General features: G+C 38.0%; 1 protein-coding gene across 2 annotated transcripts; it reads right to left on the bottom strand.

The window, feature by feature from the left end:
• Positions 1–15883: 15883 nt before the first annotated feature.
• SOCS6 (suppressor of cytokine signaling 6) lies at positions 15884–43660 on the bottom strand. 2 transcript variants are annotated; one of them, XM_074576543.1, is made up of 2 exons: positions 43454–43660; positions 15884–19495 (listed from the first exon to the last, which is right to left on the bottom strand). In XM_074576543.1, the coding sequence occupies exon 2, from the start codon at positions 19368–19370 to the stop codon at positions 17766–17768; it is 1605 nt and encodes a 534-aa protein (XP_074432644.1). In that variant the 5' UTR covers positions 19371–19495; positions 43454–43660; the 3' UTR covers positions 15884–17765. The 2 variants fall into 2 exon arrangements, with proteins under 2 accessions (XP_074432644.1, XP_074432645.1); XM_074576544.1 differs by having other exon boundaries at positions 15890–19495; positions 43324–43463.
• Between the last annotated feature and the right edge of the window lie 28429 nt (positions 43661–72089).

A 72089-nucleotide genomic window follows, 5' to 3' on the forward strand; every position in this document is an offset into this window, starting at 1 on the left:
GAGAGAAAGAAAGAAAGAAAGAAAGAAAGAAAGAAAGAAAGAAAGAAAGAAAGAAAGAAAGAAAGAAAGAAAGAAAGAAAGAAAGAAAGAAAGAAAGAAAGAAAGAAAGAAAGAAAGAAAGAAAGAAAGAAAGAAAGAAAGAAAGAAAGAAAGAAAGAAAGAAAGAAAGAAAGAAAGAAAGAAAAAGAAAGAAAGAAAGAAAATCTTTTTCCCCAGAGAGCCCTGGTTGTGTTATCGGTGTGCCAGCAGGTACTCATTTGCTTCCCATGACCACCAGGGCAGGAGCAGTAACCACAGGCAGAGTAGCTCTCACAATCAATGACCAGTCAAGCTGATGGTTAGGATCTGGGTCAGTTGGTTTTCAACTGAGAGCGAAGAACTGAGTTGAGATTAAAATCATAACCAGTAATAAAAAATGTGGAAGATCAAAAGGGGATGGGAATAGATCCAAATATCTGGGGACTGCTATAATAGCTTTCATTCTAGTGTGTTTTGAAAAGTATCAGGTCAGCTGATAACAAGAAAATATATTCTAATCTTATTATTGTTGCTGAATATTGAAGTGGGAATAAACTAGGTAAGCCTGTCTCAACCTTCCCATTTTGTGTCATCTTAATATGTCAAAGACAGAAGAATTAAAGGCTCATCCTTGAATAAATTACCTCTTTTACACATACAGAAGTGCTATATAGGTTAGTGTCTCATTTTCTCTTCCAACCATCCTTCACCACAATCACAAATCTATGGCTAATCGCCAAATGGCATCCTCCATGAGTAATTAAGTTTAAGTATCAGGGAAGCTAATATTCCCAGAAATAAAATGTTTGATGGGGTGTTTCCCTTTATCTCACATTCAAATAACCCGTTATAAATAGATGATACAACAGCTGACTTTTTCTTCAAATGCCAAAGCTTTTCCTATGTAATAGCATGTGAATTCTAAGTAGAAAGACATTATCCTTTATGAACTGTTTCGCTGCCACACCATAAATCACTCTTCTAAATGATTTCTCCATGTTACATGAGCAAAATGCTGAACCTATCAATCCCTCTTGCTTTATGAGTCTCAGGACAGCACAAAGGCATGAAAGCTGAAGGAGTATATATTAATCCTTCTGAAAACTCAAGACTCAGCTAATGCAAAGAAGCAAGTATGCCTGACATTGCTCATTTAAAAGCCACAAAGTGAGTAAGTCAAATGGGGAAGGTATTGCTGGCACATTCTCACAAGGAGACATAACAAATGTCAACATACTGAGTGTATATCAGCAAAATCTGATAATGCTAGTAAATACATCTATCTTCCTTAATATGTTTGGGTACTCTTGTTTTACTCTTTCTACTAACTGGTGACTGTACGCTGCTGTCAAGCTCTCCAGTATTTGCAAAATATTATTAAATCAAGATTTTTTTAATGTTTGAATTATAGCAGTATTACTAAAATTGAAGTGATTATCCCATAAATTCCTTACTATAGTAAAGTGATGATGATATAAACATGTGTTCACCTGACAATAACCTTTTACAGTGGTAGACTGAAGGCTTTGCACCAACAGATGGTTTCAGAGGTGAAAGAAAGAGATGGCTACCCCACAACAGCACCTTTGCCTCACTGAAGAATCCTGTCTGAACCTCTTGTTGAGGTTTCAAGGATACCACTGGGATTTTAGCTACACCAGAAACAGGTGTCAGTAGTGGAACTGAGACTTCTCAGCTGGCAACTGTTAATAGTTAGCATATTTTTTAAATATGTCCCTACCTTCCTCCACAGAGCACCCAAGGCTGTGTGAAAGGTTTTGCTTTTAAAAGATGTTATCTTTAACTTCTTAAGGTGTGGAATCAGCATTTTGCTGACTGCCAACCAGCTTCACAGAGCAGTCCCACTGACGTGTACTTCAGTGCTAGATAAATATGACATTTTCACACTACTTTCTTCTGTTAAGATTGAAAGAATCATGATCCTGGCACCACTTGCCTTAAAGAAATAGAAGACAGAGCTGACATCTAGTTTAACTGTTTCATTAAGCTTAATAAAATAACTAAATAGATACATGAATATAGCAATGCTATGTTGTTGAATAGAGATTTTTTTTGGTACGCTAGTAAAGCTAAATAGAGCACTCCACAGCCACAGAAATGACTGACATCCTTGGGAGACCAGTAGTTTTATATGAAGAGTTTAATTCCAAATTGGAAGAGTGATACCATGTATCTACTGATCAATTGTGATCTGATAATCTCTTAAAGTAACTGCTCATATGATACCACCTCCTTTGCCGCAGGAGTTATTCCAGCTACTAAATTACGTAATAAAAATAAACATACTGTATTGTGAAATTTGGAAAAATACTTAGTGCTATTCTAACACCTCTGAAGGCAACATGCTTTTGATTTTAATGCCAGCAGAAGGTGAATTCTCTCCATATTGCTTCCCTATATTACTTATGATATGATGAAGTAATCAACTCAGCTACTTAATAATCTGTTTATCAGGCAATTTCTAAACCATAGCCTCAATTACTATCTGCACCACGACAAATTTTGAAACCTCTAGTAAGGAAGAAGGCTGTCTCAGACTTTATTGGGTTTAGGCTACTTCTTAATTTTTCTTTTCAACAAGCAGGAAAAGCTAAAAAGACATAACATTCATATCTTAAAACACACAAATGACTGTGTTCATTGCTTTTCTTTTCACCTCCAGATCACCACTAAAATAATCATCAAGCTACTTAGAGAAATGAGACTTGGCAGAACCTAAGAGACAAGTAAGCCTAACAATATGAAGAAAAGTGTAATTTGATATTTAAAGTTCTTAGTAAATCCAACTTCCCTAAAACAAGTCAACATCTACCAGCCTGGGAACGTTATTTAAAAATAAAATCCTCGCAACACAGATACAAGTAGTTTCTTACACCCTCTGACAAATTAGCATTTCTGTTTGGTTGGCAGAACCATTTGGCTTGATTAATTTCCATGTTATGTCTCCATTACAGTTTGATGTCCATGGCTGAAAAAATTTCTCCCTTGAGTAGAATGTACAGATGAGCTACGACCAACATCCACAGACGCAAAATTGCCCCCAGTATCTTGACTAACAACAGCCTCTGAACTCTGCAGTGCCTCATCAACGTTTGGCAGCTTATATTGGCTTGCTACAGCAATGTTGTACTTTTTAGTAAGAATGTTTGTCATGATATGAATTGCTCCTGATTTTCTAGCCAGAAAGGTCAAGTGGAACTGCTTGTCTATATTTATGGTTCAAATTAATTTTAGTGGTATTTATACAATGCAATAGAATAGGAGTATGCTTTGGTCATAGATCATTAATTCATCAGTTGTTTGGTTTTTTTTTCCTTAAAGTTAGAATATGAAACACAGGCCCAGAAGGTGCTATTGGCTAATTTAGTTTAAAAGGAAGAACAGAAAAAGGTCCACTCATTTAGAGAGTTCTGGGAATCATCTTCTAAGCAATGGGCATTTCATATCATTTAGCCAAAATTTTAACTTTGGCAGTAAGCTACCCGACTTTGATTTCCAAATGCAGTTTCTTCCCCTGAGTCTACTTAACACAAGAGAGATCATTTGGAGCTTAGAACAAAACAAGAATGAAACAAGTTGCTTCATTTAATTCCAAGTAAGTCTTCATTAATACATGACATGCAGAAATGCACTCTGTTTTACTGTTCCATATTGTGCTTTCAAGCCATTTATTCATACAGATATGTGATTACAGAAATTTCCATGCGAAGTAAACATTTGTCTACATGTTACCATGTTGCTTGTGGCGGCATGAGAGTAGTTCACAAGTGTGTTTACAAGGCTTTAAATGCTCCTCTGAGCTGTCTGAACTTCTTCGGTGTCCTTTCTCACTCGGTCATATGTATGCACACAACCCTACATGCACAGAAATGGACAGACACGTCATATGTTCAGGTAAGTAGCCCTGTGGGAATTTTCCTTTGAGTAGGCTAACTACCTGAGTAAGTTAGGTGATCTCTTTGGAATTTCCATCCAGTCTATTGCTTGCTTCACCCCCTCCCCTCAAAATCACTCAAGTCAAAGCATAGTGTTTTGCATAAAATCTCTTTTTGTTTCCCATCTTTTTTTCCAGTGATCTTCTGTTCTTGTCCAGTTGTTTTGCCAAGTTTACTGAGGCACAGAAAAATTAAACAACTGGTGCAAGGTCACAAAAGTCTCAGCTCAGCCAAAATTAGCATCAAGAATTAAAGACAGATACATAAGTGCATACAAAATAGGGAGAAAAAGGTGAACCGTCAACATTTTGAGGGTTGTTGGGGTTTTTTTTCCTACAGATAAGTTTAGGTAAATTTTGGTCCTATCAAGAAGAGGTTCTCTTCTCTCCTTCATCCTAGTAGATCCTTGATTGTGCATACAACTATCTTTTTTAGAGAAAGAAGTTTCATCACAGTTTTTCTCTTCTTGTACCAAGAGAAAGGCATAAGTATCTGCTGGTAGCTACAATAAACCCTCTGCTAGACAACAGACTCACTAATTGTTGTTTTCTTTCTTGAAAGCTGAGAGGAAAAACAGGACACTAGTCCTTTAAAGTGAAGAAAATTAGCTCCTTTTTCTGTCCTGATTTTTAAACTTCCATGCTTTATGCCCCAAAATAACTGCATTTAAGAGAATTGTATGAAATATAATAAGAAGAGAAAGGATTTTATGAGGCAATAAGGTATTGTCTCTATTAGTATTACTGTGTGCCTAAGAAAAAAAGTAATAAATCTGAAAAACTGCAAGTAGGATCAGTGTGTGAGGCATGGAAAAGCTTCAGGTTGGCTCAGAAGGTGTTAATATATAGTTCCAAAATAAAGCATGCATTACTATTAAGAATATATGAGCATATAATAATATACTAACTTACTACTGAGGATAGATGAGATTTTAATAATATATAACCTCTACCTATTATGTCAACATTTTCAGTTTTTGTCTTCCCCCCAATTAGATCATGATTATTTAAAGTATGAATGTTTTTAAGTCTAAGATTCGAAACTTGTAAAAGGTCTGCAGTGGAGAAAAATTTTATGTTCATCCTTTTTTTTCTGTATTTCCCCAGACCCCCAAAATAATTTCTGTTTAAAATGAAACACTGACTATCACCTCCTATCAAAAGAATAAGCATCTGTTCCCAACAGATCCCCAGAGAAAGACAAGAATTTCAATTGATTGACACATTTTCACAATATCCGCTCTATCAAATTAGAATTTGAGATTTAAAAAAAAAGCAACTACAACAAACAAACAAACAAAAATAACCCAAACCCCCCTTTCTTTTAGTAGGTAAAATATACCTGATTTTTCTTCCTGTAACACTATCAACCGGCTCAGTTCCAAATATGGAACATTTTCAAATTCAACCTTGAAAGGGAAAGGGTGATGCACAAGCATTTATGGTTCTACATGCATGAAACCTCAAATTTTCTTATACCTACCAGTTTTTCAGATCCTTCTAATATCCTTTTAGAATTAGGAAATCACTCATTAGACACTTATTTCTTTTAATTATTTCCCACTATTTAAAAAAAAAAATCTTTGGTCAAAATCCTTGGTGGTTTTCAGCTTCTCTCCTAGAGAAAAAAACTTACAGCATTTCACATGCCCTTCAGCATTAGTACTTTTGGAATAAAATACATCTTCCCTTTGTTCGTTATCAAAATCTATTTATATAATTCCATTGGGAAATATCTGAGACTCATAAAGCAATGAGAAAAAGCACTAATCCATTCATTAGCTGAGTATTTGATCTTTTCCAAGACTATCCAGGACAGAAGAATTAGACTTCTCTATTTTTCTCCTACAGCAATGTAATCTTTAAGAGAAAAGTAAGAAAGAAAAAAAAAAAACCCAAAGCTGTTTTCTGATAGGTCTTTGAAAACATAATCTCTGAAAAATCTCCAGAAGCAAGGTACAAAATACCTCAGAGAAGAAATAGATACACAGGTGTCAAATTAGGAAGCTTAGACATTATTTACATGTGTAGCATGGTCATCAAATAAACTTAGACACACACAGAGAGGGTAAAAAAAAAAAAGAAAAAGGCAAAACCTTTTTGTTGATAGTCATTTTTACCCAAGGTGTCTCCAACCACTCTGGTGGTATTTCATAGAATCATAGATTCTATTTTATCATATTTCTTCTCTTTTTCACTTGCATATACAAACAGAAGGATGAATAATTTGTTCCACGTTTCCCCCATTTTTTTCTTCATTTCCCCCTAGCTATTTCATCACCTCTGCAACTTCAAACAAACAAAACAACCTACCATAGAACAATTACAGCAGACATGAAATAAATATGTCAGCATGCTTCCAATCAACCATAAGGATCCGGTCAGATTTTCTTCTGATACAAACTGATACACAGAGATTTCAATCATTTTCTGTGCAGCTAAATATGTTCATGGAGCACTGCTTTAGCAAGCACAGGCGAAAGAACATAATTTCAGATTTGCTCTTGTTCTTCTTATGTGCTGAAATATTTATATTACACAGATTTTATGTTGGTTCAAATACAAATCTTTCTCTCTCAGATATGATGTTTTTCAAAGCTTTCAGTGCTAGAATGAATCTGAAGCAGATCTTGAATTAATTTTAACACTGGTTTTGAACTAAAAAAAGTACAGAAGAGCTTCATGAAAAATCTGTTAGATGCTCCAGCTGGGAGCAATCCTTTGCCTTACAAATGCCAAATTATTTACTGTTCTGTTTAATGTTTCCTTAAAATGAAAAAAAAAAAAAAACAACAAAAAAAACCCCCAAACAAACCACTTTCCACAATGATCAAGAATGTATTCATCCTTAAAATTCCTACTGACCCAAAATATAGAAACGAGAACTGTTAGACAGGATTTCAAGATTTACAATTTTTCACCAGATGTAAAAATGTAAGCACAGATACAGAGTCAGTTCAAAGACCCTCACAGCTCCATATCATGTTTGTCCAGTTAGAACCCAATTCTGGAAAAGACCACCAGAATAGGAAAAGCACAAATGATTTGCCCTTCAGACGCCCTCCTTGCCATCCTGCACTGTCTTTGTATTTAGCAGAACTGCAAGTATTTTTAACACATGAACTTACCATGTTCTTGGCCACACACTTTCTTAGCGCCTAAAACAACGCGTGAAAAGGAGCTTCATGCTTTAAGATTGGCCATATGAAGAACGTCCTCCTCTTCTTTTTTTTGAACCTGTCCCTCCTACTTTCACTTTTCCCCCCTAGATCTCATCTGGGGAAAGACAATGAATCATTGATCCCAGTTCACACTCAGTACTTTGGATATCTGAAATAATTTCATTGCCCCTGGCCAGCAATCTGCATGTTACTTCAATGGCAGGCTGGTTATGGTGACCCTGAGTAGCTGCCCATCCTACTCAGGGCAGGAAGAATGTGATTAGGAGCTTCGGCTATAACTGGAAGCTCATTATTCTTATTCTTGTTACAACAACTCTTAAGAATGACTCTTAAATCACAAAAAATGGCAGGAACTAATACATATGTGGAAGATTTCTACAGAGATTTCTAGAAACAAATACTTTATCTGCTCCGTCTGACGTTGGATGACTTCCTTCAAGTTGTCAAGCAACAACCATTACCACATTGCTGAAGTCAACGATTTAACCCAGATTTATCCCCTTCATGGGGCCATATGAATCCCGAGGAAGCTGACGGCATGCACAACAGCAGCCAACTGAATGATGCTCGTGTTGTTACTTTCTCCCCCTCTCCAATATGAAGGGATAGAGTTTATCAAATCCCATTGCAGGTTTAATATGAATATCCCATACAGCAAACATGTCAGTGATGCTACAAGGGCAGCTGGGGAAAAATGACACCAAAATGAATGATTAAAGTTTTGGGAGAGATGGAGTTGTAAATTATTAGTCTGGGTAAAGTGTGGGGAGGGAGAAGTGTCAGAACTAAGAGTTACAGTGCGGAAGGGAACTGCCACCTCTGTACACTCGTGTACTCCGAGGTAGGCATGCATGTGAAGAAGGGTCAGTATGGTAAGACATAATCACTGTTTTTTTAAAGAAAATCGCAATTTTTAAAACACTGTGACTCTTTGAGTACATTTCCATACATTTAGAAAATTTATTTTATTATGGAAAACAAAAATACATAACAGTATAAGCTGTTTATTTGAAAGCAAATTATAAAGCCTTTTCTTCAGGTTTTTCTTCTAGGAGATCAGAACTATTATTTTTGTAACTATTTTGCTCCCTTGCATTGCATTGTACATCACATATTCTATGCTACAAAATATTGACAGTTTTACAAGTACAATATTGTTCCAATGTCTGAACACACTACCTAAAATTTTTAAAAAAGCAAATGTCTACCAAACAAACCTCAATTTCCAAACTGAGCCTGTGCAAAATGTAACTTTCACATTTCTGAAGCATCAGAGCTGACAACATTGGGAAAAAACTGCTCCCACAAAAAAAAACCCTCTTAGACCCCCACCACGATTTTGACATTCTGTCTGACATAATTAATTCTGACATAATTAAATTCATATGAAGTAACTAAATAATTTGAGTACTAACTAGGAGCTATGACATATCTAAAAATCAGTCTTTTTTTGAGTAAGATTGTCATTGGTTCTCGGAGGGATAACTAATTCACTGAAAAGTTACTTGAAACTCAAAATCATTAAAAATTATTTTTATATTTTCATAATGCCACTTTTAGACGACAGCATCATTTCTTTGTGTATTAAACGATGCCCTAGAATTTTTTATCTTGAGTGTCATTAGCACATAATATATGTCATTGAACTCTAACTAGATTAGCCATACTCGAAAAAATCTTAAGTGCTGATTATTTTGTTGCAGTTCTTTCACAAAACTTTTACATTCGCAGTTGCACATAGCATTCATGTGTAAAAAGAAGGATTTGGGATTTGGGGGTAGCTGGAGACAGGGATTTTCTTAAAAACGGCTTCTTTTGTCACTGAACATTAGGCATGATATTGGGAAGTTTCCACCTGATGTCTCAGCATTTCAACAGGACGATGACAGTGAAAGTAGTATTTAGTTCTTATATTGCACTACAGTTGGAAAGCCTTTTTATTGTATTAGAATAAAGCGATATACTAAATTCATATATTATTGGATTTTGAGAGACAGAAAGTAGTCTTCAATGATTATGATGGCAATTACTGTTTCTGGAACAGAAGTCTTTCAGTCTAGCATTCTGCTTCTTGACTATCCAGAGGGAACTGTCTGCTCTAAGATTCCATTTAAAATTAATTACACTTGAAAATTTACCGAGGTCAATGTTCATTTGAAGATGTGACAGTGCCAAAAATTTATTTTATATTTTTTTACATGCAAGGAAATGCTTTCCAAAATTAACAGGCTGAAGAAAAATAGAATTTAAATACTTTTTTCCCAAATACCACAGTTAATTGGAGAAAAGGTAATGATATAATTATGAGAGGCTACAACTTTCATTCTAAGTATTTAATTATCTTCATCAGAAAGCTGGATGTACAGTAAATTAAGTACCAAAAGATGATGGTGAGGTTATCTTCACTTTCAGCATTATGTTAACCCACGTGAGTAGTTAATTAGCTCCCAACTAAAATGCTTCTTAGCTAAGTGCTTCCTAACATCTAACTGGTGTGAAGATGTTAACGATGTCAATATTAAATTTCATGCAACAGCCTGTAATCAGACAAAAAAAAATTCCTACTGAGTACACAGCGATAGTAACAGTTTCCATCCCTCTATCATTTCTTAGGTCTGCATTTATCCACTGAAACTGAAAAGATACGTGAAGAGAAAGAAAACATAAGGGCAAGTCAGAAAATTGGAAATTGGTCGTTGATTGTCACAGATGAGTGACAAAAAGGAGCAAGTCTGCCATGGACCTGCAGTTTGGTATCTTTCAGCCTAGAAAGACAGGAGCTTCTCAGAACATTGCCAAGGGGCACCATACTGTCATTAGCAACAAGATCTGAAAAAGAAGTTGAAAGTTAAAAAGGAATCCCCCTACGAGAAGTTGTATCTCCTGTGGACTCAGTGCAGACAGAAAACACACCAGGAGTCACATCTGCCGTGCCACCTACCCTGCACACAAACCCCTCTCTTTTTCAGGTACGACAGGAGTTACATTATTCTGCCTGGGATTTGGGAATTTCCCTAACGCCTTCTCCATCCAGCAGAGCTAAGCAGTTTCCATTGTGACAAGGCACAACGCCTCAGGAGGAATGGTTTTTATTTTACTGGTGCGCCCATCCTTTGGTGCTCCCATGCAGTTCAAAACATACACAGAAAAAGGTAATGATGAATTTCACAGACCTCAGATTTTCCAATCTTAACTCTATGCTCATGAGTATTGCAGAGTACCTTAGAAGCACAATCGAGTCTTTTAGAGGTTTCAGCATGGTAAGACTGACTGAATACACTACTGGCACTAAACAGTTCAGGTAACTTTTCCATTAGCTCTAAACGGGACTGTTAAAACCAGAAAGTTTTGCTTCGGGCAAGAGCAGGTTTGAGGATGGTTAGAACATTCACAAGGTCATTTATTTTCTTCTTGGAGTGACACAGGGCAGACAACCAGGGAAGAAAGGTGCTCTGAAAGAAAATATAAAGTACGCTTTTCAGTGCAAACCTGAGTTTGTAGCAGTAGACACAGAAAACCTTTTGACGATCCAAACTAACTCTGACCAGAAACTGCACAAGACAGCTGCTGTCTCCTGATGGAAAGCTGGCGTGTTGGACGCGGGCTGTGGGAAAGCAACACAGCCAAAAACCTCTTCAGCCCTGATACCCCCTTGGCTGACGCGATGTGGTCAAACACAGAAGCACCCAGTGAGAGCCTGAGAAATTCAAGAGCTGTTTTCCCTTCTTTCTTAGTTGAAAGGCATTTAACCAAAAAGACAACATGTGTTATTAAGAAATAGGTACGAAATTGATCACATAATGTTTGATGCCCTAGCTATTTAATGAATAATTCTGGAAAATACATTTTAATTACTTCCTCCATCTATTTAAGCAATATTGCGTATTTAAATAGCTGGAACCGATGGGCGTTGGCTTCAAAAAACCGCCCTTCTTACTGCGGCAGGCTCAGCCAAGGAGAATGTGATGCCTCATCACAGAGCCATGAAAATTGGAACTGCAGCTAAAAAATTTTGCAAATGAAAATTAAGAAAATGAGACATTTTGAAGAACAGATGAAGACATAACATGCATTTAGCATCAGACGCAGTTGCTCCTAAGTTTTATAAAACTTGCGTGACCTTTGCTACAGCTCCTCTTCCTTTCACAGTATGTTGACTCTCCCCTCCACAGCACGTAATTCTCCAAACAGCCACTTGAGCTGTCGGTGTCTGGAGTGGTCCAGACTCCGTCACGCATCCTTCCTCCGTGAGCATCCAAACTTACTCATTCTCACACACTGGAAGCAAAACACGTCTCGTTTATCTTTCCTTCCTCATTCTATGCAAGGAAATATTCTTTTTTAAGCCCGTTTTGTGAGGGCTTCTGACTGCATGGGGAAAGTTGGCCTGAGAGAATCACATGCTCCTGTCTCAGGAGGCAGAACACCTCCTATTTCTGAGCTACTCCTCAAAAACAAACAACACTCCCTACAATATCCTATTCCCATTTTACATGACTTTAACAGGAAAGAGCAGGTATTACATTACCAGAAAAGTCAAAAGTGTGCAAAAAAAGTGTGCAAAAGTGTGCAAAAAGTCAAAGGTGTGCACACTGATGTTGCAAGGGATGCTAAAATGCTCGGCCAAACCTCAGACTTTGAAAACGGGAAAAAAAAAGCACAGCCTGCAAGCAAATTTTATGTGCTGGAGGGAAGTGATCGAACATCACTTCCTAAATATTAAGGTTTTCTGCTAGATCTTACAGGTTTGTAACCATAGAATGGGTTTGGGTTGGAAGGGACCTTAATGATCATCTGGCTCCAACCTCCCACTAGACCAGGCTGCTCCAAGCCCCATCCAGCCTGGCCTTGAACACTTTCAAGGATGGGGCACCCACAACTTCTCTGGGCAACCTGTTCCAGTGTCTCACTACCCTCACAGGAAAGAATTTCTTCCTAATATCTCATCTAAATTTCCCCTCTCTAAAACCATTACCCCTCGTCCTACCACTACACTCCCTCTCTGAGGTCTTCTCTTAATTGCAGGGGATGACTTAATTCACCTCCCCACCCCCAAGCCCTGCTTTGGGTCTTAGTACAAGGGTTACGATACCAGACAGAGGGCGAGCTTGCTGTATCTGGCAGTGTCTTAGAGTTTCTCTCCCACTCTCACAGCTACGAAGCTGACCGAATGTGAGGTAGAAACAATTAGGATTACAGGCATCTTGATTATACACATTTCAGCCCTGCCTGCATCATGCCAAGCAGCTGTAAAATTAACTCCTATTCACCTTTCACCACTTACCAACAAAATGCTTGAGTTTATTTCTCACCAGATTTTCTGAAGTGAATAGAACGAATGTAGAGAAGAGCATCATGCTCTTAAAAACAAAATTCCACCAAGATCTCCTGTGAACCACACACCACACCGAGCATGCAATATGAGCCCCAGCAAGCAGAAGGCAGCTTTCTCTTAAATGGCAAAGACTACGGATTATTTCTGGTTACTTTTTTAGGAATTAAGTTACAGAATACATAGAAAAGTACATATCAGTTGTGGACAATATGAACAGCAATTACTAGCTACCAAAGCTGAAGGTTTTGGCTTGTTTGTTTAAGGCAAAAAAACAAACAAACCAACCAACCAAAAACCCCCGCACAAACCAAAACCTAACAATCATAACCAAGACTTAATCAGCAGGTGTTATTTTCTTGAATTTGAGTCACGAGTCTGTAAATCACAACCACATGAAAATATGTGAACAACTGTGCATATCTTGTAACACAGAAATGGTTTATCCTTGATCTTCTGGTTTATTTGTGTGATTTCCAAGGGTTTAAAAAGCCACTGCCTTTTTAAAGTGAATCTAGGACAGCATCAAGTGAATGTATGAAGGTCAACACCATATGTAAGTTTTTGCCTTGGAACCAAGTAAGAGCTATTTGCTTGCTTGGAAGCCAAGAGATGGTATATTAGCTTTGACATACAACTGGTTGAAATGAAGATTTTTGTTACAGATTCTGTAATTTTCTTAAGGAAGAAAACAACAAAAAATATTTTAAAAAGTTAACTTACGGTAGGTATGCAGACCTTTTAAAAATCATATCCTACTTACGTTCTGGCAAATTTTCTTGTTACTTTGAAAAGTAGGAATTAATATAATCGGTATATGGAAATGTTTTGATAAATCAACTAGCAGGGGTTAAAAAAAATAGTTTAAATTGTAACTATTAAAATTTAAATGTTTAAGTCAGATGCCCAGATTTTACAATGTCTTTCAGTTTTTTCATTTTAGAACATCTTTAAGATATAGAACACTCCACAAATGCTTTTGTGAATGAAATTTTTATTTACACACTGTATCCAGAAGCAGATACATAAATCCTTATACAATTATTTTTCAAAAATGTGCAAGAAATTACTATAATTTCGTTTACAAACCAAAACACATTAAAATCAATGGACTTTGGATAATTCACTCTGTGGCGTGCTTAGTACAAATAGCGCACACCAGGTCTGAAACAGAGAAAAGTGTAAACTACAGCAATCTGGATTGCAAGTATTAACTTCATGGCACTCCATCATCACTATAAAAATTCTTTAACCCAACATGTATTCATACAAAATTCTTTAAGAATTTTTCATTATCTGCGTAGAATTTAGAACACTTTCCAGATACAACGCCATATTTCCCATATTATGAACTACCATCTAGCCCGTGTTTTATTTATAAAGAATGCTTGTCATTTTTATTATTTGCAGTCATAAAAAGATTTTAAGAAACAAAATTGGCAATCATTAATTTATCCATAGCTTAGCTCAGAACTTGAAAAGTTCGGTAACAGAGAAATACTTCTCAGCAGAATCATAGCCCATATATTGCTGGTATGCTGTTTAAAATTTATAATCCCAGTATTCACACAGATGAAATGCATCAAAACAAAAACTGCACAGGTTTCACTTAGCCCTACAATCGATATTCACAGAAAGAAATTGGCTTGAACAAAATGTAAAGTCAGCTCATCTGAGAACAAAGAGTTTAATTAATAATTGCATTTCTGATCCTTCTGACAGAAAAACATTTTGATAAAAAGATGGCATTCACTATGTCAACAGCAGGATAAGTGCTATATCCTTCAAAGTGATCAAAGAATACAAACCACTTTCAGTTGTTTATACATTGCCTTACAAAAGAAAAAATAAAACCAACACAGAGAAAACTGTGCAAATTTATTTTTCTATTTCCAAATATAAGGTGGTGTTTTACTCTTTTAATTGGTAAAACAGACAATCTTATCAATTAAGTCAATCATTTCAGATGCTCAAAAAACGAGTTTTATTTCAAAGTTTCATTTTCAAAAACATTTTTCCACAATTCAATTACATAAAAAGCATACCTTTTGAACCCTTAAACTCTTGTGCTGAATAAATAGCCATATTTCTACTCTATAAGGATCACAGTCAGTTAGCTTTTATTCCTAGCGTATCTACTTCCAAAGGTCCCCAAAATATCCTCAATCATGTTCCTTTAATTTGACAAGGACACTTTGTTCCTGTAATTTTCACGAAGCGGAAGTCCACATAATTTTTGTGGTTACTCCGAGTACTTCTAAATTGTCTCATAACTAAATGTTACTGTGTTGCTTTTATATTAATCTTTATTATAATAAGATTGTAAGTACCTTCAATGTTTTCAAAGTCAATTTTCTGGGTTCCTTCTCCTGGGTGGCCAGTTACCTCACCATGAAAAAATACTGCAAGGTTCTGGTTAATGAAATTTGTAAAAATAAGTATTTGCATCTACTTACTACCGTTTTAAAGTATTTTGAGCTCAGTAGAAATATCACCACCATTTTTTATTTAGAAACAAAGTGCTATATGGTTCTCACATCCTAGGTGACCACCACTTTACAGTGTTCCTTTTGCGGAAGCTTTAGAGGGGGGCGGGCAATGGCAAAGTTAACGACCAGATTAAGTTTGCAGATGAAGAACACAGCAAGGAAGGCAATTCAAAAACTGGAAAGCTGAACCAAAGCGGTTGGTTGGTTGGTTGTTTTTTTTAAAAAAATAAAAAAAAAAATCAAACCATATGAGTGAACAAACTGAAATTTATAAAGGCATGGGCAAAAAATTTAGCAAGTGTGTTCTTGCACTTTTTTCAATTCAGCAATAAGACCAGGATATTACAGCTTCAACTATTTAAGTTTCAATGCAATGACTGCTAAATTAATGCATGTGGCATAGTATAAACATATGTTTAATGCATTCAATAGTGGTATTAAATGGCAAAGAAAATATTTAATATACTATAATCTTTCAAAGATTCTGTAGAATGCATAGGCCCTCTAGCTTGTACGGGAAAGAATTTTTAAAGTGAAGAAAATGCCAGAGGTTTTCTTCCAAAAGTATGCATCTGAAATCCATAAAAATGATTTTCTTTTTCCTCCCCACAGACAGAATCAGAACACTGTACCATACAACAGGTTATTGTGCCTTTTTGAATAAAGTTAGTGATCCTGATTCAGGGGGCGGGGGAAGTCAGTAGAGGAAAAAAAGAAAACAGAATTCACACTTGCATACGCATATCTCAATGGCAAAGCCAACAAATTATGCATATAGACTGCTCTAGATTTTTTTTTTTTAAGTTTAAAACTTTATTAGACTAAAGAAGAAATCCTTATTCTCCCTCCCTTAAAAGCAAAGGCAGCCTTTATCTACCTTTGATTTTCCTTTTTTTTTTTTCTTTTTCAGTTAAACATTATGGTCAAAAAATAAATTAAAAAAATATAAATTTAGTCTATCAATTCAGGCAACCCAAGATGTAGTGCTATCGCACCACCTTGCAGCAATACTGTATTCATTACTAAAGACTCATTTCAGGGGACAAAAGGCTAGATTAAACAAGAAGAAAATGACCTAAACAAGACAGCTGTATCAGAGATGAACAGCCTTTTTCTAAGCTGATGTTTACTGACTATCAGCTCCTACCAGAGATGGGGAAGATGACATTCGAAAATACTAAACAGGGGGGCAGAGGCAGGCAAAGCAAGCCTCCTTCCCAAGCCAGCCATGACCCCTTTAGCAAATAACTCACAAAAATGATAGAATCACGGCCGGGGCGGGGTGGGGGGCGGGGAGGGAATATAATCTGAAACAAACCAGGAAAATGCCATGTATTAACCTTGCATGAAGAAAATATTACGGTGTAGAATCTGTACTCCCCACTGAAAGTCTTTTTTTTTCCCTACAGAAGTTTAGAATAACTGTAAGCTTTTCAAATGCCAGAATCTTTGACAGATATAAACATTTACTTAATTGACTTAATTTCATATGTCAAAACATATTTCATGACAGTAAACTGAAACATTTTCTGCAGTCAATGTATATCCAAACCTCTTTTCCCCATAATTTGAAAGGCTATGAGAATAGACCTTTAGAAACGCATTTTAAGCATCTTCCATCAAAAATGTTACCAGTCCTGTTCCTTCCTCCCCAAAGGATATCCAAAAAAGGAGAAAACAATTCAAAGAACATTAGTGTATTACTGCATTTCTGAAGTGAAAAGAATGCAGAAAGTTATAAAATTTCAAGTAGTTTGAATATATATTGTAGAATTCATCCTATCAGAAGTTTTACCCCATCTCTAAAATGGCTTATCAATTAATGTTTCCCTAATAACAATTCCTAGAGTTTTCCTACAAATCCAGGATATTCCATGGCCCCTCCCCGCCCTGTCCCCCAAGAGGAGGTAGGAGGGAAAAGAACAGAAAGAGGGGACCTGGTAGGTGTTCATTTATTTAACTGATGACATGATTTTAACGGGTAATATTTGACAAGACCCCAATACTGCAATTTCCTTATAGGTACTACACGTAACTTTCACAGACTTCTCTTTTTTAAAGGCCATTTTTAGAAGGACAAAATACCAAGACAAGAAGGTGGTTGAACCAACCTTCTCAAACACAAAATAGCGTACAGACAATACAAGGCTTAGGAGAAAGGCCAGGTTATTTTCCAAAGATATGCCGCATAACCTGTTCTTATCACACAGCTCTGTCTGTAAGTTCTACATTAGGGCATATCTCTATAGAAATTTATAATTAGGATACTAGGAAATCATTTTTAACATAGATGTAAATTCTGTAATTTAGAATACCAATATGTTTTTTATCCACGATAGTTTTTCTCAAACAGGCTATTTTAAAGGAAAAAAAAAAAATCCATTCAACAAGTTTCATTTGACTTTTACTTATGGTTGAATACACATGAAATGTGCTTTCAATGCATAAAAATCACAGTGGATAGCAGCAAAGGACTTGGGGGAAATTAAGGAGAATTTGATCATTCACATTGTGATTAATCTGCACATTGATGAAAGATAGCTATTTCACACTTCTAAAAATAAACTTGAGATCATTCTTTCAGAAAAAAAAAAAAGGCCCCCCAAAATACACAAAAAACCCCAAAACAAACATAAATCCAAATGCATTACTTTTCTTTTACACACAAAAATGAAATATTTTTATGGCAGCAAAAGATTTTGATAATAATGAAAGTCTGTAAACTGTAATTCAATCTCTTTTTGTTGTTGTTGTTCCCAAAGTGCAAGATGCAAGATTCCCATAAGCTTTCAGTAGTGCTTTTCCTGTAAATAATCCTTCATTTTGTTTGGCAAAGGCAGTTTCTGAATCAGGTCTATTCTGGTGTACTGACGTATTACAAAACGACACAGGTATTGTAAAGAACGCACCTGCATAAACCGAGATACGGGATTTGTCAGTCTCACTGGGTAAGTTGCTGATCCAGGCAGCCGGGATCTCGAATAGCAGAAAGCTCCATTTTCAGAGTCCCTGATTGAATGTTCAATTAAGTCAACTATAGATGTATGTCCCTCCACATCTGGTTGTTCATAAAAGCTAAACCTACCATTTGAGTGTTCAATTCTAGTATGAAGAGTTTTTCCATGGGAACGAAAACTCAAACTTAAAAGATAACGATCATCAGAACTATCTCGAACAAGAAACGAGCCATCAGGCACATTAGCTAATTTTCCCTCTGCCTCCCAACGTGTAATGGGGCCCCAGTACCATCCTTGTTTTGCGAGTTTTTTCAGTTCTTCTGTGAGACTTGTCACAACCATAGGACCACTGTTCTGTACAGAATCATAAACTCTTCCAACTCCAGGGGCAGTGTTAGGATCAAAATTCAAATGGCAGCGCATACTTTCAGCCACATGGGCATCTGTGCCATTCAATCCGTTGAAGTTCCTTTGGATTTGATTATTCTGCATTGGAGGTAGCAAAGGTGAGAGTGGAGGGACATCACTGTGATTAACTCTTGGGCTTTGCAACATGACTCCTGTGGTACCAATTAATAAACCATTCACCGTCTGGTCCACAAAGATATCTGGTGCAACGACTACATCCTGATCCACTTGGCTCTCTTCTTCATGGAAAGCATTTCCCCCCACTTGAGAAGAAACAGTTGAAACTTCCATGGGTGAGGAACTATCCAGACAGTAACTACGTGATCCTTCCAAAGGATACATTCCCTCATCTAAAGGCACAGTATACTGAATGTAGTCCTGAGGCATTAATCCAATAACTACAGGCACATGTTCATCAATACGAAGATGCAAGTCCCCGTTCTGAGATTCCGTATTTTTTAATGCATTGTTTTGTTCCTGGAACACGTTGTCTGACTGCAAGTCATGGAAGTCCTTTCGAACGCCATTCAGTGCTGGGCTTGGGTTAGAGGAATGGACCAAGGCCTTGACTTTCACTTCCATTTTGATGCAAGTCTCTTCTGAATTTGTAGGTCGAAGGGGCCACGGAGTTGGACTGTAATGGTGATTACGGAGGGAAGTGGATCTCAGAGGTCTTTGAGCTCGCACATCTTTGAAGGTTATTGGAGCAGATGAGGAAGAAAACGTGTCATCATCTGCAGAACTTACGGATGGTGTGCTGCCTTTGCCTTTCTGTTTTTGTTTTGCTGAAAGCCTCCTTTTTAACGTACCCATTAAGCTTTCACTTTTTGATCTATTTTTGCCTCCTTTTTCATCTTCACTATTGACTTCACAGCTAGCCAAATCTTTACCATAGCAGCTGCCAAATAAGGAGTCATCTTTTCCAAATTCACTTAACGATGGCTGCTGAACCACTACAAAGTCACTTTCATCTTTACTTTTATTTAAGTTAAAGGACTTGCGAATTGTTTTGAGACTAATTTTCTTCATTATGACAAGTTACCAAGTCTGGCTGATCAGCAGTGCTTGTGGTGATATAGCCCTAACACATGCAGAGCAGCTTCTGCTTCATTTATGTGTTTTATCCAGCCTCATTTAACTTCAAGAGCCATTTCCTGGAAACAAATAAAAAACAATTAACTTCACAAAAGAAATATTTTAAAAATTATCCATAAAGGTTTCCCCCTTTCCAAACAGAATAGAAATTGCAGTACTTAAGTAACCAGCATCAAATAAAAGGAAATACAGAGCTAATTTGGAAACCAATCAGGCTTAAAAGAATTAATCTACTATGTCTGCCTTGGAGATTTCTACAACTTTTTTCTGCTTTTAGCATGCTATTTTTAAAATATACACATACATTACACCACACTTATAGGCATATATATATTTAATGCACATATATAAAATTTTCAAGCACAAAAACACCCCTCTCTTTCAGAAGGCTCCTAAAAATATCCCTACAAAAATGACTACAGAAGACAAAACTAGAAGAAATTCCATCCAACAGGATTCCTACATACAGGTTAAACTGTGACTAGTCCTCAAAACATGGTCTTACAAGGTCATACTTTCTTTACACAGGCAAGTTGAGCAATATTCAAATAGTTACATAATTACAAGAAAACTAACGCCAGTCACAAAATAGAGAGAAATTAACAGCAAAGTAACATCTGTTTAGAGCAAACCATTGAAGTCTGCTCCTGAACTTCTATGAAAGAAAAGTGATTTCCACCCTCTCTTTTAGGTATAGAGGAGGTCATATCACAGGCTCTCCTCCCCTAGTACTATTAGGGCTTTTCTTCCTCCAGTATTTCTGCCAAAATTAAGTGGACGCATCTGCCCAAGTCCCAGTCAACTCCTCCCACTTGGCATCTTCCAGAGTCATGTACCCACTCCCTCCATAAATTCAGCTTGTTTTTTTTGTTTGGGGTTTGGTTTTTTGGGTTGGATGTTTGGGATTTTTTTTTTTTTTTAATTTTTAATGTCAATGAGACCTTCCAAAGCAAGCAACTCTGCAGAGAGGGGAAGAACAATAAGACAAAGAGAACAGAGGGGAGTTGCTGCTGCCACAAAAGTAGGTACTACTGTTCGTAGTAGCCATTTTAACATATAGCCATTTAACTCCAAATACGTGTTATGCTAACAGCACAAAGTGCAGCAGTAAGCCCAGCTCTAGGTTAAGCATGGCAAGCTGGAGGAATCTAAAAATCTTTCAAGTAATCTTCCAAATATAGGGGACTGAGGGGAAAGTAAAACAGCCCTTATGTATACACTTCCCAACTCTTCCCCCATGGTATCACAATACAAGCAACTGATAAAAATAGTACAATGAACTAAAGTAAGTTTAATCAACTAAACAATATGATTTTCTTAAATAACCATTCAAAATTTGCAAAAAAGCACATAAGGAGAATGATTACTATAACCAAACAGCAGTCCATTGACTATTACCCTTGTCCAGCCCAACTTTTGTGGTCCTCAAGTACACAAAGGCTAAAGGATCCTATCCAAAGCAAACGAAAAGACAATGTGAGGCATCTAAGGCTTCTGAACTTCAAAATACCTTGAAAAATTCTAAATAAAGCCCTGCTGCTGGGGGCTTGAGCCCTGTTCTCATAAACAGCAGAAGCACTAAAGCTTGATTTACTTGGATTTGTATCCTAGTCCTACCTTCAAATTCCTTACACTACCTGCATCACCCTACCTTGAAGACCTGTTTTGTTTTTGCCATAACCTCCGACATTTCCCAAGTATCCATCTTTAGATAAATCTAAAAAGATAAGATTTCTCTCTATAAATCTTATAGAGGTTTATAAATCTCTAAATATCTAGAGATTTAGAGATCTAAAGCATCTCTTTAGAGACCCTTCAGCTCCTCTCATTGCCTCTTCTGAATTACTAAACTAAACAGCACTTTATTTTCTCTTAAAGGGGAGAAACAAAAAGGTTTTTCTTCTGCCTGTAAACTGATTTACTTGCCATCAGCAAAGAACAAACGTGCCCAAAAAAACCTTGTTTCCTAAACAAACAAAGTCTAAGAACCAACTCTTGCTATAAATTAATATTAAAGCCTTAAAAAACAGGACTAGTATTTTATTAGAAGTTCACTGTTTATTTTCCACTTTGAACATGACTCCTGTGGTACCTGGAGTCCTGTTATCTTAAAAAACATATTCCACTTACACAATTTGAAGATGATACTGAGATATGCGTATGTATTTTCAAAGGTTAAGACACTACTTCTATTTTCCTTTTCTTATGACTGATACATGCCGAACCAAAATATTTCATGTTTTAAAATTAAATATGAGCTCCATACATTTGGAATAATTGGGAAATATTAAAGTACTGAAAACCAAATGAGTAGAATACATTTAGTGGGTTTTATATGCCTGAAATCTGTCATATCAGAATAACTGATAGAGTACAGTAATTAAGCAAAAGCTAGATACACATAAAGGGAAAGTTACATGTCAATTAAAAGTAGACTCAAAATGCCCCTTTTTGGCCTTCTATTCCTAAACCATTTGGATTTTGTCATTTTACCAATTTACAGTACTCTTTTAATCATATGTAACTAAATGAACCTAAAAAAGGAGTGAAAAATATAACTTCAGGATTCTATGCTGCTCCTAAACTGAAAAATTCAGAGTGTTTATCCATTTGATAAATTTAACTGTGCTTTTGTGTATTTAGTACCAGAAGCCTGGGAACCCTCATATTAGCCCCACTTGTGAAATCTAACTGCTTCCGACTGACATCCACAAGCTGATACTACTTCCACTTCACCAGTTACCTTTCCTTATCCATGTGGGAAGTACACCATACTGTTTGCAATTCCCAATCCTAAAAACAAGCATGAAAAAAAAATATGCCTTCTAAGCTACAGAGAAAAACATAAAGAACAGTATCACATTGCTGACTGGGGAGAGAACATGTATAGAGCTCCAAGCTGTCTGGTTCACCAATTCTTTTTTTTTTTTTTTTTTTTTTACTGGTGTGTTTCAAAAGAATGTGACCTAAAATTTGACTGAAGTAACTATGTATCTTCAGCTTCTCCATAACTAAAAAAATAAAAAATGTTGGGATTTTTGGGTTTTGTTAGTTTGTTGTTGTTTTTTTTACAAATGAAAACCCAAAATCTAAAAATAATCTCAACAGATAAATCTCTAAGGCAGCATAGAAAGAAGGCAAAATTTTGTACTTTCAGAGTGACTACTGAGCCTGCTTGAGCAAAAAAGTGGTTTATATCTATCAGCCTACCTTAGTAGCCAGTGTCTCTATCAAGCAAAATGTATGATTGTCCAAATGCACGACTCATGACTTCTAAAATTGTAACATTTCATGTAAAGAAATAATAAAGGTTACAAGTTCAAATGTAAACCACAAACAATATGCATATATCCAGAAGTCTAGCTTATTCATCCAGGAAAAGACAGTAAAATCTAGTGAATGACGGTCCAGGACAAAGCTCTCTCAAGTAAACTGAACACACCTACAGATGAGAGCCAGCCTCTAAACAGGTCTTCCATATGAGAACCACCCTACTTTATGACACCTCTGACACATATTTTATCCAAGACAGGAGAAAACAAATATATCCTGAAGTCAAATACTCTAATTGAGCCAGATACTCTTCCTTCTTTGCACATACTTAAAAAAATAACAGTAATTCTCCACTGCATATTAATGCATTTAAAAGCATTGCATAATCAGACCTCAATATATGATAAATTCATACACTTGCAAGTGTAGAATTTTTTCCACTGTCCACATCTAGAAGAGCTGAAACAGAAGAGCCCAGCATGCACCCTTCCTGGAACACATTAAAATGAGCTACTGAACTTCTTCACAACCCTCAGCACTGCAATAGTTTCGCTAGTATTTTGTACTAATTACGGCATCACTGAAGTCTCCCACTGATGTGCTCTTCCAGTGCCATCTGCTGAGCAGTGAATTTAGACTGCCTAACCAGAGACACCTCTAGAAATTCTGCTGGCAGGTATTTGCGACTATAAACAGACTCTGAACTATGCCAACATACTCCCAAAGCTGGTACACAAGATTACTACCCAGCAAACACCACGGTCCCCTTTGTGTTTACGAAAAATAATCAAAACTAAATTTGCACGCTTCATTTTGAAGTGAAGAAAAACATGTATTAATCACATACACATGTGAAATTATTAGTGAAGAGATTTCAAACTAAAACTTTACACGTGCCTTCTCAGAAATCTGAAGAGCAGGTCACACAATCACGTATTTATTGTTATTACAGTGGCCAGCACCGATTTAAGGAAAACTACGACGGCTTAAAAACAAGGATGGTAAAAATCTAGTTTGAATATTCAACACTTTAGAGCAGTTTCAGTTTGGTGCCACAAAATGGTTTCAACGGACTATAATCACGTTATCTATCTCAATGCAGTGTTTGCAAAAGTACACTGACAAAAAGTTTGATTGCTTATATTTATAGGGCCTTTATTTGTTTCTTATCTTTTTCACACTTTTAGGTTAGGTGCACTCATTTCCAGAGATAAATACTATAAACAATGTTGCCAGGATGCACTGCTACCAAAAAAAAAAAAAAAACCAACAAAAAAACCCCACAGTATTAACTTTCAGGAGTTGGAACATAAACCACTGTACCAGAAACACAGAGAAAAATACAACTCATGGTTGAATGAAGAATTGGCTTTTAAAAATTTTTCATAAAAAAAACCATCTAACTTAGCCTTTCCTAAAATAAATGTTAATCTGCTCATTTATTTCCATAAAGTGAAACAGTGAAGCATTAAACTTGATTTTTTTTTTGAACCCACAGCTGCATTGTTCCTGAAAAGTCTGACTATCCATTAGAAATATATAAACTTTATTCTTATACTGAATCATAGTAAGACTTAAATCATTTACAGCTTCAAGTTAAGCAGATATTGCTTCAGAAGATTTAGCACAACTGCACATGGAGCTAAACTGAAGAGAATAACATAGACAGTCAAAGAACAATCATGAAAAATATGTACCTAGAGATTTAGAAGTTCCAACTTGACAAAAAGAAAGTTTTTTCACCATGAGGACAGTCGGGAAGTAGAAGATGTTCCCCAGAGAAGTTTTGTAGTCTCCATCTTGTAGGTTTCTAAGATCCAACCACATAAAGCCTGAAGAAACCTTGTCTGATCTCAGGGCTGAGAGAAGGTTGGACTTGAGACATCCTGAGGTCCTTTTCAAACTCATTATTCTGCAATTCTATGACTTGAAACATTGAGAGCTGTCTTAATATTGAAACTTAATATTTTAGATTTATTTTTAATAAAAATTCATGTTTGAAAATATCTAGAAACTTAATTTCCAACTTCAATGCAGTACTAGAGATTTGTTAACTATTTCTACTGTTGAGAAGCAAAACATTCAGCTTATAAAGAAAATGTAAAAGCTAGAATTAACTGCAAATGGACTCTGTACTATAGAGTGGTTTTCTTCCTTGTAATCACAGCATATATAGTTCAAAATTATTGTATTTTTAAGATAATTATTTATGTTAAGAGAATAACTAAAAATACCTTGAAACTGAAAAGTGTCTGCATTCCTGGGGCATGACAAGCACCAGGTTTTTATTACAGTCAGTTAATGAAGCCTAGTCTAATTACCTGCAGAAGTATGAGGTGGTGTTCCCCTTCTGCCCCCAAACTCTCACTGAAATATATTCATGCATTACTTGGGTGTTTCAAAACAGCATCTTAAGATAACACAGATTTCAAGTGCTGTATTTTGGAAATTCCTAAAGATCTAAATGTATTCCAGAATTCCTAAATCTATTGATGTAAATTACTAACAAGTTGTTCTCCATACCTGTTCCCATTAATCTTACTTTAATAATGAATTCTCTATCACTAGAAGTTATTTCTTCAAATGAGTAACAGAAAATATTGACTCAAGATATTTCCTTTTATGTACTTGTAGTTTCAGTCTATATAAGCAAAGAAACTACACATAAAATACTCATTAAGTAAAGAAAGATTAAATACCTATTTCAAACACCATCAGTTTCTGATAGAACACATACACTACATGGCAGCTTTCAGCTTTCTCACTATACATGCTATTAGCATATTGAAGATGATGAGGTTTATCCCTTCCTTGAAATTCAAGTAAATTCCTATATCGTATTACTCTGTAACATGAAGAGTCTTTAAATTAACTAATCTAAATTCCATTGCACACTCTTGTGTCTTGAAAACAACAAAAAGGTATACAGTTTTATCAATGGCTTGCTTGATAATGGATGAACATTGTTTTAATGTAAGATTGATAATTTTATAAAAGCCCATCCTCTCCTGCATGCCTACTTTTCTAGTGAGTGTGGAAAAGGTCAGATGCACACCTTCATATAAAATTGGAACAAGGTTTAAAAAAAACCAACCAAACAAAAAAAACAACAAAAACAGCTCATAGAACAGTACTTTGTACTCCAAACAATTCAAGAGTACTTAATGTCTCCTATTTTTAAGCTAATTAGTCAAAGACCCAGACACCAGTAGATATTATTCACCACAAATTTAAACTTCCTCCCTCTAAGATTTGAACAGCTGAGGAAAGTATTGTCTAGACACCAATATAATTTAACAGGTACTACACAGATTACAGTTTAAAACAAACAAAAAAAACCCCAACAGTAAGTCATGTCGTTTCTCCTACTTTTTTTTTTTTTCCTCCTTTTACAAAGCTTAAAGGTAAAACAGTCCATGGGCAGTGATATTCTAACATCATACAAATTAAACCTAATCACTATTAGCAATCTTTAGCAGAGAATAAACAAGGTGTGCCTTTGGTAATATGCAAAAAAGTGGGGCAAAATAATAATGAAAACTTAACACAAAGGGATTTTTCTTCACCAGCATTAGTGGAATTAACAGTATGCAAAGCTAGGAACAAAACCACTGAAGAAGTCTGAACACCTTGACTGCTTGTCTCTGGCCTGCTGTTGAAAAAGGATGTCCCTTAACATCTGGATTTACCCGACTTCCCCCCCGCCCCCCGGCCCTTAAAACACTACTTAATCCATGGCTGCTTGCAGTAAGTCCTGTTCTTCTTTCCCATATTTGGTTGCAGGAGAGAATATTTCTATCTGATTGGTAGTTTTCCTCTGGGGAGTAACTGAAGAGTGTTAAATGGCATCTTTGTATTACAGTTCATCTGTGTATATACAGTCTTGTAACTACAATAATCTCATCACTACCACCGCCAAACACAGTTACTAACACTAAGAGTCCTCACCCAAGTTTTTATCTTCCTTACACAAGGATGGCTGACTCGGATGCGCGTCTGCTCCTGAGCTACCACAGACACACTAACCTGGTATATTAAACTGAAATCAGCACTAGTTGATATCAGCTGGTGTCGGCTCAAGAACACTCACAGCACGATGAGCCCAGTACTGCTGCCCTGACAGAGCGGGAAGCTCTAGGGGAGCTGGGTGGATGACAGCCAGAACAGTAACCGCTTCAGCCCCTCCTGCTACATCTCTCACCAACCAGGAATCAACACCCAAACAGGGAACAACGCAGACCGTACATTTTATACATTTGATAAAAGACTGGCACAAGTACCACCTTTCATCGCTTTCTTTTAAGCGGACATCCGATAACAAAGTATACTGCTAACAAAATTTTTCAAGCATGCTGAAAAACTACAGGGAAAAAGAAACCCACAACTTGGCTTTAAGACCCTGATGAACTAAGTGAGGGGGAAACAGCAAACAAAAATAACTCAGCAGATCAATATATACCAAGGCACTGAAAAAAGTGAAACATTTTTGCTGGATCAAGTGAGAGAAGTCATTAAAGAAACCTGATGTGCGTAGTCTGTGCGCATGTGTTTCATTGCAGGAAATCACATCCACCAAGTGCAAATAAACCTTTGTTTTTCATACAGCTGTGCAGAGCAGACAAAGAATGAGAATAATGCTCAGTCAGGCTCAGTTTTCATTTCTTGCCATTTCACAAGACTGCAGCAGCCAGCCTTGCAGGAGGCTGTCTGTCAGCAAAAATTAAGTTTAGCTTCGTAGGCAAAGGTTAGATTTCCTGGGAGATATGTGTAAGAATTCATTTCCGAGTAAGGGTCCATCCCACTTGACCATCCTGACAGAAGGCAGATATACCAAAATGTTTCTCCCCAGTTGTAAGGTATGATGGCACCCTCAGCACGATAATGAGGACTTTATGCTTCTCTAAGATATTTATGCAATCCTCGGAAACCTTAATACAGTTATGCTAGGAGTCTAAGAAAAGTGGCAAGACTGCAATGCTCTACAAACCAACTTCTCATTTAGCAATAAGGATCAACATCATGTTCCATATACAGGAGTAATTTCTAAAACAATTTTGCTGTAAGATTTTTGTAAAGTCACCTGTAGAAACCACTATACAATTTACAGCAAAAAATTGCCTTTGGCAAGGAACAATTCTGTGCCTACTTACAGAACAACAGAAGAGTATCTGAAATGGGTATAGTGAAAATGAAAAGAAGAATGGGAATGACAATCACCAAAGTATTTGCATTTCTGTGTTCTTTTTATGAAGTACACACAAATGCCTAAATCCTGGAATATATGCTGGAAAAGAACATAACCTATCTAATCATACAGATGCAAGCACCAAAACCCAATTCTCAGTGCAGCTCATTTTTGAATCCCAATGCATTTCAAAATGTAATTTTAGAAACGCTGCCCATCCGTTTAAAGCATACACCAGAAAGACAGAAATAACAAACCAGACCATTCTCTCAAAGTGATTTTTTGGCTCAGCAATAATCTGACCATTCTTTTAATATTAATGACTAAATAACATAATTGTGAGAAAGTTTTCCAGCCCTTCCCAAAAAAGGAAAGAACATACTTAACAGACAACCAACAGCTAAATATTACCTCTTCACACTGACTTGTACTGATGTTGGTTTCACTTTCAAAGTTTATGTTGGGCTACTTCAGGCTAGTATTTCTACAGCAAACAGCAAAACACTGCAACCTCCAAAACACGAACAAAGCCAGATGAAAAGGGCCTGCTGACAACAGACATTTTCATGAGGAGACATAAAACAGGTACCATGAGTGATCTTTCCTTGAGTGCTATCAGAAGAGACGTACAAGGGGCACGTACCGAATGGGCAATACAGAAACACACCACTCAGTTAACACAAGTACGCACTTGTCTGCAGCCACAAAAATAATGCAAAGAAAGAAAGGAAGACACTGTGAGGGGTCTTGCTGGTATAAACACCTTTTTTTTTTTTTTTAATGTTGCCATTTTCCCTAAGTTACAAATTGTTAATTTGTTATAATCATCATACTTGCTTCTGCCTGTCCAATTCTTCTGATGTGAAAATGCAAAGAGAGGAACTAGCATTTACACACTGTAGCACCAAGCAACAAGTATGACCGATAATGATAATTATGCTTTCCTTAAGGTGCGACATGGGATATTCTTTCTTGAAGAGCAGAAACGAAAAACCTAAGCAATGCATCAGGAGAGCTATAAAGTCACATTCATAGAAAAATTAAAGTTAGACTTAACTTTTATTTTAAACAGTTCACTGGACACAGTACCTAGCCAACAGGTGGCTTCCTAGCACATATTTGTAAAACTGGTATCTTGACCAGCAAGTTGTAAACTGCTCACCTTCCCACTTCCATTTATGCTTATCTGACAGACAACCAGAAACACACATAATTGGCCTTTGTTCCTACTAATAACATTCACCTGGAATCAAGGATATGCAAAAATGGGGGGGGGAGGGAGGAAATCTGTAGAAATTACTTCAAGGTAGTACAATTACTTTAAAAATGTCCAGAGAAGAAAAAAACCACCACTTTTGTAAAAATACCACAACAACTTATTACTTAAGCACATGCTCTTATTCAAGCAATAATCCAAATGTAGTTATCTAATCTATTCCACTAGTAACAAAAGAAATGTTAAACTCTAGAAGATAAATATATTCCATGCAGATTTGTCTAACACATATACAAGCTGACAAAAAAAGCAGCTGAAACAAGTTTTTAAAATAGAGACTGGTTTGAAAATTCACTATAGAGGAGATTCCGTTTTTCCAACATATCAAGCATGTTCATGGTCTATAATTGAAGGACCTATGCTTGCAGTAAGATTCAGTTTCCTATTTTTCAGCTTCTCTAGAAGGTCTGCATGAATGGCAATACACAGCAGTCTTACACTGCTCTTGTACCTACCATTCTGCCCTGGATCTCTCTACTGATGATGGCTGCACCCCTAGCTTCAAATTAACCTCAGCTAGGTTAGTTTCTGACTGGGGCTGAATTACCCTTTAAATACATATGACCAGGTAGGATCTCTGAGTTCTTTGCAGCTATCATCCCCCATCACCTCTGCCATGCCATTTTCAATAACAATAAAAGCTTTCTTTCATTAGAAGATAACACTCTATCCTCTCAGCAATCCTTTATAATGCAAGTTAACCCTCTACATAAATGGAAGGATTAAGTGGACCCATTTATGGTCTGAGGGGAAAGAAAGGACAGTGCCTTGATTAAAGGCAAATACAAGCGGAAAGATCTTTCCCACAGCATCTGTACAGTGCTCGCACATGGAGAGAAATCTCCAAGCATGCCAAGATGGAAGAAGCAGTTAATAAGGACATTCCTCAGAATCACAGAGAGGAAGGGACTGGCCTCTGGATCTTTTTTCACTAATTTACCAGAGAGAGAAATACCATGTATTTTCTACACCGACACCACAAAAATCCCACCACTCTCCTCAAGACGAAACAAAAAGGTTTAATGTCAATACTGCATAATACCTGCCTCATATCAAGGCATCGGTTGCCGTACAATTCAAAGATTTAATAAGTTTCGAACCCGCAGAGACTCCTACTTCCATGTCTTTGCTTTTTTATGCACATTAAATCAGTTAGTACCTTCAGTTTCTAATAGTGGAAAATTCTGACAGAATACAAACACTGACAACTGATATTGCCCTCATTCCCCAGGTGTGCAACATGAAAGAAATCCCAGTTTTGTGAAATTCACATAGATTTCATTCATTCAATTTTTTATTAAACACAGTGACATTTTTCCAAAGTGTAATAACCTATTGTTTTACTACAAATGCACACAATTAACACAAACATAACATACATATAATATGAAAGTATACGCACCCATTCAGTATAAAGACACTGAAAGAGAAATAGATGTTCAGTGAAATATGAAGTACCTCGGATGAAAAGGCACTGGCTACATTTAAATAATAATTACTTTTAGTCAATCAAGGACTTTCCAATCCTTGAAATAATACTGTAATATAGTATCTCACATAAAATACAGGCTACTACTCAAGAAACCAAGTTCCCTAGTCACTTCTCAGAAGTTCAGACTTAAACTCAAATTCAAAGACTATAGTTTGTTTTAGCGTCACTTCCTATAGAAACAAAGATCGACCAAGACAAGCTCTTTCTGTCTGTATGTCCTGCAGACCCTCCAGGGCTTCCCAACTAAGTTCTATCAAATAAGCAGATAGGTGGTGTCACAACTGAGGGAGCAGCCATAGCAAAAATGCATATATTCTTATATATAAAAAAATCCAGTGGACATTGCTAAATACAGGAAAAGCTTTCTCTGGAGCTCAAAAGTATCTCCAAAACCAAGGACTGAAGTGGCATGAAACAACTCCATTCCTCAGAGACACATTTCACTAAACTGTTTCATTGTAACAGAGAAAATATTTACCTCCAACCACCAAGATACTGCCTATGTTCGTTAGAAGCAAAAGTGGTTTCTTACTGTGATTTGTTTTTAATTTTTGATCAGCAGTTAAAAAGCTAATGGCTTAGGTGATACTTTTTATATCAGTGTGGTAAGAAGTCACCAGCAAAAAAATTTGAAAATTAAAAACATTTTCTATGTATCATATTAATTCAAAATTTGAGAATCCTTATTCCCAAAGTGATAAGTAAGCTTCACTAGCAATTTTACTTTCTTGAAAATTTAAAATATAATCACTAAAATAATCATAGACAACTTCTCTCAATGAGGAAAATCCTTTTGTGTTTTCCCTCTTGAATGACAGCATACTGAGAAAAATCATTTTATATCCTTTATCTGAACTATTTATGTAGGAAACATAGTAGATAATTTCATTAAGGTTCAAAGTTCAAGAACTCAAAAGTTGAGAAAAGCCAGAAGAGCTGCCTGAGCAATTCTCTTCTCTTTCTTGCATCACATACGGGACAAAAATGTTTACATTAATTCTACTCTTCACCACCCTTTAAAATGTATGGTCCCATCATTTACTTAGAGTATACTAATTAAATGGCAAATTCCAGAGCTCACAGACAGAATTATCAGCTTCGTTAAGGAAATTTTTGCTGTGTCTGTATCTGACACTTAAATGTTAACACACAGGCACTCAATGCTCTATTCAACACTTCATGAGCCAGAACATGGAGAACTCAATTTACACTTTTTTAAGTGGATTCATAAGCTGAATAATATGCACCATCAGGCCAAATTAAGGTAATTTAATTCTGAAACCTGAATTCTTAATTTTCATAACATGGAGTGATGGGGGGAGGGGGGTGGTTGACTTCTTGGGGTTTTGAGTAAATATCTACTTAAATCGGAAATCTTCCCCATCTCTCCATGTAAGTATAGGATGGCAACAGAACCAAATAAGTGTGACTCCAGCAGTTGACTGCAACAGCAAATTGCCACCCACTGAAGGAGACCAGTTAAAGCTTGTGGGCCCTTTCAGGAATTTGCTGACAATGGCGGATAAGCCAAACACAAGACCTTGGGTTTCATCATCCTGTGGAGACATACCCAACCTTTCATGCTACCTTCTATCACTGTCCCCTATTTAGTCATGATTCAACTTCCTGATTTTCTCTAAAACTTTACAATTCAGCAGATATTTTACAAAGTGTTTTCAGCCCAACTGCTTCGTTTATCAAAGCAGTAAGTGAATGAATCACCCATCTTACAGTACAAAGAAGTATCAGGTAGCCAGATGACGAGCAGAAGATCCATCATTGGTATATATCTAAAGGAGTTAAGAAGTTCCAGGGAGAGAAGGGAACAAACAAATAAAACAACATAAAACAAAAAACCAACCAAACAAAAACAAACCAATCAAACAAAAACAACCAAAAGAGCAAGATATTTAAAGATACAGAGGATCCAAAACCTAAAACCTAAAACCAACTGCCCCCCAAAAACAGAACACCCAAACACCGTTCAAGGTTAGTTCTAAACCAATAATGAAAGTGCAACCTGCAAAGAAAGTAAATTCAGACTAACAGATACGCCAACGGTATTTCTGCCCAAAGTTTAAGCTTTCGATGACAAACACCCTTGAGTCTGCTAAACCAGTGCCTCCAATGAGCCATGGAGTATTCTCACCACCACTACCACATTCTGCTTGCGACACAACAGATCTGAGGCTGATGGCGTGCTTTCCAAAAATACAATTCAAAGCAAAGTACATTTTGACAAACTGCAAAGATCAGAACTACAACCAGTCTTACCTAAAATAGGGATAAAACATCTGATTTTTGTCAAAGTTCAGATTAGTTTTCTTCAGTACCTAAGCATAAGCAACTCCTCCAAAAATCAACAGGAGTTGTAAGTACTCGGAGCATACCAGGAGAGTCAGGTTCCTTAAGTCTCCACAGACACGAGGACCCTACACTCAAAATGCTGTTCATCAAAACCTTTCTCCCCTTCACATACACACAGCTGCTTAATCTAGGAGGTACCAAAATTCCAGAAGGATTTTTTTTTTTTATTAAAAACTCCTTAGTAGCTGTTAGCCTTATTTTTGTATAAAAAAAGCAGAAGTACTTAGTGTTAACAGAACTGTATCAATGCCTACCTCATGGCTACACCTTCACCTTACCTCCTTAGGCATGTTCTAAAACTGTCCACCATCACCTCATAGAATCATGCTGAACAAAAGTGGCAACCACTTCTTTTTCTGGACATTGTGAAAAGTGTGAAAAATCATAGTAACCCTCTGCATCACATAAGGAGCTTGCACCAAGGGAACTCAAGCTACAAATTCTTACTCTGCTAGGATGAGAAAACATACCATCTCTTGCCCTTTCTTTTTGAGCTCTGTTAATTTTCTGTAGTTTAAACAAAGGAATAGAATTTTTTTTTTTGTACCAGAGCAGCCAGGGCAATCCTCATACAGAAAGGGTAGAAGTGGAGAATTAACTTGGCTATCTTACATTCTGAATGAGGGCTCTAGCTACCGAGCTGTTACATCCTGTACTTTACATCACTGGGAAATGTAGCCTGTACTGCTTGCACTCTGTTAAACCTGTACGTGCAAATGACAAGGAAATTTTTAGCTATATACTTTTATATTTAATTTCATATTGGATTGCAGACAAATTTTGTCCATCACGTGGATGCTAGGCCCAATAGACATCTATTACATGGTCCCCAATAAGTAACAGTGACAACGATATACTTCGCTCACACACACTTGGGAATCCATTTTATAGGCAAAAGAGCACTTAATACATCAAGTGTAAGGAACCCACTATGACACAGTTATAGTTTTATCTCATTTCTATTCTGGAACACCTATGCTATTTAGCGAGATAGAATTCAACTGAGATTAATAATGGTTTAGTCTAGGCTCTGATTGTACTTAGTAAAAGCGAAAACTTAATCCAAGGCAAAAAGTTTGCATAAATAATGTTATTGGAAAAACTTTCTTAATTTCTTTACACGTGAATATACTCTCTCTTTCTTCCTGATAGTAGGAAGGCTTTATCATAGTTACCAAATAGATCTGTAACTCCATCTTCATCGTGCCACTAAGCACCTATAGTTTAAGCCTCAAAGAACCATGTCACCCAGAAAAGCAAACATGTTCCACAGCGCTTAAGTACCTTACACAATCTTGTTGGATATATTGAAATCATAACATTAGCAGTAAGCATTCTAAAAGGAGGTTTGAAAAACACTTTTTGTCTTTTTTAAACCAAACTTTTTTTTTCCTGAAATAAAAATTAAAACTTCAAGTGACTTAGTACATCATACTGATGAAGAAAGCATACCTTTTCCCATTACTACTACATAAAACAACTTCGTTTCTAAAGAGACAAAGTAATAAAACACTGAAAGTCTTTCAAATACTGGCAGCCAAAAGTTAGTACAACTCAGAAGTAACTTAATCTGCAAAGTTAAAAAAAAATCATTTTAATCCAATTTTCTAAAAAACTAATGGAAAGTGACTCAATAGGCTGGATTTACTTCGTATATTCTGAAATGAGAAAAAAAATCACTTCTGAGGAATACAAGACAGAATTTAAGTTGACTTTCAACAATTAATCCGAACAAAAAAAAAAAAAATCCAAGTATTCCTTTTGTTTGAAAAGTTTATTCCCCCATTATTTGTACTTAAAAAAGTGCTTATCATAAAACTACCAGCTTTGATAATATTTGATAAGCACACAAGCTCCCCATTGACTGGATCTTCATTTGTAAGTATTCCAGCTGTTATTGTAAGCTCCTCTAAATACAATCAAATTTGGAGGGGCTGGCAGGGAGGGAGGAGCACATGGGTAGAAGTTTCACTCACTCTTCTAAACCTCTAAGCACTGAAAGATTATTTTAGCAGAGCTACTCACATGTTCAACTTGATGAACCAATACCTACGTAAAATAATACTACAATATTTAAAGCTTCACTACTGATTCTGAAATCAGTTTCACAATCTTCAGAATCAGAAAATGCATTTCATACGAGACAGCTACAGAAGGGTCAGGTTTCTTAGGAGCACAGCATGCAAAAACAAGATTGAAGAAGGCTCATAATTCTGTTCTCTTTTCTACTACTATGACTCCAAATTATTTTTACTGCAATCCTTATTTTAATATATTCTATTTCCAGTATCTCCAGCATTTTATTTCCTCCCTTGGACTCTACATGATTCATAAGCTAGCCTGTCAACTGCTAAACAAAGTTGAGGCAGTTTTAAAGCTTTCTGAGGGGATAAATCCTTAAGAATCAGACGTTTGAAAATCACCCTTCTAAACTGTCATGATTCTTTTAAGTGAGTATTTTTCACTTAAAGAAAGTTGGTACCTGTATCAAAGCACACACAGGAAGATTAGGTTAGGATCACTGTCAACCTCAAATTCAACCAATTTTATACATGGAATGTCAAACAGTTATCAGCTACCGAAGATCAGTCTTTCTTGGCTAGTAAAACAGATCCAATCAATGAAACAGAAAGTAGGGTTTATTTTACAGACAAGCCAGCACAACACAACAAGCAAGAAAAAATCAAAAAAAAATAAAAGAGGACTTCCTTCTTTCTGTTTAAAGATTAAGGGATCTTCAGCCCAAAGGAAAGCTTCTTCCACAGAATACCTCTTGTAATTAAGTAGCCACCCCTGGAACACACTCCAGCAGCAGAACCTGGACCAGGCAAGCAGAATTGGCACCCAGTGTGCGGCCACTGGCCCCCCATGTGCTTGGCCTGGCTGCTCCTCCAAGGTCGTAGGACCCACTGCAGAGAGTAACCCAAGCTCTGCATTTGGGAAAGTGAGAATGTAAAACACACCTTATTTAAAGTACTTCCCTTCCCCTTTTTCACTAGCAGGAGGCCCAATAAGAACAAACAGTAAACTAATTATCTTCTTTATGGTTTAGAGCCTACCCGTATATGGTAAACAGGAGACATGGCTGTGCTCAAAGTACTGTCAAATACACAGGGAAAACACACCTGTACAGAGGCTATTATCTCTGTCTAATCTCACAGAGTTACTTTATCATTTTGTTTCCCTTAAAATAGGAGGTGAAACATTAAATAGGTTTTCTGAATTGACAGTTCTTTTAAGTGCAAGCAGTGCTTTTAAGAAGGCACGTATGTTAACACTGCAGAAGTAGCGCACTGGCCAGAATGGGAACAGAATTTTGACTGCACCAGCAAAGCTGCTTGGCTATCTTTTTAATGAAGTCCTGATCTGTCAGGATAAAATCTTTTTACAGGACTATACCAGTTCTGACAAAGCTTACTCTAGATGCAAATTTTCTAATTTTGGGTCAAAACTAGAGAGACTCTTAATTATTCATGATTAAGATCAGGAACTTCTTTTTTTCCTCCTACTCCTACACTTTAATCACCTGCAGACAGAAATGTTTCACTACCCCAACCCGTGAATCTGATGGAGAATACTTTATTTAAAGTTTTTAGACAGACACTTTTTTGTCCTGATGCACGCTGGAAGACTTTCAGGTTTGGGGTTTGCTATAGATTTAAAAAAAACAACCACCACCAAAAAAAATGTTCCACTGAAGCAGAAAATAATTTTCCACACAGCCCTAAATAATATGATTTTGCTAATATTCAGTCCCTGCCCAGCAAAGATTAATTAACTGTGAGCAGTCATTTGAAACAATGGGACTGCTCATTGTACATTATGTTTAGCTTGCACATGAAAAACAGGGGCCTTACACTGAGAACTTCACATCGGTGTATAAATTCTCGCACACAAGATCAAAGATAAAGTTTTCACTGTCTATATGAAGTAATATGCTCTACGAGATTTACACAAACTCAAAGCCCTTAAGATAGCTATCTCCAGAGCAAGGTCAAATTTCTGCAGAGCCAGGAGTATAAAAGCCCAGCTGCAAAAGCTAGCTAAGCTTGAAAGTTCAAGCATGAAAAAAATAGAGAGTCATGTATATGCACACAGACTGGTTTTTCTCCTGTTCTCTCTGACATACATTTAAACTTACACACACTATAAATAAAATAAAACAATGCGTTAGCCAAATTTAAAAAAAAAAAAAATGAGAACAGGCACATACTTTTCAATGCTGACACACAGAATTTCTGTTCCTGTTTTCCATGTCAAACAACATTTTAAACATTGGAGATTCTAAAAAGCACTTCTTTTTGTAATATACAGGACATCTGAGTCAGTACTGATGTAACAACTTCCCTTCACCGTCTTCTTTCAGTCATCACTGGATTAGACTGCAAATAAGACTAGTGCATTGGTCAGCACAGAGTCTCTTTTATCCTTTCAGTAAGGAACTGTGAAATATTTACGTCGAAGTATTCTCCCAAGTAACCAGATTTTTTGCACAAAATCATGCCAAAGGCCCATGGCTAATCTTTTATTACTTCTCAACATTGCTTACTACTAACCAACAGCAGTCTCCCTTTCAAAAGCCAGTAAGAGGAAAAAAGTCAGTGAGAGAGCATTAGATTAGCATTGGTCTTGCCTCTGTTTTGCACTGAAGAGAGAATAGGGAGGGGAAGGAGGAAAAAAAAAAAAAGCCACCAGGCACCTACCTTACACAGACCCAGACTTAAGATCTTACACATAATGTAGCGACTCGTACCTCTGAATGCACAAACCAACTATTCTGGAGTCAGTCTCCTCGGGCTGACCAAAATTCCAGCCTGGAAAGCTTCCCCAGTGCAGGTTTCACCCAAACCAGTATGCCTGCACAAACAGCTTCTGTTCAGTGAATCCGGCGAGAATTCCTTACTCGCCCAGTTCCCACCAGCTCCTGAACGAAGAGTGTCAGCCTGAAAAGCTGCCTACCCTGTTTTTGGAGTGCAGCTTCCACAAATCTCATCCTAGAAGGCACACACGTTCTGTAATCCAAAACCTTTGCCCTGATGCCATTTGTCTTCATTTCTCTATTTCAATTATTAAACCTCCTAATCTGATACCCGATTACCAACTAAAAGGGATTCCAAGGGTATTAAAACCATTACTGATGCCAAAAACACAGCTTGTAACTGCCCAGTCTTGTAGTACTAACTGAGGAAAAGTCAGGAGAGACAGGATTCCCTAAATCAGGAGGAACAAAAAAAGAAAGCAAGCTTGACCACTGTATCAGAGACGTCTTGGGATCAAATAAACATGCTTCGGAAACATTTGGAGTAGCCTACTAATTTGTTCTCAACCTATTTGAGGAATGCAGACTGCTTTAGAGAAGGAAAAACAATCACCTACTCAAGACTCCTACAAACTGCTGTTTTAGCACATTTACCAGAGAGCGTCAAGATTAATTAAGAATAAAACTACTCAAGAAAAACTGGAGATCGCACGCTGTAAAACCAAGCCTGACTGGAACTTCATTTCCAACGATTTTGTCTTCAGGAGTAGCACTCTATGTATTATTTTAAGGAATATAGAATATCCTTGTGGAACAATACCAAAGGTATTTAGCCTACAGTCTCAAATCCTAAAATTATTAATTAATCTGCTAGCTGCATTTTCACCATATTAACTAGAGACCATCAAAACCTTACACAAGTCCCCTTACAGATCAGTATCATATACCACGCAAGTTAAATAATACAAACATAGTTGCTGATTATACATTGCAATAGGAAGCAAAATACCACATATCCATATGATTTATCTAACAATACGCATAGGATCATTTTCATTGTCTAAATTTTTTAACTAGAGACCACTTAACAAATGCTGAAAAAAACCACTACCATTTATACCTTCACCGACAGAGAAAATGGCTCTCATCCAAAACTGTTTTACAGCAGTTTACAGCAAAATTATTTGGTGTTATAACAAAAAACCCACATACTTTACAAACCTGAGATTTTTTTAAAACTGCGAACCTACCGCACTTGGCAGATTACAAAAGAAAAGAATGTTTCACAGAAGACCGGAAGCCTTTCGTGCTCTATGCACTCTATATACACACAATAGGAAGCAATGTTTGGAGAGCAGCGCCTGGACAGAAATGCCTATATACGGCACCCTTAGACTGGGGTTACCTGCAAGCAAGGAGATTTTTTTTCATATTCCTTCAATGGAGTTTTAAAGTCAGAGGCAGAACAAGTCAGCCAATGTATTTCCCTACACGTTAAACAAATAAAGACTTATATTTAACTTGCATAGTTTTCTTGGTGAGGTAGGAACCAAGGAACAATTTTTTAGGTAACATGTGGCTTACATCCTTGTCATAAGTGAAGCCAACTGAGTTCCTCAGAGTCCTAAGTATTATGTGAATGGTTTAAGGACACAGAAAAGGCCTGATAATTTCCAGAGTATTTTATCTTAATATTTTCTAGACTAAAAGTTCCTGACAGACAATTGTTTAATTAATTTTTTTTTAAATAAAAGATGGGTCCTTAAATCCAAGTTACAGACTTTAATGAACAGCAGTCATATCTGCAAAGCCATACACCTCAAAACTTGCTGAAATTATCTGGAGTTGCTGATGCTTATTGTTTGCATGTCTGTACGTGACAAAAGCAGGAGTCAGAAGACCATGAAAACTGGTTAAAACAAAAGTTTGGAGCAAATTCTACTTAAACGAGCTTAAGAAATCAGAGAGATAAATTTCTAACGCTTTGATCTGAAGTTTTAATTCTTACAATAAGCAGACTAAGTCCGATTCTGCATCATGTTGCCTTTTCAAATTCAGTCTGTGTAGATTTTAGCAAAGTTTGTGTAGCCTTCTTTATATTTTTGATGTATCAGACAACACTTTACATACATTCAGCTTTACATTTACATTCAGGGCAATAATTCAAGGCCAGCTTGTTTTGGTTTTAACCACCAGGAGAGGCTGAAGTAGGTGACACGTTTTTGTTTCAATAGCTTAAGATCATTCAGAAACAGTGGGAAAAAAAAAAAAAACCTACTGCAATAAAAACCCCAAAACTATGACTTTTTAAATGTTTGTTTCAAAACTAGTGTAACTATTTTTAACACAGAAATTTATCCAACTTATGCAGTACTAAGCTGTAATCCAGAAATAAAAAATTTCTAGAGGAAAAAGCAAAAATGACAATAAAAGAAGGAATCTACTATGTGTCATGAATCTTTATCCTCTGCTGTATCAGAAGCATATTTGAGTAGAATGAAGATGCTTTTTAAAGACGGACAATAAATATCCCATTACAAGCACAATCTTCTTGTTTTCTAAAAGTACATACTGCTGTATGTAACTTGCCATCAGAAACTGTCAAGGAAAATTTTCAGGACTTTTTTTTTTTTTTTAAAAGGATACTTCCTTGTCTACTACTACAAATTTATCTGGAGGCACTGGGACAGAGGCTGCAAGAACTTGGGAGCTTTTCATCAAGTACGTTTATTGTCTTCTGAATATGTATTCCCAGAAAATAAGTGTACACTAAAATGGAATGAAATTAAATTTTGGCACAAACATAAGGATGAGGAACATTACCAAATACTGTTTTTTCTCTTTAAAAGGAAAAAAAAAAAAGCTAAAAGAGAGGAAACTCAAAGTTCTGTATTTCTTTTCAGTTTAATACTTTACACTACAAAATATACAGTTAAGTTGCATAGGAAACCTCTATTCCGCTTTTCAATCACAATCCTGTTCAACTTATATTCAATACATTTTAGCATTTGCATTCCTAAATTAGATTACACCTATTTTTATACTACCTGTATATTATTTTTCCTCCTTGGAGCATCACCACTTGAGCTACCCTCTCTAATTTGTTGCTAACACACATTAAAGCACTATCAACAAAACTCTGAGACACACACCAGAAGAGAACGGCCTCCTTTCTATCTACTTTATGTTATCAGTCACCTGCCTAAACACCTTATACTACCCAAACACTACCAAAGTAGTGCTGTGTAGGCCCAGGAGGGCAGTAAAGCAACAGCAAATAAGGCACTCAAGGGATTATCCTGGACTGTGGCCTCAGTTTTGCCAGCAATGGCATAACAAATATGTAGTAAACTCAGGGCAACGCTACTAGATGAAGTCTTTCAAATATTTATGTTCAAGTTACTGTATGACTATAGAAGATTTCATAAGAAAGAGTAGAAAGAATTAACTTGCTTCCTAAGAAAAACTCTTAAGAGTTCACTCTCTCACTCCAGCACTTCACTGCACTAAGGAAAGTCAGGAGGTGTAATCTACTTGCAGAACAATGTGGACCAAGTTATTACTTCTTCAAACTGTCCGTCTCTAAGAGTTATCCACTGTGTTTCACTGACCTTCACAACTTAGGGTCAAAAAAACCAAACAGCACAGTATAAGTTTATGTACATCATTTTTAGATTTCAGTATGTCAAGTTCTCAGGAAGTTTAGGATTATCCATCGCGTCTCCTGAATCCATCCACTTTGACGCCGCACATATGCGGTGCAATGAAGAGACGCTCACAAAAGCTCTGGAAGCCCCACAGTGCTTCTTCCTTACTACTCCATAGCCTTGCAGCTTCCCAGGGAGTTAGCAAATGCAGGTATCTCTATATAACACTACACTGAGACCTGTCATGCTTTTAAGCATTAAAGCTTAATTTCATTGAATTTTCACTTTAAAAAATATCTACTTAAGTCTCAAAACTCAGGATATAGGGAATACGTGCTTGACTAAATATAGAACAGGTGTAAAAGCCCAGGTCCAAACACACTCTAATGACACAAAACCAAGAAATATGTAATAGGAAGTGAAGACTCTATTCAAGTACTGCTTAACGCTTCATGAAAATAAGCATTTTCACAAGTTACACAGAAAACTGTGAGTTATGATTATTGTCTTACTACAGAAGACTCCAAAAAGCTACACATTCTCCAGTGGTTTAAAGTCTTCCAGCCAAGCTAAGTAATTTATTTCATAACTATACTGAAGCTTCCATATTTTCCACAATCAAAGGATGTGTTTATTAACATGAAAAAACAAAACAAACAAAAAAAAAACAGCGCTATTTTTTCCACCCAGAGCAGAAATGCAGACGCATTATTCCTCAAGCTCTTGTGCAGACAGCAGCTCTCTAAGACAGCAGGCCCGCAGCAGGCATTTTTTAACTACAGGTGTATTAAGAGGCTGGACACAGTGAGAACATTCCTGGCAGGTAGGAAAGAGGGCTTGGGACCTGATGGTGAAAGGGCATAAGAATTTAGTGACTGGAAGAGAAGGTTTCCCTGACTGAAGCGCATTCTGCAACCAACTCTCTTTAATGGAGTAACCAACTCCGCAGGAAAAAAAATGCATTCCAAAATAACATGATTTTGAAAACATGGGGAGAAAAGACTAAAGAAGAGAGACACAGCCAAACCACCTCACATCACAGAAGCACCATCCTCTACACCTCTTAAAAACCTCCCTGTTTTGGAAAGGAGCAAGCATGGGCCAGGACCAGTTGTTTTCTGAGAGAAGTGGCACCATCAGGGAAAGAGAACGTAAGAAGCAGCCTGAAGAACAATGAAAGCCAGTAAAGTTCGGGGTTTTGGTGTTGTGGGTTTTTTTTGTTAAAGTCAAGTTTTTTAAGTGCCGCCTGTCACAGAAAGCAGCCTTTCTCCGCTCGCCCCTTCGGGAACCCTCGGCGCACCCTCACCTCACAACACCCCGGACCTCCTCCGCCGCACAAACCCCCGCCACCTCCGGACACACGCCCAGCTGGAGACGGAGACCCCCCCCAGCCGCCTTCAGTTCGGGCTGCGGGGGAGGGAATCAGTCTAATTCAGCCGCCCCCGATAATGGCACCGGTAGGAGCGGGGTGCGTTTGGGCAGCGGCCCAGGGGAGCGGGGCGGTGGGGGGAGGCCGGGGGGCCCCACCGCCGCCGCTGGTGGGGGGCCAGAGGCCGTCCCCGGCCCCCTCCTGTCACGGCGGCGGCTGGGCAGCGCCTCGGCGGCCCGGGCCCGGCACTGCTTCCCGCCTGCCCGCCCGCCTTGCAGGCCGCGCCGCAGCCCCGGTGCCTCCGCAGGGCCTGGCGCCGCCGCAGGCTCGGGAAGCCGAGCAAACAAAGGGGGAGAGAAGGCCGGGACCGTGGATGGGGAAGAGGGCGGCGGGTAAGCCACGAACCGCGCCGTCCCCATCCCCCGGCTCTCCCTCCGCCCTACCAGCCCTCCGCGGCCACCGGGGGAAGGGGAGGGGGTAGACGGGCCGCGGCGCGCCCGTTGCCCCGGGGACGCTCACCCGGCGGAGGCCGCGGTGTCCCGCTCCCGGCGCGGGCCTCTCCCCAGGCACCTCGGCGGCGCGGCCCGGCCTGCGCCGGCATCCGGGCTCGGCGGCGAGCAGCCTCCCGGGGCGGCGGAGCGGGACTCACCGAGGAGGAGGAGGAGGAGGAGCTGGCGCTGCTGTTGCTCTTGCGGGGCCCGGCCCGGCTTCAGCTCCGACTCCCTCCCTCTCCGTGCCGCCGCCTCCCTGTTCCTGGCGCCGCCGCCGCCGCTTCCTCCGCCTCCTCTGCCCCCACCCCTCCGTCCTCGGAGGGGCGCACGGGGGTGGCGAGCCCGCGATGGCCGCCGGCACGGCTGCGGCGCCCGCGCACAGGCCGGCAGGGGCAGCAGGGCCTGGGACGCCCCCGCTCCCTCCCTCCGCCTTCCTGGTTGCCCCAGCGGCCGCCACCAGCCCTCCGTGGCCCGGCTGCCCCGGGTTCCCGGGACCCCCCTTCCCTTCCCCGGGTCTGGGCGCTTTCACCGGGCTCGTCCCCGCTTGGCGGCCGGGAGCCGCACCGGGAGGGAGGCGGTCGCGCTTTGTTAGCCCCCGGCCCCTTCTTCCCTCTTCCCCTCCCCAGCCCCGCTCCGGTGTTGCACCGCTCCCCTCGGCTACAGAAGTTAATCAATAAAGTTCACAGGGAGCTACCTCTGCCCCCCACCCCATTTTGTTTCGGCGAGGGGCATGGCACCGCCGGACAGGCCGCCTTGAGCCGCCCCCCGCCCCGAGCAGGGGGTGGCGGGACGGGCCTGCTGTTGTCGCCCCGCCGGGAGACCACGGCGATGGGCGCTGCCCTGCGGGTCGGGAGGGAGGTGGTCTCCCTTCCCCTCCCCTCCGCTTCGTCTTCCCGTACACGTCCCTCGGTGTGAACCCTATGGGGGAGAAAAAAACCTTATTTTTGTGTTTAACTTCGCTTCGCAGATCGCTACGAGAAAAGTGCCGCTAAACTTCAGGCGCATCAGCTGTGCCACACAACAGCTTTAGCCAAGCAGGCTGTTTGCTTGCCTGCCGGTGGCTTTTTCTTTTTTTTTCTCCTAAATAAGATGCTAAATCAAGAGCAACAAAGCAATTCTTAATTTAGGATGTGTGAGACTGACGGAAGCGACTAGCAGGGGGCGAAGAATTAAAATCTGTGGACAATATGGGTCTTAAAAGTTGTCGCAAGTCGTATTTGCTGAGTGGTGTGGAGCTTGTAAAATACTATCTTCGGTTCCTGCTTGTGGTATATAACTGATGCAAATCAAGAACCTCATTTGCAAAGATATGCGTAATTTGCTTACCTACATAATGGCATGAGAGTCAGTGTATTTGTATGACTCGTTACGCAACTACTTAACTGATTTTAATGTTTAAAAGAAATTGATAAAACTCACAAGGTTGTGAGAATATTCATTTACATTCTGCCTGAATTCTTCTACTGAGATCAAAGGCGTTTGTGGGTTAAGGTCAGTGAATTGTTTAATTGCCAAATTTATTTGAGGTCAGAATGTGACCTGATTGCATTTACATTTTTCTATCTTGGGCGTTTATTGAGAGTTGCAGGCTTTTCTTGAGTCTTATACAAGAGTTGCGGGCTTCTTTATGTGCCTGATCAACCTCTGTTGCTGGCAGGCCAGGATCGTTTCAGGAGACGATGACTCTAATAAAAGTTGCAAAAGTAAATTATTTTTTTTTCAAATATAAAGTTTGGCTTTTTCAGATATAAGATATCTAGAATGATTTATGTTTTTTGTGAAGTGTTTTATATTAAAACTGTTTGTTTTACAATTATGATTATATGTTATCAGTGGTATAACAAACAAAGCTAACAAAGCCAAGTGGATCATTTCGGAAACGTTATGGAGTGTAGCTCTTGCTTGTAAAACCAATACTGTTATGAAAAATACAAGTGACTTTCTGGGTTGTCAGTGGTGTTCAAAGAAAGAAACGAAAGTGTGATAAATAACAAAAGACTGTCTTTTTTTCCATCATAGTAGGCTCCTCTTTTCCTAGATAAACCGTTGGGAGTTTAGCAACCTAATCCAAAAGGGAACCAAGAGAACCATGTAAGAAAAGAAGGCCCTTGCTGGGAAACTTTATGTTTAATTCTCATACAGTTCTGTCAGTTTCTCAAACACAGGGGTTTTTTTTTGTGTTCTTACTTTCTTTCCAGACCTCCTTTTCCTTTGGTTACAAGCATTTGAACAAGTAATTATTTTCAAGATCCAGCTGGTATTCTTGCTTGACGCATATACCTAGTATTAACTTAGGCAGTGTCTTCAGCAGCAGCTGTGGGACAATTGCAGCTGTATGTGAAGAAGCCAAATGGGCCAAATGAGCTTTTACCATAGGCAACTTTGCAGTAGATTATCCTGCATGCGAGAGAAAACAAAAATTGGTTTTAGGAATCTTATTCTACAGCCTCCTACACTATTAAAAGAACATTATTCTGGATGATGATGTTTTCCAGCCCATGTGTCGACCAAAGGTTTTCATGTGTCTGAAACTGCCCCCTTGTCACTCTGTTATGACTCGAAAGGCTTAGCTTTTTGCAGAAGTGGCACTGATCAACAACTCTACAGAGCTGAAGGAAAATAATCCAAAAATCTTCATAGCTTTTTCCCACACAGTTTGTTTTCCATACCTTAACTTTCTTTTCACTAGGGATGATGCTAACTAATTATGCCTTAAATTAGTAGTGACCTTCCTCATCTTGTCTCTGTGTCTCCTTCCCTCCTCCTGCCCATACACTCCTTTCTTTTTCTTTATAGCGGCTCTGGTGCTCATTGGAGCTCTCCAAGCCACCTCAGGTAGCTAAAACTCTTAAAAGTTCATTTGCCTAACAAAAATCATGACATAAGGTAGAATAACTGCCTTATTTTTCACTCCCATTATTTAGAAATTGTCATCTGTTGCTGTAAGAGTTCACAAGAACAGCATTTTCAGATTGTTAGCACTAAGCAGTTTATGAGAAGTCAGGGTCTTTCAAGGCAGGCACACAAACTGAATAAGCAAAACCAAACTATACTTTCCAGCTGGATTAGTAGCTGGTGTAGTTCAGTCTGTTATCAGGTGAGTATCGCAGCCTACACAAATAGAAGAGGTAGTTTGCGCATTTGGAGTGGTGGTAGAGAGAAAGGGGGAGGAGGATCAGGGATTGTGGTCTTTTCTGTTGGCTTCCAGTGTGCTGTTAACTTGTCTCAGCCTTAGCATACAGCTTCATGTTCTGGATAGATTTTTTTTTCCATACAAATGTGTCAGCAAACAGCCGTGTCCCAGTAAGAGCAACAGTTTATCACCAAGGGTGAACTCACCTAAGTGTGCTACTGGTGTCACAACTTTGATGGCAGACGAGGAGGATGTTAGCAGGATTGCTCAGATAAATTTGTTGTTGGCTTAAAAACGTGTCAAACTAAGTTGGGCAGATCATATTCAGACATCTTGTTTTAATGCTCTCTGCGTATGTCACCTATTAGGCTTGCCTCACAGCTGCTAGCTTTTGTTCAAAATGATGAGGACTAGAAATTTGTTTTTGTAGTACAAGATTCAGATCTTTCATATCTGATGTCCTTATATGCGTGAGCTTCTAAGATCAGGATTTCCAGATCCAGACCTAATTTGACTAAGGTCTGCCTGTTGATGAGTTCTGTATTTTGATATGCTTATGTCTTTTTTTCTCCTTTTTTATACTCAAAAGTATGATTACAAATATTTTCATAACTTTTGAGTCTGATCTGTGTTAATATAAATATGTAGTTCAGAGAGATAGGTCAGAAACCTAAATAATGAATGTTCATTAACAACAAAGCCAATGCTGCTATACCCACCATATCAACTTTTTATCTTATTGCTGCCTACCTGCCTCGTAGGTTATTTATCAAACATATCCATAGAATATATGTCCCTTTTCCAGGTTAAGTGAAGGTAGCCTGTCCACCTAGTCATGGCCAATAATAGGTTGTTATCAGTATGTGATGGATCGTGATATTTACAGGTAATCGTTACAAGATCCTATGTCCCTGTTTTGTGCTTAGTTTATTAACAGTCACACTCAAGTTATTACAGTATCAGTTACAACGGTAATACCCACGCACAATTCTAAGTACCAGGTGCATAATTACTGCCTTTAGATGTTCTGGCCCCTCCAACAGTCCTTGTCCTAGCTGCCATAGGATAGACATCCAGGATCTTCACCAAGGCCATAACAGCTTGGGGATCTCTTTGGGTTACCAGGACAGATGTCAGCAATCGTGTTACCGCCTGTAGATGATCCGGGCCCTCCAACAGTCCTCATCTCTGACTCTGTAGGATGTACATCCAGGATCTTCTCCATAAACGCCCATCAGCTGGAGGATCTTTTCTGGTAATCAGGATAGGTGTTGGCAGCAATTATGGCTCTTGATGCGGGACCACCGCCTTACATCACTGAGTCATTAATGTCACACTCCATGTGAGGGAAGTCATAAGTCAGGCAGCACACCCTCGGGAGCAAGCCCAACTGTGCCCATCTTTCCACCCTGAGAAAGAGTGAAGGCAGAGGCCCAAGGCAAAGATACACCAATCAGATTGTCAAATTTTTTGTTTCACCTTTGGAAATACCATCAATAGGTTGGTGAGGCCTATTGATAGGGAGAAAGTAACCATAATTCCCGTTGGGGCAGAGGTCAACTTGGTTACCACAAAGGGTGTCCAGCAGGACCAGCTAGAAGTGTGACCTTTGCAGCTAAACCCAGTTAGTAACTATGATCCTGCCCTCTTAAAGAGGGCGTAGCTAGTCCTGCTGATCTTGTAACAACTGCTCTTCTCCTGGCTTTTTGGCCTGAATTGCAGTGGGAGGTTAATGCCTTTGCCTTCTTACTGCTCTTTGCAGGCATGTTAACTGTATGTGGTGGTATTTTAAGGACACACATGCCTCCTTTTCCACTTCTGCAAAGTATAATTCAGAAAAGGCATTTTTCATCATTTTATTAACATTTTCAAATTATTGTAACGCTTTACAGGAACTTGATCTGTTAAGTGGTAAGTATCAAACAGACTTGGAAAATCGTAGACTTTTAAGGAAAGCAGTATACACAAAATCACTGTAGATTGCTGGTCATTTTTGGTACCTGTGGCCTAATTTTCTGATTTTTTTAAATTTCTGTAGTCCTTTTTTATTATATATATTTTATTTATTCCTGTACTTTTATTTTTAGATAATATTGCATCTTTACATTCCTATATTATAATATGTATTAGAAATGCTTATATATCACATGATCACATAAAGTTTTTGGACACTTCATTTTCTCACAGATTCTTGTACATTTTCTATTAGTAAATTCCATTTCCAAATATGCAAATATTTCCAAAGTTGGGGTTTTCCTTCCTCTTTTTGGAGGGACTTCTCTCCACCCAGTTTAATAGTAGTGTTAAAAAAACCCCAAACACTAAAACGATGTGAAGTATGCACAAGTTCTTTCAACACACCCTCCCCCTCCTTTGTCTCAGATCAGAGTTAAATTTGCATTGTTTAGTGGCACTGCTGAAATCAGTTTAAGGTATAAATGGTGTTAAGACCTCAGTATAGTTGCCAAGGATAAACTATCCGTAACACATACATATAAATCATGTGTCACATTTCAATCAGAGCAGTGCTATTGCTTCTACTTCATACTGTGATTATGATTGATATTCTGTACTGTATCTGTTATGCTTATGCCTGAAAATCCAGTGCTTATTTACCTAAATTTTTTCTAATTTACACCTATTTTTGAGTGCCTCTCTCTCCTGTTTAATTTCATTTCAAGAGGAAATGTACTTAAAAATGATTGATGAGCACTTAAAATGAAATTAAGGTTTTTGAATCATTCCAAAGTTTTCTGTTGGTGATAAAAGTCTTCATTTTTTAGCAAGAGCACAGCTCAATATTTTCTTAGGTCAAAGTTCTCTAACAATTATATTAAGGTAGACAACAGAGTATAGGAAAATGACATTTCTAATAACAGCACAAGAAGACTAACTTCTAATCTGCTGAGTAATGGAGAAAGGGAGGAGTCATTTTAATTGTCCGTGGACCAAAAGCTGAATAAAGTCAGGATAAATCTGGCCTCGCAAATGGATTTCTATTAAAGTCAGGGGAATAATATATCGCTTTTCTTGTCATCAAAGACACAGTAAATCATGACAATAGTTGCTGTGAGTAGCTCTATACTGTTAGGTCAGCCTATGCATCTTATTGTCCATTATGCCTCTACATTCGCTTGTAAACTAGCTCAAGTCTGCAGTGACTCATGTTGATTGGGAGATGCAGAAAGATGGGCAATGTGGAGAACTTGTCCCAGCTCAGATCTCATCTGTACAAGCACAGTTGACACAAACAGCCTGAATTTCTTGGCATAGTGGTTTTTAACCTGGAGTAGGACATAGCTAACACAGACAATATATGTAAAAAGTCTGTACTCTCAAAGCCAATGCACTGGAGTACATACAGGCTTGTTGCATCTGTTTTCCCATACTAGTTCATCAAAATAATATATAAAAGGCTATGGTTATGTATTTTTCTGTAACAGAAGAGCAGAAACCTCACAGTCTTCCTTCATCAACTTGCAAAGTTTATGCCCTTAAAAGGTGAAAGTATATGTCCAGTAAAAATTTTTATGGGTACTGGTGTCATACACTTTTTTAAAAAATGTACTTATATTTTTATTTGGATCATTACACTCTCCTCTGTAGCCAAATTAATTCTATTTAAATTCTTTATTGTTCTTTACAAAGCAGCTCACAGGCTTGGCTTCGTAGCCCTTAAGTATTCACAACTGGCCCAAGGAGTATAGAACTCACACAAGGCAATCATTTTGGAGAGCAAGTGCCAAAAGACAAACCAAAACAACTCCAGATGTCACTTTACAGTACTTAAAACATTCTGAACTTTTGGTTATGGGTTTGCCGTAGGTCTGGAGGATCAAATGAGGCTTGTGTGATTTGACTGAGATTGTGGCAAGGGCACGTGTTTCTCAGTGTCTGTTTCCTGGTTTCTCTGTCCGCAGGGTGAAACTGGTCAAGAAAATGTTGCACTTGAACTGATTTTTCAGGGTAGAGTTCATGACAAAAGTGTGCCCCAAACTTTCCAAATATAAACCCAGTCATTTAAAAATGCGCAATTCTATTTGTCAGACGTTTATTGTTCTTAAGCAGGACTGCTTAAAAGGAAAAGAATCATAGAATCATAGAACGGTTTGGATTGGAAGGGACCTTAAAGATCATCTAAGCAGCAGTGGTTTATTTTATCATTTTTACGGGGGAATAGAGGATGGGATAAAAAAGTGAAGAGGAGTTAGAAGATTACTTACTGTTTTTCTCATGGAAAAATATTTTTGAAAACTCAAAAGGTAATATTATTTTCGCATTTTTTCTTCATCCAGCTCCTGTCAGAGTTCTTTGAGGACTAAGCACACAGCTGTAGCTAGAATTTTATTAAACTAACTAAAAATAAAAGTTGGTTAGACATTAAGAATCATACCTAGTTCATTAGACCACATAAAAGAGAGTGGAGTCACTACAAAGAATTATATTAAATTTAAAAATGTCTAAACCCAGTAGTAGCAGGTGTGCCTAGAAATTAATGTTTTCTACTTTCTGTGTAACGACTAACTTTTCCTCTTGGTTTTAAGTGTTGCAGCCATTTCCTTAGTTATGAAAAAGAAGGTCAAACGGGTTCTTTCCAGTCTTCTTCTTAAGAATATGCCTTTAAAAACATGCATAAAAGCCTAAAATATACTCAATTCACAGGCAGGAGCATATTAAAAACAAAAAAAAAACCAAACCCTGTCCCCTACAAGGGATGTATGGTTGCAAGAAGTCAGCAGATTTCAGAGTGCCAGCTGAGCAGTTCTTGTCTGGCTTTGTTCGTTCCTTCTTTCCAGTTCACAGAAAAGATCCACATTTACTTCATCACTGTAAGGCTGTGCCTGTAATGCCACGAGCAATTTCTCTTGATTTCTGAACTCCCACTGACTTCAACTAGATCCAGGGCTGCTCCACTATTCTCATTTCTCAGGGGCTTATCGTTACGCAATGTGCTTTCAGCTAGATCAAGAGTTGCCCCAATATTCTTGTTTCTCAAGAGCTTCTCATTAGAGGGTGTACCTGCAGCTGCTAGTTTTAATTGAACACAGTTTCTAAATAATTTTAACCCGTATTTATTATACTTATAAAGCTCAATTTAAAAAAAAAAACAAACAAAACTTTGGGCTGTATCAGTCAAGCAATACAGTTCACAGCCTTCTGGAATAAAATTTCCCGTAGTTGAAACAATATTTAAATCTAGATGGCTCACAAAGGTACATATGGAGCTTTTCACATTTAGGTCACAAGTTCAAGTATGGTCTTCATTACCTGCAAATTAAAACTATCAATAACTGACATCTGTTACATAGACAATATACATTGAGCTGCTTTCTAAAGTGGATAGCACAGGAGACATAATCGTTGAACTTGTTTCTAAATGTACTGTAAACATGCACATTTAAATATTTCTTCTCAAAATTGACAAGTTTTGTCTCTCAAAAAGAAATCAACAGTACTGACTTCTACAGCTTTCCGAATCACTGTTTTATTCCTGTTGTCACAACAAGTAATAAAATACTGACATTAAAAGCTCTGTTGTACCTGAAACCTACGTTCTCATTGAAGCCTGAGCTTCCGACTACAGTTCCTCACATGTGCGCTGATCTCTCAGTAGAGGTGAAGCTGACTGGCACGGCAGGATGGAAAAGCCCCTGGTGCTCACAGTACGCTTTTCAATAGGTCTCAGACTCAAGTCAGATCACTGTAAGATCCTGACATGACATTGCATTCATTAGGAAATAGTCTACTGTGTCTCTGCATATCATTTTCAAAAATATCCTGATAATGTTTATGAAGACATCTTTGCAAGTACAGAGGCATGCTGAAATATATTCCGCATTCCAAGTGTGAGGAAGCTTTATGATCAGTTCATGAAATTTGAACTTCTTCAGAAATTAGTTTGTCAAATTAATCACAAAAAGTATCTTGAACATTTAAAAAAAATGGGAGGACAAGATGAGGTTTCACAGCTTCAGAAACAAAAAAAGTGAAAAATCTTCAGATTATGATTGGTTTTGTGAGTTGTTTTTAGTACGTAAAACAGCCAGAAAATACTCTGCCAGCTTCTCTGGCTGCTACTCAATGACTAACGACAGAGTTGTAGTAGTAAGTTAATGATCTTTTGTATAAGCCGCCTTCTTCAACAAAGCTTTACAAATCCCTTAAACATTTCTTTGCTATTTATTTATGAAACAATAAATTTTGCCACTGTGATTATAGCGTAGCAAATCTCTTTTTAATTATTCTACTTTGTTCTGGATAGAAGTGACCAAAGGAATCTTTTGGAAGAAAAATAAAAGAAAGACTCAATGACTACAACCTGGATGCACTGAAGATCACATCATGGCTCTCATTCATTTCATTCGGGAATGTTATCAAAGAAAAGAGCAGCGCTGGATATGGAATGTGTTGTTCCAAAGCTGGAAATTATTATTGATGTAAAATAACATTGCAGCATGTTCTTCCCACTGCAAATGCAGTGGATTTGAATGTGCTCCTCATTATACCACTAAAATCTACATCAGTGGAGACAACCCTAAGAATGATATAATTTTAAACCCCAGAACTTTCAGCTGAAACTGATAAATAAGTCTATTCTGTTTGAAAAAAGGAGGTTGTTATTTCTCAAAATGTGCTCACATAGTGAATAAACAACCACAATCTCTCGTGGGTAAAAATCAGTCTTTAGCTGCGTTTAAAAATTTCCTCCAGAAAAGAAAACGTTTCCTTTGATGGAAGCAACGTCATTCTACTAAGTAGCGTGCATTCAGAGCAGATTTTCAAAGATGTGAAGGGCACTTAGATACATCAGTTAGGTGCCTCGTGGATCTTTATGCCTTTGAAAAAAATATCCTCCCTTGCTCTGTTAGGATTTTCTTAACACAGGATTTCTTTTCTTTTATGACTCATCTCTATCACGTCCTTGCTGTAAATAAAACATTCTCTTGGTTTTATAGATATGTTGATAGGCAGCATGGAAAACATTAATCACTGTAATGCGGAAGGATACTTAGCAAAAGTGAAGACCGTGAATTGAGGAATGTTGGTTTAAATACTATTCAACAGCTAAAAATGCTATGCAATCTCACTCTGATCACATCAGAGAGGATATTTTATCATACATGAAAAATAATAAAATCTCTATTTGTCTAATCTGGAACAAAAAGGTAGTGAAACAAAGTCATTTAAAAACATATTATGTAATACTAATATTATGTAGTTATAGAACACATTGACAAATGTAGAGTATTACTTTTTTCATAATGATAGATGTGTTTGATAAAAAGAAGAAAATGCTTAAAAAGCTTGTAATATGCAAGTATATACCTAGTGGGAGCAATTTTTATGCACAGACAACTAAAGGTAGATGATTAATTATCAATGAACATTTAATTTTGCATAGTGAGGAGCTTGAAACAAAGTCTTTATTCCATTTAAATCCTTAGCAAAATTGCCAGTCACTTCAGGAGGACTGTGGTTTGCTCACTCTGCTTAAATACTAACTAGAATGGCTAATATTATGTATACTACTGAAGAGTAAACCCTTCCTGTAATAATCTAAAGATAAAACTAATGGAATATAATTTTAAAACTTTCCTGCTTCAGATTCAGAGGAAGTGAAACTACTTTTTTTTTATTAAAAACATAAAAGATTAGCTAAATGGAACATCAAAAGCAAATTAATGTAAATAGAAGTGTCTATTTTTTGTTAGAAAAGACAATTGCTCTTGTAACAATGCTCTATTTAATTAATGCTCTAAATTTTTTTGAGAAATATCTTACTATTATTGATCATTACATCATATTATTGCTGGCTGCTGTCCATTCTTAGTTGAAATGGTATCAATAAATATTGCTTGCTGTCCAGTTCAGCTCCTTTGTCCAGAGCATTCCGGTTCGTAAGAAATCTTGCATTTCCCGATGTTCTTGAAAAAAACGTAAAAGCACTGAACTACATTGTAAGTGAAAAACTGTCCTTAAATATATAATTTCAATGAGATTTAATCTACTCATTATCGCAACATTTTCCTTTATCTGTATTAAGTCTTAACCAAAGACTTATTTAATAGTAAGGTAAGTGCCAGCCTGTTACATTAATACTATTTCACTTAGCATACAAACTCTAGTCTCACAAAAAGCTTGGTGAGTTTGACCAGACGCATTTCTTATAAGCTTGTGATGTTTGGCAATTAATTATACTTCTCTCTTTTAAGTCTTCATTATCAAAAACCATATCAGGCTAGTAATTTTCTAGATGTTTTTCCAGTCTTACTGAACACCAAGAGAAACTTTGTGTCTGATTACACTCAACATGTATGTGGGAGGGATGTGTGTGTGTGTGGTGGGAAGAAACTTTTCGGACTTACATATAGCGATGAAGGCAGTATTTTAGGATTATCCGTTTAAGTAAAACCAAACATAATTTTATATACGTGACAATGATGCTACTGTAATTGTGCCTGTATGGTCCCTGTGACGTGGGGTCTGCAGCTCCTCCTTGAGCCTGCACACGTCAGGCTGGGAGGAGGGCACCCTTCAGGAGATGTGGTTAATTTAACTTCCTGCCTAATCTGTACTCTGTCTAACACAAGACCAACACCCATAAACAGGACTGTGATTTTGAAACCAGTCACAATGCTGCGTGTGATATAGTGGGTCATATTGCATTTCAACTGGTCTAATCTGCAAATATCTCTTAATGCTCCACTCCCAGCGAAGTCTCGCTGATGCTTCCGTGATCTGAGCCTGGAGATTGTACTGCTGCAAGGGAGAATCAGCTCAATCCCTTAATCATACACAGGGTCTGCCAGTGAAGGAGGTGGGTTAGTTTTCTGACGGATCAACACGTCGATCCAACTCACATTGATGTGTGATCGCTAGATCTGATACAAGGTTGGGTGGGAAAAGGGAAAAGCAGGATCACCCTTTTATCAGCAGCCCACAGTCACACCAGAGGAGGTGGGAGCTGAACCTGCATCCTTAGGCTGAGGTTTCTCAGTTGGCAGCTCTGCTGCTGCCCTGCCTCAAACTTCGTGTTTGCTGCTGAGCAGCCCCACACCTTCTCCTGGGGCTGCTCCCTCCCAGCCCTGCACAACCTTGTGGCTCTTCTAGGGCAATGGTTTATGCAGCTGCACAGGGAACAGATTGAGGAAATAACCTAGGTGAAAAAATAAAACTAAGGAATGCTTTATTTTTTGCAGAAGCCCTGTCCCCTGCAGACCACTTTGTCAGCCTGGTTCTCAGTGCAGCTGTACTGCTCGCGGTGTAGAAGGTGACACGGGGCACACATGAAAGAAAAGGCAGCTGCTTCTTAAAACAGAGTCTCGTGTATTATAGGTAGTCCCACCTCTGCAACAGTAAGAATTGGGGTTTTAGGACTTCCCAGCCTGCTAGACAGTTCCTCTTACCACCTTCACTCTCCCTTTGCAGCAGTGGAAAGACCAGTTTCCCAGTACTTTGCCCTTCTTCATCTTTGACATGGGCTGCAACTTACACCAATTCTATGGGCAAGTGTCTGTCTTTTCTGCCTGTCCTCTCCTGGACCATTATTGGACTTGTCCTTCTCTGCCTGTCCCAGAAGGCTGTATTCCAGTGGCAGAAGGAGAAAGAGCAGGACAGAGATGGGCTAAGTCAAGACGGAACAGACAGAGATTATTGCTGCTGTTGCGGATACTGCTGGGGGGAAGAGGGAGAGGGAACAGAACCTGCTGCTTGGGACAATGAAATTCAGGTCATCAGCTGCAAACTGCACCTTATCTCCTAGGAACATCATTGTGGGATTTTTTTTGCTATCAAATCTAGAGCTGGTCAAACATCTTAAAATGGTTTTTCAACAGTAGTTTTTCTTTAAAGAATTCTTTAATTTAAAACAATTATTTACTAAAGAATAAAAAATTTAGGCATTCTTTAATGACTTTGTAAATCACTAGTGAATCACTTAACAAAGCATCACTTTATACAATGGGAAAAATCCCCGACTTGTTCTGCGAGTCTATGAAGTAGGATTTCCTCTGCAAAAAGCACACCCACAAACATAAATGGGAAAATACACTTTTACTGAAGCGCAGAGATGGAAACCGAACAACAAAATTTTCTCTATATTTTCTGCAAAGCAGAATGATATTTTTGACCAATCCAGAAATTCTTCTAGAAATTTGTGTAGAATTGCATTGGTACGGTATGGGCAGGTTAAATGTGTCACAGGCTCTTCCCACCTGTGTGGGGGTGACTCAAACTACTGACAGTGCTGAGCATTACCGGCCTCGTACCTGTGCTCTATCATTCCTGGTAAGGAGTTGACTCCCAGAAGCTCTAACTGAGATGAAGATCTCACTCTCTTGAACTTTGAGTGCATGAAATCCCTGATTTACAGATATTACAATGTGAATAGCCAACACAACTAAAGGATGAGTGGAAAGCACTGTGCTTTGACCAAGGCTCAACAGCACTTCAGCAGTAGCAGACACACCGCTTTTCAGAGTATTTTTTCAGCTGACTACTGCTGTGCTGCTGCCTGAATTTATCTCACCTACCAGGTAAGAGCTCTAAAGCATTTATAGAAAAAATCATAAAGTATTTTAGAAGAAATCTCATTCCTAAGCATCAAAATAACTTCAACTACTCACTTTATGCCAGAAAGAAGACTCTTCTGGGAATGCTCAGTGATTTCAGATTTTCCAGTCTGCTTGTGGAGGTATGCTAAGTGGCTGATCTTTGATGAAAATCGATTTATTTCAGTGAAACTACACTAATTGATACTAGTGGAGAGTCTGTTTCTAGCCAATCATTTACTAATCAGTCACTAGTGCAATAGAAAGTGAATGTAAGCCTTACCATGAAAACTTTCAGGTTACTGGCACATAAGATAATCACTATGGTGACTTTATTTCTCTGTAGTAATTTGTACTGCTTTACCTATCATTAACCTGTAAGTCACTAGATTCCTCCATACCTTCTCACCAGCTCTCTAAGGACCCCCTCCATATCAAAGTTTAATTTGTATATGATAATTTACTCTTAGATTGCCCTAAGCAAGTAGGCAATGCATCTGAAAAGGGTCATTTTTCTCGAAGAATGAAATTTAATAGAGCATTACTTACACTTTAGCATTCATCTAACAATCAAAACATATTTCATTCTTGTTATTTTTAGATATCATTAATTCACAGGGGAAACTTAGATGTTTCTCCAGTCTGTGACTCTCTTATGTAGATTCAAAAGACAAAAGCTGCATTGTCTGCTTCTAAGGAAAAATTGCTGGAGGCACTTCTTTTGTTTTTCTAATGAACACCATATGAAAACAGGCATAGAACAACTATTTAGTTACATGCAGTGGTCTACTAGGGTCTCATATATAAGCTATGTCCTTTGCCATGACACTGAACATATTACCTTGGTCAGTCTATTTACAAGGCTTTTCTCCTTTCTTTTTCTCCTTTTTTCTTTTTCTTTCTTTTTTCTTTCCTTTTCCTTTCTTTTTTCTTTCTTTTTTTTTCTTTTGCATGCAATAATTTCTATAATACTTTGACCTGAATTTTTAATGAATGATACTGTTATGTATAGTTTACTAGACTTAAACACATCAAAGAGCAATAATATTTAATAGTTTCAAATGTTACAAAGTCAGTCTTGCTCATTTCCTTATTTCAAAGTTCAGATTTACTGTTCAATCATACCACAATTTTTATTGTTCCCAGTACTGGAAGTGTTTCATTTGCCTGGTTAAGGATGATTTGGAGAGCATGTTGGAAGAGGAATGGATATTTTTATAGACCTTCCTGGATTAAACATCTATGGTTAGATGTGGTTTTGGTGATTGGGTACAATGATTTACAGACTTGCTTTCCAGTCTAGCATTCCCCGCTGCATCGGATCCATACCAGGCAGTACGTATTCTCCTGAGTCCATGGGTGTAACAGCACTAGCCACATCATTGTGAAATGTGTCAGACCTTGGCTTCCACAATTCTACTGCAAAACGAAGGGAAATAGTAGCTATATGGCAGGATACTGTTAAATGTTTTTTTATCCCTTTACATATCTATGCAGGTGCATATGTATACTGTATGACCTATAAAGAACAGCATTTTTTTGCAAAAATAATATAGGTATAGACATACATATATTTCCACATATACTTGTTTCTTTGGACAAGTTGCTTTCTTGTTTCTGAATCACTAATTTTCTTATAGAAAATGTCATTTACTTGTTTTAATAAGAATAACTCCTTTTTATAAGAGTATAACTTCTGGAAAACTTTCAGCAGGTAAAATAGTTCACTGTAGTAAACCTTATTTGAGTAATAAGAATACACAGTCCTGGAGGGACAGGCTGAACAAAAGCAAAAGTGTAGAAAATTACTTGCAATTTTCCAGTTTCTCTCTGGAAGTTTCAGAACAACTAACCACCATCAGCTTGACATTACCAAGCTTGCTGCTAAAGATATATAGCTTTCATTCAGTGAAGAATGACCTGTAGAAAACTTGCATCAAAAGCCAATGAAGTGAGGCAATGATTTATTTATGTGCATCCCAGTATGAGAAAGTGACTTTCAAAGCTAAGAGAGGTGTTTTGAAAAAAATATTGCCTCTGCTTGAAAAAAGACTATGCCTTCTATTGAACACAATATATTAAAGTGAAATGGATAACAAATATATCTGAAAGTGATTGCGCAAATGTTCAGTTCAAAGAAATCATAGGTCACTGGTAGGATCTGATGTGTTCAAGGGCTTTTTTCCTATGAAAAGCTTGATAATTAAAAACAGTTTGTACAGGATAAATAGCTACGGTTATTTCCACTTAATTATAATTTGAGTTAAACATTTAGCTGCTGTTAAATAAATATATTGAGATCCACCTATTACTGTAAAACAAGAAATAGCTCTTAGACTGTTAGAAGACCATTGGCAGGAAAAACGTTACATGAAGAGTTATTTTAAGTCTTGCTTCTCCCTACTTACACCTATTCTGTCTAAGATTGTAACTAATGGTGTGACATCTGGCAACCATACTACCTCAGGCTGTGACCTTGTCAGTTCTTGTAAAACTGTGGGAAAAGTTTAACAGTATAAGCATCAGGTTTGGATTTTTTTTAAACTGTCTAGAAGCACAGAATCAAATATAGATACAATGTACTCAGCTCTTGTCTCTAAATAACTCAATCTGCTTTCCTCACGCCAGATTGTTTCAAGAGATGCAGTTAGGTTTTATGCAGGCAAAGAAACTAAGTGATTGGGGGCTTCTGGAGGGGAGCAGTTCTTAAAGCTTACAGGAAGTCTGCTTTATTTGCCCAATTAATTTATATCATCCATCTTGAAGAAATGTATAGCAAAAGAAAGCTGATCCTTGCAAAATTTTGTAGCCAGGAAACTTTTTGCAAACTTGGGCATTTTTGCTATCCATTTGAAAAGGATGCTGATTTCATTGATAAAGTGTTAATATTAAGAATAAAGTGTGCTGTTATCTGACCAGGTTCGAGATCATATTTGTAGTTCTAATCGTAAATATCTGCTCTTCCACCTGCTGTCAAGATAGTAATAAAAAGAAGAGAAACTTTCTGGCAGAGGTCACTTTCTGTTGGATGACACTGGGCTATAAAGCGAGTTGCTTTGTTCAGTCTCTGGGGAGTTTGTCAAAGTATTTTCTTATTGCATGGCAATGAGCACCGCAGAGGAGAGTTTTTCATTTCAGAGATGGTCATTTTGCATTAAGCATTGTGAGGAGTGGCATCTGGAGAAAGCACATCAGTGTGAAGAGGAAAGTCAGGAAGAACATTAGCAATAGCATTAGGCATGAGTATGAAATTGGCAGTATCACAGAATGGGAGAAAAGTCCTGGCCGAGTTGGTAATCTCCAGTTACCCAGAGACCATCTGCATTCTCTTCTCATCAGCAGGCCATTTCATAGCTTTTTTTTTTTTTTCTTCCTTAACAAAACTTCTCATGGCTTCTTCAAATTGCCAGAGAAATTTGTTCTACTGAAGAGACATGTTGTCTGGCATCCAGTATTAAAGAAATTATTAAATTTCTGTAGATATCTGAAAGCTTTCACTAGATTTAAGAAATGTCAGAAAAGTTTGCTGTAGTTCCATATTTAAAGAAAAAAAAAAAGCATGAATTGTAGAGTTCTTCTGGTTGCCATATGACCTAAAGTAATACAGGATTGGTGATGCTGAGCTTGCAAAATGAAACTACATGTCATCACTCGGATAAATTCCAGTTGTGAGTTAGCTGCTATCACATCTTCTGCTACCCTTATCTTCTACACACATAGTGTTTGTAAGGGTATTTAACAATTGTCTGCTATAGTCTGATGTTTGGCCACCAGCTCAGGCTGAGTGCTACCAGAAAGCAGAAGCTTCAGACGCTCTTAGGTACCTAGTCTTCTCCTCTGTCATTACAAAATACTTAAAAAGTATTTTTTCACTATCAGGATATTAGCTTTCAAAAATTTTCTTAGTTTCTTGTTTGCTACACTGATGAAGTGTCTAAGACATAAACTGAGGATAGAGCTTTGGAAGAATCCCGAGAGAGGAGCCATCAGCCAGACAGGAGAAATCCTATACCTCTGAACAGTCTCCTTCAGTATTGGGAATACAACACCACACTTTTTTTTCTTCTGAAAATTGGTGTAAGTTATGACCTTATTTATCTACATTTGTCCTTTATCAAAGATACTATCTAAATGTTTAATGCTTCTACTCCCATCATCACCCATTTTATTGAAAATTACTGCCACAAGCTGATATTTTCAGTGCCCTTCAGCTGTGCTTTTCTTTATATAAACTGGGTGAGAATAAACACTAAAACAAATAGAGCAATTCTCTTCGTTTTTTAGGATCACATGTACATGGAAGATAGGTCTTTAATGGAGTTTGAAATTCCTGCCATTCAGAAAGCCCGCAGTTTCATCCAAGTATTCTTTTGATAATGACATTGATGTTTGGAAACTAGTAAAAAGTTTTCTGCATTTTTTGATATCTAAAATCCCATTTAAGCTCTGGATGTTACTTTAGCTGGCATCTTAGGACTGTTTTAAGAAGCTCTAAACATTATGAAAGATGCAAGTTACTGAAATAACGTTCACGTTTTGGAAACATACACCATTTTCATATAATGTTGAAAAAAAACAGAAATATGTGCATCTGGAAATTGCAAATTTCGTCAGAAGACATGTATCTTAGCACAAAAGCTACCTTATCTCACGAAATCCTAAGCCATTCCTGGATCTATGGGAGCTGATTGTACCAGATCTGCAGGAGAACTCTAGCACTGTGGCACTCCCAAAAGAAACCTACAATGGCAAAGTAATATCCAGCACCCCTCCAAGAAATCATTCTTAAATGGAAGTTAATCAAAAGAGTTATTGTGGACACAGCCTTCTTTGACTGCCTGTGGTGGGTTCACCTTGGCTGGCTGTTAGGTGCTCAACCAGCTGCTTTCTCACTCCCTCTCCCGAACAGGACAGGAGGAGAAAATAAGATGGAAAAGCTTGTAGGCTGAGATAAAGACAGGGAGATAAAGACATGTGCAAAACAGACTCTACTTCAGCGTGATTAATTTAATTTATTGTCTGTTAAGAATAGTGTAGCAGAGTGAGAAACAAAGACAAAACTAAAAACATCTTCCCCTGTGCTTTCTCCCTTCTTCCCAGGCTCAGCTTCACTCCTTCACTCCTGACTCCTCTACATCCTCCCATGTTGCCAGAGGGCACGTCACTCCACAACAGCTCTTCTGCCACTCCTTCCTCACACTCTTTCCCTGCTCCAGTGTGGGGTCCCTCCCATGAGATACAGTCATTCATAACTGTATGGATCCTCTCCATGGAGGACAATCCTTCAAGAACAGATTGCTCCATCATGGATCCCCCCACGGGCTGCAGTTCCGGCCAGGAGCCCTGCTCCTGTGTGGGCCCTCCACGGGCTGCAGCTTCCTTCAGGCCATGTCCACCTTCTGCAGCATGGGGTCCTCTACAGGCTGCAGGGACAACCTGCATCACCATAGTCTTCTTGGACTGCAGGGAATCTCTGCTCTAGTGCCTGGAGCACCTCCTCCCTCTCCTTCTTCTCTAGCCTTGTCTGCAGCGCGGTTTCTCTCCCATTTTCTCTCTCCTCTATCTCACAGCTGCTGTGCAACTTTTTTATCCTTTTCTTAAATATGCTTTCCCAGAGGTGCCACCACCTTGGCTGCGGGGCTCAGCTCTCACACACACCTCAGTGTGCCCTGAGGTGGGTCTGTTGGAAATGGCTGGAACCAGAGCAGCCCCTGGTCTGTTCTCATAGAGGCTGCCCCTGCAGCCCTCCTGCTGCCGAAACCTCACCACCTAAACCAAGACACTGCCTCAGAGGTCTGTTGTCTGAAACCAAGCGTTAAGTTGGGGCCCAGAGCAACACACAGAGTAATCAGTGGCACCTGGTGGAAAGTGCACGGGTGAACAGTTCAGTGGTACAGCTAAAACATGAGCACCACAGCCACTGCTGGTGTCAGCTCTACCGATCTCAAACAAGGAATGACACCATAGTACTTGGTAAGTGACTTCTCATTTTGGGCATGACTGTCTTTAGATTGAAGTACTTTAGAATATATCTTGAGACATTCCTGAGCATCTCCAGCCTCAGGAGAAGACAAGGGGAAGGACACTCAGGTGTTCCAACACCTGAAATTCAGACCCTCTGAAAGCAAGGATAATCACTCAAATGCGTGCCTCTCAATTGAAGGTAGTCATAAAAATACTGCCTTGGATGAAGTACAAAAAAGCAACAGAGAAGAGGCTCTAGCTGGAACATCTCCAACTGTCGTGGTGCCTGCACGCCTCTTTCCTGTGGCAGAGAAGCAGCCAGGGGGCCCATTCAGCCTGAACCGGCGCCTGAGCTGGCATTTGCCTTTAACCAGTTTGGTTTCCATTCTGCATATGTAAAAAACCTCATAGTCCTCACCTGCCTCTCAGCTCTGTTGTGCAACTTAATTAAATATAGCAGCAATTTCATCCCATGTTTCATGGCCCTCACAATTACGCAAGTGCTTGAGCATCTGCTGGGAACTGCCAAGAGAATCGGTGCCTGTGGTCCAGGTATCATTTTCATTATTAAACACTAATTTATTTAATGTCAGTATCAAATAGGCTGCTAATAGTCAAAGTTTACCCAGTCATATTTAGCACATTAGACTGAGGTAGGACTTCCCTATTGTTATCCTCCATAAATTCAAAGTAAATTTAAAAGCTTCTTGGAAAAAGCAGCTTTCATATCAAGGGATCCAAATGCTGCACAGATGTGACAAGTTTTCTCTCTCTCTCTGCTCGTCCAATCTATATTCCCTGTAGAAAATAGGCTAAGGAAAGGAACGTCTACATGCCCTAACACACATAATACGAAAAGCTACATCAAAGACCATGGTAAATTCTCTGTACTAGTAATGTACAAAAAAAAGTCCAATACTATCCATATGAAACACACATCTGAATTTATTGTATTAAATCCAAAATCTAATCTATATAATAAGTTATTATCTATTATCTATATACAGATGAAAAGCTAAATTGTATTCTATTTCACTTATACAGAAAAAATAAGGACTAAATCACCCATGTTAAAATTTAAATATGCAATTTTACAAGCCTTGATATTCAAACTCTGTTTTTTTATAACCAGTGATTCCTACCTAACAATTAGAATAATAGCCTGCATAATGTTTAGAAGTCTGCAATCGTAATAATTTAAAAAATATATTTTTTTAAAAATTCACCTATCTCAAGATACATTAAAGGCAATGTAACAAAATGAAGCAACTGCTTACTTAAGTAAGTCATAAAATCAAGAACTATAACTTCAGTGTACTTTGCCAACAAGTTCACAATTACTTGGAAATCTAAATCTTTGTTAGATTTGTCCTGAATTGTAAGTGACTCTCAGTCAACTTGGGTGTTAACTCGCTTAAAGTTAGCTTTGTAAAACTTTTAAAATTTTTCTTTACCTCAGTATTGATACAGTTTGGTAATTATAGTTATTTCACTGACCATAATGTCCTCTGATACCCAAATCCACAATTCTGTAAACTGCAATTGGCTGCGAATTGAGTTTCAGAGTTCCAGTTAATACCAATTCAAACTAAAGAAATATTTTCACAAAGCTTGTCTGTAGAAACTGGACAATCCTATGCAGCTATACTGTTAACACATTTGTTACTTCTTTTGAAGGGCAATCTTACCTTTACTCCAATAACGAATTTATACCATAACAATAAAAGTATACTCAGTGAAACAGTACTTCATAATATTCCTTGAAGAAAACAAACAAAACATTAATACCTTTTGTAATGCTTTAATTTTACCTCGGATAAATTACATTTTGCATTCTTGACCACTTTTAGCTTCTGAAAAAATAGCTGGAATTTCCTGTAACAATTTCGTCTTTTTTTTTTTTTTTTTTAATCTCAGCTGAGACAGAGCTTCCAAGTTAGAGCAGATCTTGGTTGCAATTTGCACGAATGTAACCAAGTTTTGAGAAAATGGCTTACAGAATAAACAAAGAAATAAAGAATCAAGTGTTCTCCATGTAACAGGGGTTTAACAATAGTTTCACTTTATGTGTGGAGCTTTTGTTTCTGGATCTGGGAACAGCATATGGGCAATTCCTCTTACCCTCAAAGGTCAGATTCCATTATATCTGACCTCCACATTACAAATTAGCAAACAAAGCCATTTGTGAGCCTTCACTGCTAGTCATTGTTATTCATGCAAATCTGCTGCAATGTGCCGTTTAGGACAGTCGTTGTTGTAACCCAACTACATGACAATGTATGCAAATAACCAAGAGACTGAGATAGAAAGAAAGAAACAAGAAGTTCACATTCGATTTTCCCCAGTTGCCCACATCTGTTGGCATTAATAGCAGGAGTATCTAAAAATAAATGAGGCAGTCCTCGGTGGATGAACGAGAGTCACCCAAGAAACAATGGAGAAAAACATGCAGAAGAAAAGGTGCGAATCCAGTTTATCAGAGGGTTCAGTGCTGTTAAAACCCCGGGGGAAGGGAGAAAAAAAATGAAAGTTTACAGAAAGAAGCAGGTTTATTTCAATCTGTAAGAGTTCTTAGATGTTTATTCATGTTTTATTTTCTCACAAGGCATATTTAAGGGCATCGAATATGACTGCATTAACAGCATTGATTGATTTCAGTGTAGCATATCCAGTAGAGTATTTTCAGTGCAGACAGTTGCTGTCAAATGTCAGGATCCTTAGAAAGGGTATGTGTTATCCACTGAAGATGCCCTTTTAAGCTATATTAAACTGGGGGAAGAAGGGAGGAGGACACTAGTCACTTTGGAGGTGACCTAAAATAGCAAAATATTTAGGCATGACAGTTAAATCCACTTAAATGCAAAATCTGTAGTAGGGGGAATTCAGAATACATTAACTGCTCTTTTTGATGATAACGAAGTGGACTGTACTGGAGAGTGTAAAGAACAATCCTGTAACAGCCAAGAGATGGGCTGTTTGATCTTTTAAATTTGTTCTGTATATAATTTACATAATTTTTTGTGACTCAGCAGTTGTTTATAAGATAGGTTTGCATTATATAAAACTTAATGAACTCTGAGCCAAACATCTTTGTAACATTTGTCCCCTGAAGTTTGACTTTCAGTTACAGACACTTCCATGTAAAAGAAAAATTAATCTATTTTATGTTGTTAATCATAAAGGAAAAAATTCCAAAATTTTATGGTACGTTGATGTATGTATGTGGGACATGCAGCACTTTGGCATAACAAGTGAGTTACACAATGTATAAGGTAACAAACGAAGATAACTTGCTCTGTATTCCCAGCTCTTCCTGTTCCTATGTTTTATTGTTTTTTCACTACATGTGTATGGGAATTATTACATGTAATACATAGTTGAGAGCTGGTAATAAGTCTCCACTGAAAGGCACATAACCAGTTTCCTTACTACTGCTGTTTCTATGTTGCCTTTTCTTTGGCTTGGAATGTTTAATTTGAAAATCACCGGGAACATTTTCCTGCGTCAGTTATACAAATGTAGTTAAATATAGTCATTAGGATTTTCTGTTTAGGACCTTCCTATATGTTTAGGATTTCCCACAGAGATTTTACAAGCCATGAAATCACATGGAATGCTATAGAGTTTTAATTTCTATTAAAAAATAGAAAAAGGAAGCACAAATACTGTGATGTTATTTTTTTTAATAATATACAACCAATAATATAAAGAAATGTATAATTCTGAGTATGATTGACCATATATTTATCTCATTTTCCTGTTTTTTAGGTTTAATGGCCAGGCCAGGCCAGCCTAGCCCACACCTTCCAGTGTTTTGAGTCATAGTCCCATTGATTTCAGTAATGCATGGGGATAAACCCCTCCACACAATTATAAACCTACCTCAGTGCTTTGGTAAAATATAAGTCTATAAAAGTCCTGTATTTTTTTGCCTTCATTGAAGGTCTGTGCCCCAGACAAGAGTCAGACCTTTTTTAAAAATTTGACCTGCTCCTCTGTATGCAAATAAAGTAGCAATGTAAGTATAGATATTTTCTATCTGATCTAGTTATGATTAGGTAGCTCATAATTCCTTAGGAGGGTGTTTTGGTTTTGCTTTCATTGTCATAGTGTTCTAGCCAAACTAAAAGTTACAGTCCATAAAAATCATCTATCTGGCAATCCAGAGTACCTTATTGTATCTTTCCATGTTTTTGCAAGGATTGTTTCCATGCCATTTGCCAGGAATAAGCACTAAAGTGCACTTCAGTATCCTGAACTGCTGTACTGTTCTTTGCAGCTGTTCAGATACACTGCTGAGCTGAACTATCTCTAATATGAATACCTTTTCTTTCCAAAACTAGTCATATCCGGGCACTTAAGAGTGTTTACTTCAACTGGGCCAGTATCTCTTTTTGAAGTTCTGAACAATTTTCTCAAACAAGGAAGTTCTATTAATATAAGTTTACAGGCAAGAAGCCCGTGTCTACGTTCTTCTCTGACTCATCCATTATCAAAAGAATGAGTGCTGTCTTTAGAAAACTCTATTTTACAACTGCAGCCTGAAACTTCAGAACTGTTTAGAATCTTTCAAAGTCAAAAATTTGCAATGTTAACATCTCAGATTAAAGAAAGAGTAACAGAGAGGGAAAAACACTAGCTTTATTTGTGTCATGGAAAGATATAAAGACAGGATTTATCATACCTGATCAACATCTGAGTTAACATCCTATCTAAACCTTGTAATCTATTTAAAGCTTTGCCCAGTGTGGGATGCTTCATCTATAGAGGAAGTCTCGCTGCTCCCTCAAATGCCAAGATAATTGCGTAATGCTGTTGAGAGCTTAGGAGATGCAATTACTTCCTAAACTGTCCAAATACTAAGCTGAGCCCCAAGGCTTCCTGAATGCACAGGACCCTGCCCAAGACCATAACCAGCACAGGGTGACTGGCTCCCTGCTGTCCCCTCCTGTACTTCCTCCCTGTCAAACACATGTCTCAGTCGACAGCTGTATTTGACTCCTCTCAACCAACTTAAAGCAATGGGAACTATGAAAGTAATTCCTAAATCTAGAGACAGGCAGTTTAATGAAAAGGCGGACTCAAGGATAAGCAGAGGGTTGCTACTACAACGCTACAGAGGATAAAACTACAGAGGATAAGCAGCGGGTTGCTACTAAAAAGCGCCTGCGACTATGTGTGTGTGCACCCTCACGCCTGCATGTTTTACTGAAATATCCTCACACATGAGGACAGGGTCTTTTCCAGAAAAGGACATTTTAGTGCTGCTGGATGGGGTAGCTTGCTGTGCTAACTACGAAAACTGTCACATCAATAACAAATAACTTGTGATGAAATATGTAAGTAACAGGATCTTCTTGGATTTCTAGTGGCATTCCTTCACAGAGCGCTCACGACTTCACAGCTTATGAAGTCAGTGGAATTTCTTTAGTAGTGAATTACTGCTCATTTTCTCAGAAAGAATTTTAAATGTAACTGTATACTGTACATATATCATTTTATCTTAGAAGCAGCAGAATAGTTGGGGTTATCTCAGTGTCACCCTATTAAGCTCCATTTTTTGAAGCTGGTAATTGTCAAACAATTTCAGCATGAATGTTTATCATATAAGGCCTCAGATCTGGAAAACATTTTAAAAATTAGTTGTAAAATATTGCTTAAATCATCTCTGACTTGATCCGAATAAAATATAAAAGAGAAATATTTTGGGACTGCGTAGCATTGGGGCTTGTTAAGGGACATTTTTCTCCCTCTGTTCTGAGTCCTAGTATTTTGATATTAGGATTTGACAGTTCTTTTTTTTTCTGAATGCCCAGCAAAATGTTTAAGAGGAAACCTAAGTTCTTAAGAGTAAAGAACTGGGTTCTTTTTGAAAAAATAACAAATATATATACACCTTAAGCTGGTCATTTGTCAATAATTTAAAGTAAACCTTTGACTCGACTACATTCTAAGTCAGTAAAAAACATCCATGACTTTACTGGACTAAGGTTTCAACTTTTGTGTGCAATTTGAAATGGTGATAGCGGGCTTGCATTTTTATGTACTACAGCTTGTAAATCACATTGATTAATCCTGAATTTCTTTAGAGAAGGAAAAGCTTGTAGAAACTAATGTATTAAGAAAATGGAAAAAAAAAAAAGAATACATATAGAAATTGCATGGGGGAAGAAGGTTTGAGACAAACAACACGCTACCCACTGATTAATATATATAAGGTGCTAGAATCAGAGGGGTATAAATAGTCTGTTGTCTGTCAGGAATGAAAACATAAGCATGCAAAATGGAATGCAGAAAAACAACATTAATCTTCAGTCAAAAATATATAAAGTAAAAAAAACCCAACAAAACGAGTTCAGAATAATTGCACAAGTCAAAATAAGAAATCATTAGAAACAGTCAAAATAGGCTAAATAAAGCCTTCATAAATACTAGAGAGGACATTCTTCCCTTCAATGCAAAAATGAGCTGGAATACTTTCTAGACTTCCATTTGTAATTTCTAGATGTGGATGTTGCAAGACTGCCTAGCAACCCTGAGTGCCCAGTTTCCTTATTGTTAACGGGAATGGGGTATCGAGCTCTCTTAGCTGCTTATGAAAACTCTGAGCCCTAATCCATCATTTCATGGTCAAAAAGATATTTTGTAAAAAATCTGTAGCCTTTGAGGAGCTAAAGGATAGTTCTGTCCTCTTTTGTTAGTGATACAGGTCATGCATTACTTTATTACTTTGTCTTAAGACAGTTAATATACCAGTGAAGTAATTTACTTCATTAAATTTTCCCTTAATGTCCCTCAAGGGAACATGCAGGAAATCAGTTTTCCTTCTGACTGCCTACGGACCATGAGTAAATTCTACTCTGCTCTTTCCGAGGCATCCCAGGCTTTGCTACTTGCATCAGCGATGGCTGGGCGTAGAAAGAAAAGGAAGAAACCAACAAGCTCCAGAGTATCCACCAGGTATTTTGAAATGCTGTTTTGAAAGGTTGCAGGATGAATTCGTGATAATTGATGGCTCAATATATGAGATCTGAAAAATGTCTTTAAGTGATAAAGACCATCTTTTGTTTGGGGTTTTTTTTCCGTCCCCACTGAAGACGCTCAGCTGTGATAATATACCTCGTGGGCAAATAGAGGTTGATGAAGATTCCTCTGCTTCTGAATATCTTCTGGTGTCATGGCTGAACCATGCTTCTATCTATAGCATATCTCAGAGAGTTTCCCATTTTCCCAGGTTGCGCTTCTGCTGCACTTCAGTCCTCAGGGCAAAGGGGACTTGTCTGCACCACCAGTCTCTTGTACAGTGGCTCAGGTTGCCCAGAGGGGTGCCCTACATCGCTCCATTTTCAGAACATTTCCTTTAAAAACAGAACCAACAAAAAGATTAAAAAAAAGATTTAATTAAACCCTTTTTCATTAGTTGTCATGCACTGTAAACAGCGTGTCAAGTAGTGGGTGTCTATAAATGCACAGCAGTGAAGCTGCAGCTGGTCTTCAGAGGGAAATACGCTGCAGCTGAAGCAGAGCAGGATCATGTCACGTTAGAGTGTACAACCTATCCGGCAGTAATTTGGAGCTAGATTGCAGTTCTGACCCCACGCTAGCAGTGAGGAAGATGAGCCGTGCGCTAATAACAGTTCCCAGCGATGCTCCCTGTTGTGCTGGGAGTGCATGCACAGCAGCTGCTGCTGCCCTTACAGGGAGCTGCGCACACCCTCTCCCACCCCGGTCCAGCGCTGCTGACATCTGCGTACAAACAGCATCCTCGCTTGAACGGCGCCAGGGCTACCACCTACCACTAATGAGGTTTCCTTTATCACTTTTGACAGGTCCCGATGAAACACAGGAAGTTCTGAAAAGATCAAAATAAGGAAACAGGAGAATATGCTGTTCTTTATCCTCACTCCTATGCATCCGCTTACGGAAAAATGCAAGCCAACAGCTTGTCGTTTCACTGAGGGATGTCTGTGTAGCGATACAGCTTTCAGGTGGTTAAACGGATGGCTTGGGAGCTAAAAGAGAAATCTGGGGAGGCACAATCTGGGATCAAACCTCTCATTTTGAAACATCACCAGCTAAACGCTGTTTAATCCATACACAGCGAGGTGATATGAACCCGCAGTCGTCTTTCTACTGAACTGTGAGCTAGTAATAGACCTCTGACTAGAGAGAATGACAAGATTGAGATCTAACAGCAATTTGTGCTTCGTATTGGACAAACGATTATCTAGCACTAGTAACAGACAATCTACACAGTGCTTTCTGAAAGGGTCGCACAGCTCAAATGGATTCTTAATGAAATTAGTTATTTTCTAATTGTAGAGCTAATTAGATTGTAAAGGGAGACCTGCTGGCACTGGAAATGGTCTTCACCTTCTTCAGCTACCGCCTTCGTATTAAAAGAGCTGTTGAACTGCTTTAGGCTGGCTGGACCTCTGCTCTAGCTGTCTAATCCAGGTTTCTTTCAGTATCTGTAGAGAAAATTTGCTTAGTGCAAACAGAGAGACAATTTCAAGGAATGTTTTTACAATACAAGTCTTTCTTAGGGATTAGTATACATCTGCTTCCTTCAGGCAGAGAACAAAGCAATAGATAGATACTGGGTTACTATTTCCTCTGCCCCTGACATTAGGCAATGGAAGCTATGTGGCTCTTTTCCTATGGCCTATATTCAATATATAGAATTTAACTCCCTAAAAAAAAAAATTGTAAAAAACCCCTTCAAAAATATCATTATATTACGAAACACAAATTTCTGTCCTGTAAACTGAAGAATATAAACACTGCCCAACAAAACAGCCCTAGCTCTCCAAATGGTCACCATTATATTAGTCATTAAAAAGCAGTGTATTTTTCTTCACTAAATGTGGGGGTTTGGAACATTTAGATACTGCCTGAAAACAGAATGACTTTTCTACGAAAAAATGAAAATTAAAGCATCTTATAATTTTATCACTGTTACATCCGAATATGCATATTTTGTATGAAATTTGCTACTAGATCAAGATGAATGTGCTAACCAAGATGGTAAAGAATTCAGTACTGAATAAAAATATTTTTAGCCCAGCATGTGTCATATATCTCATATCTTTAGGATGCTATTAATAAAGTTTTCCTATATGAAACCAGAAACAGGCATTACCAGGG

The sequence above is a fragment of the Larus michahellis genome, chromosome 2 (genome assembly GCF_964199755.1).
Source record: "Larus michahellis chromosome 2, bLarMic1.1, whole genome shotgun sequence".
Lineage (NCBI taxonomy): Eukaryota > Metazoa > Chordata > Aves > Charadriiformes > Laridae > Larus > Larus michahellis.

Bases quoted from the DNA above. Each gene is read 5' to 3' on its own strand.
- SOCS6 (XM_074576543.1), bottom strand. From the start codon at position 19,370: ATGAAGAAAATTAGTCTCAAAACAATTCGCAAGTCCTTTAACTTAAAT.